This window comes from Leptonotus elevatus, chromosome 6 (assembly GCF_054856555.1).
Source record: "Leptonotus elevatus isolate MCC_2025b chromosome 6, RoL_Lele_1.0, whole genome shotgun sequence".
Taxonomy (NCBI): domain Eukaryota; kingdom Metazoa; phylum Chordata; class Actinopteri; order Syngnathiformes; family Syngnathidae; genus Leptonotus; species Leptonotus elevatus.
Window position 1 is genome coordinate 15,244,469 of NC_141244.1, and position 65,839 is coordinate 15,310,307.

Sequence of the window (65,839 nt, forward strand, 5' to 3'; positions counted from 1 at the left end):
CACTGGGTCCTTTCAACCTCTGCAGAGTTTTACCAGAAGTGAGAGGGGAACCCCTATTTAGCAAGGAGCTCTGGTTTCATTCCCATAAATCTCGCACCCCGCTGCCTGGCTGACGCCGGGTGCATAACTCCCGGGCCGAGCAACACGCGGGAGCCACTCGAGTCAGCAGGATGTTTCCAGATAAATTCCCTCAGAAGCCGTATCTGTTAAGATCATCCCAGCACAGGTTGACGAAACGATTTTAAGAGCAGAAGCACATTTTTCCAACCTCGCGGTTTAAACAGCGTCCAAGTGAGCAGGCAATAAAAAAAAATATGTCACAGCACAATTCTTAGCTCATTATCCACTTTTTGTGTATCCCCTCCTGGAGGGCCCCCTGGAATTGTGTTAGCGACATCATGGGGAGCCATCTGGAGGCCATTACGTGCATCATGGAAGGTTTCCCGAACTTTCAGCTCAATACACAAATAATATATTGCCAGCGTCAACATCAACTGTACATACTAATAATAAAAAATACAACAGATATGAATTAAGTAGCCGTTTGCCAATAAATAGCTGTTTATTCACGACTGACTCAGAAATAATTCCCCCATTGCCCAAATTTGGGAAACTCTGGCTGAAAGGGCAAAGAGGAACCTGCAAAGTCCAACACAATCCGTCACCAAGACAAATGGAGCCATCATAAAGACTCACACATAATTAATCACATGACTTCAATAGTTAACTCACGATTAATCACACATTTTATATCTGTTCTTAAGTGAACAATAAAATGTACAATAACATAAAAGCAGGGGAAAAAATGTCAAACTCATAGAAATATGGCTGCATCCTTTACTCATCATTGATACAGTAATTTTATAATAATTCATAAGATTGAGTTAAAATTAAAAAAGATGTACTGTACTTTACTGTAAAAAAAGAGTGCGATATTGATTTGTGTTGAGGTCATTTTCTGCCACTAGATGGCATAATTGCATTTGTAAGGCAGCTCAGTGCATTTTTATTTTCATATTAAGAGCTATTTAATCCTTAATATGAAGTAACTTGTGAAATTCTGCACATTTTTTAAATGGTAAAATACAACTTGACCCCAGTCTTCACAAATATATGCATTATTATTCCATTTATTACTGCTAAATTTTGACGTGGATGTGCCTGCTGCGTTACGACTGGAATTCACCCAGTTACAGGCTTTCCAAATAAGGGGCGGTCATTAATCACACGTTAAAAACATTTGGTGTCCTTAAAGGAACTTTAAATTAACTCAAAATTAACACACTCATTTTGACAGCCCTTGTTAAAAGCAAAAGTCATGTCAACTTTAAGCTAATTTTTACTGAGCAGCCAGAACAGCGGTGTTTACCACCGGGCAATGTTAAAATAAGTTTCATTTCTGGCGCAAGATTACGATCACTTTTCCAACCCTCTGTGGTATCATGCCCAAAAAAAAAGTCAAAGAATAAGCTAAATACAGTACACGTGGATGGCTCTATTTTCGTAGATAGCTCACGCGTGCTTGTAAAAACGAGCGAATCTTGATTTTTGTGCTGGGTAAGTCGAGTTTACCGTGTGCTGGAATTTGACAGACCACACGGCGCCAGGCTGCGTATTCCAGCGATCCAAGGGGATTTTCGCTTACATCCTCCTGGCGCCCAGATAAAAGCAGGTCTAAGTTGTGGCGCAGGTGGTGTAACACGATTTTGGTGGATTTGACCGAGGTGCAGGCAGAAAGACTCAGAAATGGTGACCCCCAATCAATAGCATTTCCCATTATGTGTTAGCATTAAGCTAGAACACTTTAAGGCCAAGTCATGTGGTTGTTTTTAATACACAACATTAAATTTTATTTTATGCTTAGGTTGAGATTAAATTAAGAGTGACATCTCAAAAAGCTGTGTGTGAGATGGTTTGTTATTTGTTAAGAAGATTCATGGGTTGTGGTGCAGGTTTGACTTTCACAAAGCAGCAGAAAAAAAAGGCACACAGCGCACACATGGCCAAAAGCTGCTGTGAGTTACAAGCAACGAGGCTTTGAATAGCAGCTGGAGCTCAGACGCCCGACGTCATGTTTCAGAATGAGAGAAAAAAAAAATACACCCACACATACATATATACTGTATGGTCTTTCTTTTGGGGATGTTTTTTTTCGGTCAGATGCAGTGACTTTCTGCCATGAACTTCCTTTTCTGCAGCACGAGCCATTACCGCCTTTCCTGGAAAACAATATCGTGTGCTATATGTCAAACAAGTGTTATGTCTGGTCATGCCCTTACTGTGACTCAGCATCCATCAGCTATCTGTCGGTCACCTCGTCCCATCTTCTTTCCCCCTACTGCTCTCATTTTATTGTCATTGCTACATAAACCTGAGCCGCATCCAAGTGTCTGAAGTCCGACGGCCTTTATTGGCCATTGCATAACCAACAATCCTTAGCAAGCCAGGTGTTTACCATTTGCAGATCCCTGCACTATGGCAACGCCAATACAAGTACTGTAAGTATCATTTGACTCCAGCGCATATGTAAAGGTGGTCACAAAAATATTTAAAAAACATACTACAACAGAATTAGGGGGTAAATGTGATACAACAGATTATAAACGGAGTAAGGCAGAAGTGCAAATTGTGGTAAACTTATGGTACTTTGTACCCTAAGCATTAGGGGTGTGCCAAAACATTGATTCTCATAAGAATTTAGTACGATTCAGAATCGATTTTAAATGTCCCAAAATCGATTTTATTTCAATTATTTTATACTGTCTTCCTTTTGTTTGTGTGTGTGCCTTTATTGGGAGCGCTGTTCATGTTGTACCCGATTTGGCCACGTAGGGGCAGTGTGGTTCCACGCGGTCTGATACACTGTTAAGTTGTAGCCACATTAGAGAGTAGAAGGAAAAAGTCACGATCAAGTTATTCCAATAAAAGTTTGTTTTTTTTGCAGTGTGGAGCCATTCTTTTGAGCCATAAAAGTGCCGCGAGTTACGCGCTAATTAGTATTAGCGAGTCAGACTGGAGTAGACCATTACAATTCCTTGCACATCTATAGATTTAAGCAAAAATCATTGTCAATCAAATCATTTCGAATCAAAAATCGTTCTTAATCGAAAATCGCACACCCAAAAATCTGAATCGAATCGTGAGACATTCAAAGATTCCCACCCCTACTAAGCATCTATTATTGGTAATATATGAATTAGCTGGAGACCTTTAATCGTACAAATGCCTTTCTCACAGGTCGAAGGTGAGTTGGAGTCTATCCCAGCTGACTTTGGACAAGAAGCGAGTCGCACGCGAGAGTGGATGCCAGGCAATCATAGTGCACGTATAGAAAAACATTCACAGTCAATTCTGTAGAGCAAATTTTACTCTAAACAGAGTCAATTTGGTCCCACTCTAAACAGAGTAAAATTTATATATTTTTGCAGTAATCGTGCTTTTATGCATTTTTAAAAAATACAAATAGACTGAGAAGATTTTGTTTTACAATCCAGATGGTTCCACAGACGAACACCTTGAGTTGAAATTCATCTTTCTTTTTGTTTTGTTCTATATTTAGCTTGGGAAAAAATGTCTGTTCCTCTTAATTTGTACTCACTTTCCCTTTTTACAAATTTGGTTTGTATATTGACTGGTAACATTTCATGATGGGCTAGGCGGTTAAACTCCACCAATTCATTCATTTTCTTGTTGTATAAACAATGGATTAGTATGGTCTCTGTATCCACAACCGCAAACAACACCGATAGCACATTTCTATAAAAGAAAGATGGATTCCGGTGTAGGTTTTGGCTGCACTTCCCCAATGCAATAGTCCTTTCTGTTTCTATGCCTTGCACAGTTAGTGTTGCTTCGACATCCATATTTCTACAACTGGAAATCATAAATCTGGTTTTACTAATATTTATAGAATAATATTTATAGATATTTATAGTCTCCTTTTGGATATAAGCAAAACGTATGAGTGGCATAGCTCAGGTGGTAGAGCTAAAGGTCGTGAGTTTGTTCCACAACCTTGAGTTACCTTTTTTTTTAGGACAATTTAGTCAAAATATGTCCTTCCTTGCAAAATGTACTTAGAATTACTGAGTGAAAAAAAAATTTTGAATAGGATATTTCATGGGATAGACAAATTCTCTCTCGTAGACACTAAAAATACTTTGAGCAACATTTACTCTGAATATTTTACTCTCTTCCAAGTGTAAATTTGACTCTTTTTGGAGTAAAATTTACTCTAAAGCATTTACTGAGGCACTTTCAAACCTACAAACTGTTTCGAGTCTTCAGTAAACCTAACATGCATGATTTTGAAATGCGGAAGGAAGCCGGAGTACTAATGACGTAGTACAAATAAAATATATATTTAAAAAAAATTTGGTTTGCATGTTTATGTTTATAGTTTATGGTGGTCAAAAACATGTATTTAAGACACAAACAAACAACATGCATTTTTATCTGGCAGCAAATTTGTCTCTGTGCGTGTGATTGTGGTGGCCAAGCCCTGCCCTCTATGAACCTAAAAAACAAACAGAGAACATTGACATGTTCATTGTGTGTACGCCAATAGTTCGGTCTCTGGAGTTCCTGCCCCCATCAAGTGTGAAGTTACACAACCAAGTCAATCTTTTGTTAACTGCCTATTCCCGAAAATGTCCTTTCGTATGACACAGGTCGGCACCTTTGAAACACCTGAGAACTGTTTTAATAAGCACAATTGTAAATATCGCATTTAAAAATGTATATATCCCATGAAAAATGTGAGTGAGCACAGATATGCTATATACGGGTGTATCGGATTTATATTTGGGGCTGATCACTGGTAACAGTAAAATAAATGAATCCATCATTTTTCTGCAAAAACACTTTTTGAAAGTTAAGAAATGGAATACACTTCAATGGCCAACTCGAGCATGCCAGTGGAGCATGTGTTTCGCTTAATGAAAGACAAAAATGAAAGCAACAAAATGTCACAAACAAGCAGCAGCCAGTGAATGCCTGACAATTGGCAAAGCACCCCCTGGGAACAATAGCACAAATTAGCAATGTCTGTGGACTCATTGAGCACTCATTGAATAGATGTTTGTTTTTTTCAACTTCAAACAGATTTAGGCTGTTTTCACTTGTGGTGTAGGAATGTGAAATCATTAAAAAAACGGTTTATGTCCAGATACTTCTGGACTTATGCATGGGATTGGCGTGTCTTGTCAATAATTGACTTAAATACTTTCAGAACTGATTCAAAGGTGAAAAGGTGATGTGAACCCGAGTGAACCAATCCAGCTTGACTTGGGACCCTGAAAGACTGAGATTCTACGTCTAATGTCAGATCATTATATATCCGCCCACGTGACACCCAATTACATTCCCTTGCTGTCACGACACACGTAACACAAACCCACACGCACACCTTATTGTTGTGCAAGCAAATGAGGAAAGCGTTCTCACACTTTTATGCATGCATCTATTTTGACTGCAGTCAAAACCAAATGGAGGCCAAAAAAGCAAACGTTTGCTCGCAGACATTTTGTTGTTGCAAAAAGGCAGCAGGTTATTTGGTTGCACTGCAATTCAGCATTGAGAAACGTTATCCACCAGGAGAATGTTAGCCATTGGATTCCGCAGCTTCCTATATCAGTGGCAGCGCCGCACGCATGGCTGCCGGCTGCCAATTCCTTCCACTACCTGCTGCCTCACTGCCCAGCACAGAGACACTTGACACTCTTGACGTTAAGCAGCACGAAGTGATGCAGACTAACTTTAGGAGTGAGTCACATCTTTTTTTCTTCTTTTTTTTTTTTTCGCGACTGAATACATGACACCAGGCCAAATGCAGCTCGCTGAAGCAGAGCGAGCACATCGACTTGTTTTTCTCTCTCTCTCTCGAAGATATGGTAAAATGTATTAACATTGTATATAGACAAATCAATAATTGTGCCTTGTTTGACCGTTTTCCTCTCTTCCAATTAAAGTCTGGGACGACAATTCTAAATGTTAAACATGTTCAATATTTAGGATCATTTTGTGTGTGGTCAACATCCAGTTAGGCAACTGTGATGTACCTGTGGTGTAAAAAATAAAATAAAATAAAAAAATAAAAATGAGTAAATAAGGAAGCAGCCTAAAGCTCACCCTGTTGCCGGACACAAATAGAGGAGCAACTAATTGTGTTTATAAGTGTTTGTATAACATGTCTCATAAATTGTCCACCACTAGGAAGTGACAAGGAGAAGTGTTTGCAACCACAAAATGCTGCTAGCACTAGCCCAGCTTCCCCTATAATCTTTCTTTGTGTATTTTCTGCTCATCTGGATGGCCGGTGGCACCATGCTGCCTCTCACAGGTCAGTCTTGGTACTACAACCGACATCTATTGAGTCATTGTTTCCTGAGTGAAGTCAATAAAAAAGATGTTTAGAATCAGTATGTGCGCCCTGCTTAATGCTACACGGCTAATACATTGTTCACAACAAGAAAGTGACAAGTAGAAGTGTTTGCAACCACAAAATGCTGCTAGCACTAGCCTAGCTTCCCCTATAATCTTTCTTTGTGTATTTTCTGCCCATTTGGATGGCCGGTGGCACCATGCTGCCTCTCACAGGTCAGTCTTGGTACTACAACAGAAATCTGATTTGTGTGAGAAGACTCATGATTCGGAGGTGTGCCATGTTTTTTCATCTCAAGAACACCACACACTTAATCTTGACTGTTGTTACAATTATTGAGTTAAGTGAAGTAGAGAAATAAATATGTTTAGAATGCTGGCCTGCTTTTCGCTGTACAATGGTGCTAACATATCTGCATACATCTAATAAATCCTCCATTTTGTTTTGTTGACAGTAATAATGAGAGAAGAAAGAAAAGCAAGAAAGATAAATAAATGAGGATAATGATCTATGTTAAATCTTCAAGGCCCCTTTTTGTGATGACATACTTTGCATGTCCCCTCAGGTGCTGAATTCAGTATAGTCGGTTTGATCCAACATGCAAATTAGCCTTACTATTCACAATGGTGTCTTATTTGGACACTTTTACGATCCATCTATGTGTACCCATGTTATTCTAATATGCCAAGGGACTTCAGAATCAGTAGTGCTGGCTGAAGTCACTTAAACTATATTAGCAATGGGACTATTTCTAAATTAGATTTTTAATTTGACCTCAAAAGGCCAGTGAAAGTTGGTCAGAGCAAAACTTTGTTACAGCCAACAAAACACGTCTGTAGCGATCTGCACACATTAAAACAGCATCTCTGGTGAGTGTGTTATTTCTTCACGCTTTTATCATTTTATTAGATCAATATTGATTCTGAAGTGCTCCAGATGAAGTACCGGGCATGCGCTGTTACTGTATATTAAGTTTTGTTGATTCCTATAATTGTGATGTGATTGTGATGGTGTTAATATGAGTTGTATTAAGTTAGGTAAATCCTCACTGAAAGAGGAAGTCAACTCAAAAATGTTCTTTACAATAATATCTTGCATGGGCCTCCACAATCTAAAGACGGTATTCTGATTAAAATTACGTTTTGTGTGAGTTAAGCATCAAAATCCACCCGTTTTAATCTATTTCAAAGGGCGGCCATTTTGCCACTTGCTGTCGACTGAAAATGACATTACAGTTGCTCAGGGCTCAGGTAATGACCCATCACGGCTCACCTTGTGAATGTCACATGACCAAACTCAGGTAACAGGTGAGCTGTGATGGGTCGTTACCTGAGCTCTGAGCAACTGTAATGTAATTTTCAGTCGACAGCAAGTAGCAAAATGGCCGCCCCCTGAGATGGGTAAAAACAGGTGGATTTTAAAAATACAATATTAATCACAGTACCGTGTTTAGACTTGTGGGGCTGCATAGAACATATTATTGTAAAGAAAAATTGGAGATTGACATTCCCTTGAAGGCCCAGGTATCAAAAAGCGCAGCCTGCCACTGATGAAAACTGAGTATTATATTTTGGCTGAAAAGGCAGATCTTGTATTGGATTTAATTACAGTGCGCAGCTGTAACCAATGTTTTGAGCTCAGTCACGAAAAAGTGTAAGAGACAAAAATTGCGTCTGCACTGACAATCATCGCATGTCCCTTCGCATTTTGGAAATAAAGCAGCCGAGCTCAGCACTTTTCCACCCACCAAGCCAAAACTGCCTGATCTAAGCTCTTCTTTTATAAAAAAACAAAAAACAAAAAGTCATCCGATTTTAACTTTTAGCGCACCCTCTTATTCTGCAAGCTGGCCACTGGTCCGGCTGACTGGGTGGCCTTTTCTGCCTCTAGTTGAGGTTAAAGAGCACCACACAGCATCAGCGAGCAAATAGATCACCTGCGGCCACGGCAGATCTCCGTTGACAAGCGCACCCGTTGCACCTTGAAGGCCACCTTCTACTCGTGCCGCCATGTTAAATCAAGTTGTTGTCAATCCTCTTGCAAACTATTTGTATTTGTCTTGGCAAGCGAGGCCTCTGCTTCAGAATACAACGCAGCTGCTGAGTCTGTGAAGCTTTGGCATTTTCCCTCAGCATGGGACCAAGCCAAAATCTATCCATCTGTTTTATGTTTGACTGCGATATACCGCTTGCGAAACGGGCAAGACTTACAGTGGAGTCTTTTGAAGTGCTACGGTCGTATAACAGCGAAGTTTTACAGAAATCCATCAAAGTTATCAAATTTCAGGTCCGTGTCCTCAAAGTCCGTAAGAGCTTCATATAAAATGTGCTTTGAATGCTGTAACGTGTAAATAGTTTTGACGTTGATCCTATGCAGTGCAAAGCTGTACTGATGGATTAGTTTATAGTTAATTCCACATTTAGTGTGGATTGAGAATTTTTTCTGGATTTTTGGTACCACTTTTTTTTCAGACCGATACCAGTATGTGTACTGGTATATATATATATATAATATATTATATATATATATAATATATTATATATATATATATATATATATATATATATATATATAATATATTATATATATATATATATATTATATATATATATTATATATATATATATATAATATATTATATATATATATATATATATTATATATATATATATATATATATATATAATATATATATATATATAATATATGTCCATGTCGAGTTTTTGCGACCCTTCTGGTGAAAAGCGGAATGGAAGCCAGCAATGTGCACATGTCCAGATTGCCGAGACGTTTGTAGTTTTATTGTGCATTGCTTATCATAAATAGACCCTATCACATTTTCGTGACGAGGTCTTGCCTTTTTAGCAAGAAGAAAGCAAGCTGTGCGTCCCGTTTCATCCTCTTGGGTTTATCCACCTACTCCAATATTAACGCTGCTCCACTGTCACTTCCGGGTACAACTCCCGTTGCATGTCACCAAAGTTTCAGCCCGATGATCGAGCAAAAGGAGCCACCGGGAGACTGGGGGTCACACTGCAGACTTTATTTATTATTTTGACACATTTTTATACACAGTTGTCTTTTCCCTCGTAGAAACACTCCCAAACACTTCCGCCTTCCCAGCGCTTCCGCGTAGCGAGAGAGAGAGCGTGCACGCGCCTGACTTCACTACTCTTGAGTCTCGATAATGTCTTTGTCTCACTTGGTGCGGTCTTAACTACAACACTATAGACTTGTCTATTCCGGCTTGGCTGTGCCTCACGTGCCACAACCTCATTCAACTCAATTGGATTTCACGTATGACCTGACAGTTGGGTGCACTCAAACCTTGACCTCAAGCCCCCGCTGTCCAGCAGCCGCCATGATCCTCCGCCGCCAGACAAAATGTTCTCTGCTTTTCTCAAGCTGGGTAATTACAGAGTGAACAGTCTCTTAAAGGCGTAACTGGGCACAGCATAAACATTGGGACATAAGCAGTGCCAAGCAAAACCAGTTGTGCCATTGAAAGATGATGTTCACTTTTGTATGACAACTCCCAACGAATACAAATATGTTCTTGCGCTGAGGATGGGCGTGAGATGTTGTACGTCGCATACACTGTATCTGAGCAACACACACATTCCTCACCTGTCTTCCAGTGTAGCTTTTCAAGCGCCTGTTGTCCACATTGTGAGATCACACTTCACACGCACTCGCAACACGTGTGCTCAACATGCGTCTCCTCATTGTTTCCATGAGGCTGATTTACTGTCACCGCAATTGGGAAAATGATTCTGGGGAAGGGAGAGGAACAAAGAGGAGCGAGACATGTCAACAAAGTGATTGTTTTATTCACATGTTTTAAACTCCACTGTCACATCTTCAGACTTGATTTAAGATCTATGTGCAGCGTTAATGCCCATTTACATTACAAAACAAAAAGAACATCAAAAGGCCTTTTGGTCTACTTGTACTATTATTACTAAAGAACTGCTGTCTCAGCAGACGGTGCCATCTTTGAGCACATCCTGGCCTCTAGTGGCGAAAACAAAAGTTCACCATTATATGAGAGAGGTCACGTTTTCAGTTTTTTTTTTTTTTTACTGCAAAAACAAATACAGTACACCCCTCTATTCATCCATTTTGGATTGCAGGTGAACTTGGAGCCGCATACACACTACGGTTAATTTAGAGTCTTCAATGAAGCTAATGTAAGGATTGGAATCAGTGAGAAGTCACACAAGCACAGGGAGAGCATGCAAACGCCACACAAAAATGCCGGAACCAGGGTTCAAAGCCTAAACCGCAGAACTGTGATGCATACGTGCTAACCACACGAGTACAAACTACAAAGACATCAAAATGACGAGTGATGCGAACTCAACCACATTCCAAACATAACTTGGGTTTTAACCCGATCGAAACCTTTAACCACAAACACCCACGTCAGTTTTCATGCCGTCAACTAGCCCAGAGGCAAAGGAAACATGGGCTTTTATTTTTAAACAGTTCCCTGTGAGGCCCAGCGGTATGGTTTGTTTTGATTTAGATTTAGATTTAATACATATTCAATGCAAACAATTCGTTTTGGACCTGGAAAAACAAAATATTGAAATACTTAGATGCCATAAACGCACAAAGCATGTAGTACAGATGACACAGGAGCAAATTATTCAGATTGTAAAATAATAATAATTTTGCCCTCTAATTCCCAATTTGTATCTGCCCCCCAAAAAAAAGCAGGGGTTCCCAAACATTACGCTAGCTATGAGCAGATCTTTGGGTATCAAGTAAAATTTAAATCAAGCCTATAAATATTGTTGTATTTGTGTGTCCTTGGTCCAACCCTTAAATTCAGCCATTTTCTGAACCGCTTGCCCTTAGGGTCGAGGTTGACCTGGAGCCAATCCGAGCTGAGTTGAGGAAAAAGGCAGGGTACACGATGGACTGGCTGGCAGTCACAGCGCACATAAAACCATTGACACGAACAGATTCACACCTATGGACAATTTAAAGTCTTCAATTAACTTAACATGCATATCTTGGAAATGTGGGAGGAACCCAGAGTAACTATTATGATTTTTAATAATTTTCATGATGACTACATATAGCCTGCCACAGTCCAATTTATGCCAAATAAGTACAAATGCACGTACTGCATTGCCAAATGTTTTTGTATTTGCTTGTAGTTTTTCTCAGGGCCGATACGGAGACCAATAACCAATACTTGGAGCTGATATTCATTTTCACTAAAAAGGAAAATACTGGTGTCAAAATAAAAAAAAAACATACAAATTCCAACTCTTAACTTTTTTTTTAAAGCATATGCTAAATGAACTGTTAAAGGTACAATGTGTATAATTTAGTGCCACCTCGTGGTGAACTAATAGTTTAATGATTTTGAAGCACGTGCACTACGGTGCCTCAGACAGACCACACTTCGCAAACCTCCCACCAATTATTGTCAATTATTATTTGGAGTGAGCGGCGAGCACGAGCGGCTAGCAAGAAATCGCTAGAGTGGCTAACAAGAGCGACTGAATTATTAGTTCACCACTAGATGGCGCTAAACAATTACAATAAACTACAATTGTTTAAGATTTGTTAAAATGAGTTGTGTGTGTGTTTTTTAATCTTAAGTCAATAGAATTGTTTGTTTTAACAATTCTAACAAAAAGTTTAGGGACCTGCCAGGGTCATCGGCACGTTAAAAAAAAAATTGTAAATAGTTTTCCAAAATTTCAAAATATCTGAAATGTTGCATTTTTATTTATCAGTTTTAATTTCAAACAAAACCAAAACCCGCAGAGTGATAAAGCTAACTGAAAATTTAAATAAATAGTTCTCTGAAGTCTACAGTTTTAAATTGATCGATTATCTGCCATATAATTCTTCAAAAAAGCTGATGCTGAATATCGGCACCGATCATCTGTCTATCGCTTCTCCAAAACGTTTTCGCTTTGCACCTCTCAAATTTGAGCTTCCGCAATTGGTGGTTGCCAGGTTTAATCGATCTGTGACGGGAACCCCTGATCGGAAAAGCCCGTCAAACTCAGACTTACAAGCTTTCCCTTTCCTGAAATGAATGGCTGCCTGGTTCAGTAAGATTGTTTTCCCTTCTTCATTATCCAGAAATTCACATTTGTTCACGGGTCGTCCAAGCACTTTGCATGAGATGCGAGCAGGAAATTGACCACCGCGGCTGACTTGGCTCTATGGCTTGAGGTTCTGTACTGTGAAAGGTTTGGGGAGGCTTCATATTTAATAAGCTTCAAATGTCCACTTGTGCTTCAAGTCAACGCTCAAGTACCAAACAGGACTTGTGAAAAAAGCCTCCGAGTTGAATACCCCTCAAGTTAACGGGATGAACCCAACATCGGGTGCCTCGCCAAGAACCAGCGTGGCTCGAGCGAGCGAGGGCGAAGGAGACGCCAAGCGGAACGCCGGGTTGATGGAGTGCATGGAGTCGCTCGTGCTGCTCCTGGAGAAGGGAGAGCACAGGTTGGGCGCGGGCTCCGACTCCGGGGCGCGCGCTGGGGCACCGGTAACCTCCGGGCCCAGCGGGGTGGTCTTTGGGGTGCCGGGGAGGCAGAGACCGTAAAAGGCGGAGGAGTGGAGCATCCTCTCGAGCACGTCTTTGGTGCTTTGTGTGCACTATGTGAAGAGGAGAAGAAAGCAAACGTCAAGAGCGGACAAAAGGAGTGCTGTTCTCGGTTAGTGTTATGTTAGCTTGGCTGGCATCCAGCATTATGGAGGCGGTCTGTCGAGACGCACGGAGGGAGGTTAAATGCAGACAGTGCACGCAGAAGGCAACCATACGCAACAAGGCGAGGATGGATGTGAAGCCGAAACTCCGACACAAGGACGCGTTTGCTGACATCGCCCATGCACGCGCGCAGTGAGACGTGTACGAACAAGACGACGGTAAATCCAAACCCAGAGAGGACATGACACAAAATGTGGCCACCGTCATCCAGCTCCAACATGAGTGAGTGGAATTGGAAGGAGAACAAATGGCAGTGAAGCATGCACACTCGCATTAGTGAACAAAAAATCCCGACGTCAAGACAAAGCAGTCACAACATGGGACCAAACTCGGTTTGCACAAAACAAAACTGCAGCAGGTCATGGAGGAAAAGAAAGGTGGTGGAGGTGGGATTGACCCTTTGCTAACCTTATACACGCTGAACTGTTTTTTTTCAGGCTGTGCAGGACAAAGACACATCCTGACATGTCTCCTCCTAGCGGATGCAACGGATATAGCACAACAGTGAGCAAAGGCTACATATTGGGTTGGTAGCACAAAACTGTTAGCAGGATTGCAAATATAGATTTGCAGATCAGTTTTTGGGAGCACTTTCAATAATATATTGGAAAACGTGGGGAGGGTGGATCGAGTCAAGTTCTCCCACAGAGAGAAAACAGCCAACCACACTTTCATGTATCTTGCACGCCAACAATTGCATAGAATGTGATGTCTTGCTAACTCATTCGCTGCCATCGACGGCTAAAGACGTCCATTTTTGCAAGTCCACTGTAGCTCAGTGGGTAGCGCTGAGGAGCTTTGACATGCAAATAGGAGGTGAGGGTTCGAAAGACGTCAACTCTTATTGGACTGGCGGTAAATGAGTTGACAAGACAACTTCCCTGCTGATTGGTTAATTCTGAGTGGAATGTCCATGTAGTGTATCAGAGGCTTACGAAGAATTAAGGGATCAAAAATACATTTTAAGCAGAAACCAAATTGCCAAAATAAAAAGATCATCTTTATTAAAGAATTAATAAAACACTTTTTTAAAGTTATGCTGAAATGTTCCCTTTTTAAGTAAATAATGCACAACGGTGAATGACAAATGAGCCCAAAAAAAAAGTGCAGATATATTTTGTACATTGCATGCAAAATAGAGGTAGACTCATCAAAACGTATCATAGTCTAGACTCCCAAGCACGACACTTCAGTCACATTTCCAAAACCGAAACACATGTTTCGGGACATCAAACAGACATTTTGAGTGCGAGGCAGTCGAACAAGCTCAACGAGCACTTCAAACACATTCAGACACGCTTCTGGCTCGTGAATGTGCGTCCGATTTCTTTGGAGACGTTCTGCTGCTCATCGCAAGTTCGAAACGAGAACAACAACAAAACAATGAAAAACATCCGTGAATAAAAAACGAGGATTTTAAGCTGTGTGGAAACCACTTGAGCAGCAAATCTGCTTAGTCACCGACACCAATTTAAACTGTAAACACTTCCTTCAAGAATCAAGCGTTTTCTCTTTTATTCGTCACCTGCTTTAAAGGAGATCTCATTTCTCCTATTACCCTTTCACATTTACATATTTCAAATAAAGTCAATTTGTCTGCAACTACCAATGACCAAACTGAAGAAGTGGATATACTGTATAAACAAACAAGAGAAAGGGAGCATTCCTTTTTCTTTTTTTTCTTCTTTTTTTAACTCTAGGGGGTGGGAGAGGGAGGACGGGGACCACAGTCTGGTTCATCCTACCATGTTGGCATCGTTCTTGGCTGCGAAGGAAGGCAGCTCGATCTCTGAGGCAGAAGCAGCGGCGACGGACTCCTCGGGCGGCAGGAAGCCTCTCCTGTCAATCAGGCTACACGGCACAAAAAGATGACGTCAGGGTTGCGCAATTTGTGGTAACACAAAGTTTTAGCAAGTCTTCAAAGCACACCTGCGTGACCCGAGGTTGTGAGAAGGGCATACATCATGAGTTCGTTGGATGAAACTGAATGTTGATTGATTGCAAAGTGCAATACTAGACAGCACGGTTGCTTTTTTTTTGGATTCAAAGCTCAGAAAGCAGACGTACAGAAAAGCTAAAAATTGTTTTCTCCCTATTTTTGCTTATAGTATAGCTTTAGTTAGGTTTGTAAAATGTAACGTAATTTAAAAAAAAAATGTTTTTGTTATTTTATTTCATTAACAAAAATGTATGTTTCCACTTTAGTATTAGTTTTATTGTTAGTTTTTTCTATGACTAAGATAACCTTGATCAACATACGCCTATGACAGACTTTTCCATGGAAATCGGCCGATTACGTTCAGTGGCCAATCGATCATTTGACACACCTTGGCGGCATGGGCCCACATAATGTCACGCAGCAGTTTGCTAGGATGCTGTTGTAAGTGTACGGGTTCCCGGACTCCTCTGCACCCCTTTTACTTGACCAGGAGCCCTTAATCTATAAAGTCAACATAGAAAAAAGGCAGCAGTTCTTGTACGGAGTTAAAAACCCCAAAAATGGACTTACATGGTGGTTAGTTTACTTACATCTTCATTTGTAGTAAGGTTGGAGGCTACTAGGTAGGTATGGAAGCCTGAGAGGCCCAAAATAGACCAGATGGAGAAGAAACAAATAACCAGCTCCACCACAGTATAAAAGCAAAGTCAAGGAATAACGCCACTCAATATCAATAAACACTCTCCTGTATGAGAATTACTTATTTAACTCATTCACTGCCATTGACGGCTATAAAACGTCAAAAATTCATTTGAATTATTTCTATTAGTTTAACATTTTTTTTCCACTTTTGTTGAAAATCTAGATTTTTTTTAATCGTACATAAAATTTGTGATTAATCGCGAGTTAACTAGTGAAGTCATGCGATTAATTACGATTAAAAACTTTAATTGCTTGACGCCCCTAATTTTTAATCATCTTTTCTTTAAAACAAACAAAGATTATTAAAAAAATAAAAAATAAAAGATTATTAAAAATGTTAATATTTTCTTCTTTTTTCCCCAATTCATTCAATTTTGTTGTTCTATGCAGCCCCACTAGTCTAAATATGGTATTCTGGTTAATATTGCGTTAGTGGAATATGAGATAAGTAGCAAAATCCAGCCGTTTTTATCCATCTCAGGGGGCAGCCATTTTGTCACTTGCGGTCGACTGAAGGTGACATCACAGTTGCTCAGGGCTCGGGCAATGACCAATCACAGCTCGGCTGTTTTCTGAAGCTGTGATGTCCTTTTCACTCAAAAGCAAGTGGCAAAATGGCTGCCTTCTGATATATATATATATTTTTTTAAGGCTGGATTTTGCTGCTTAATAGCGCAATATTAACCAGAATACCGTATTTAGAGTAGTTGGGCTGCATAGAACATATTATTGTCATATTGTAATATGAAAAAGGTCAAGTTTAGGATACAGACTTTGAATTGCATCTTATTGGACTATGCGAGTGTGCCCAGACAATTTTTATATTATGACGAATAAGTATTACAAATATAGCGCCTTGCGAAAGTATTAGTATAGTATTGGGATCTTATCATTCAGAAATCATCAGGGAACTTCTGGGGTCAGCTGCACTGAGAGAAAAGGGGTGAATAATTTTGCATGCTTTACTTTTCTGTTATTTATTTGTTTGTGTCCCACTTGGTGTTAATTCTTTACAACCCCAAAAATTATAATCCAATTTTATGTTTTGAAGCCAGTAATGTGGCCAAAATGGTCAAAATTTTCAAGGGGGCTAATACTTTCGCAAGGCACTGTAGCATTTATTTATTTCTGCCTGTCATTCTCTTCACTATTATTGTTGTGCTGTTAAATTGCATTACGGGGGATTTGTAGCGCTAAAATGTCATGCGAGGAAAGAAACTATTTGACTCCACTGAGAGCACAAACAAGCGCGCAGTGTAAGATGACGTCAAGACGGTGACGCGGGGCAACGATCCTCTTGCTTGAAAGCCATCTGCCTTACTGTGTGCTAACACTGATCCTATTAAGCACCGGCTTAAGACTGGACAACGGCTTGACAGCCCGTGTTATTTCTTGCCACAACTACACATGCACTTCCAAAATAGTTGGATTAAGCCAAAACGAAAAGTTGCCAAACAAAAAAGGATATCTGGCGGGGCTCTCCTGGATGGCTTGGATGAGGCTTTGACCCGATTGAGAACCTGCGCGTACACAAAAAAAGACAGCAGGGGATCAAACTCGGATGTTTTCAGTTATGCCAATAGAGCGTGATGAACTTACGCAAGGTAATGTGTGCTATGACGCAGCCAAATATGAAAGAGGTCAGAAAAGACAGGGAGATGATGAAACTGTAGAAAGAGCGGTAATTGCGCTTGCCCACGCAGTTCCCCACCCACGGGCAGTGATGATCAAACCTCTCTGAAAACAAAACATGCAAAGCGGACATTCAAATATGTACGTTTAGGCATGAGGAGGAATGCAAAAGGGAAAATACACAGTTCTTTATACAGTAGAGTAAATATCCCCTGCAAAGTACGCAAACTAGTACACATTTTTTTTAACTGGTTGATTTCTGATTTTTTTTAATGTATTTATATATTATACAAACTGCTCTGTAACACTCAACACACTCAATTTCTCCTCTCTGGACCAATAAAGGATTATCTTATTTTATCTTACCTGAAACTGTGAGACAGACATGGTAACTACTTGATGGGTATGGAGGACCAAAAACGCCAAAATAAATAAATATGACAATAAAAACAGATATAAGTCAAAAATTAAATAGAAAATATTAACAAAAATGGAAATAAAAACAACAATATATACATAAATAAATAACTGTAAAAATAAAAACAAATATGTAAACAAGCTTTAAAAAATACATATAAATGTGGAAATAAATACAAAAATACATTAGAATTAGATGTCAATCAAAAATAAAAACGCTCTGCTCTCATATTTATTTCATGCCTTATATCCATTTTTATTTTCACTTTTATTTATTTGTTATTTTGGCATTTTTAGTAGTCCATAGACAGAACATCGCAACTTCATCTGTATTAAAGATGGTTGTTCTAGTCAACAAATATGTTGCAATTCTATTTATGTTGCCTTTTACAAACTAACCTGCAATATCACCTGTATTTCCCCAGTATACTGTACCTGTGTCATTTCCCATTTTTCCCAACCCAGTGGACTTGATTTTCTCCAAGTTTTTTTTTAGAAATAGAAATAGTCAATCACCTGCGCTAAAATTGTGTTAACACATTGCAACTTATCATCATATCCTTACCCACACAGTTGTCACAAAGGCTGCAGTGTGAGGTGCGAGGAGGGCGAAACATTTTACACGTAAAGCAGTACTTGAGCTTGACCACCTGCTGGTTGATGAGGATCTCCTTGGTCCGCGGAGGGGGGCGATACGATGAGGATCCTGAGGTATCTTAAAAAAAACAAAAACAAATGTTGTCAGGAACAAATGCGCAGCTGCTGTGCTTTTCCAATAGTTCCGCTAGAGTAAGCTGCTTAAAGTTTGGGAGTGTAGTCCACACACAGATGTCCCCATATGGCAAAGCTCTTTCACCCCATCTGTCTTTACAATGGGTGCACCTTACCTATCTGCTTCTCTATGTCTGCGGCTTCATCTAAGGTGGCTCTGGGTAGGATGCCTGGGTCTGTGAAGCTGGTTCTCAACAAGGAGAGGACCACAAACACAAAAAGCACCCAACCGATCACGGGGATGAAGACTGTCAGATGCTTCACAAGGAATGGGCAACTAGAAACAGAAAAGCGTGTGCATGTTTATGGAATTAAATATTTTGTAGTGACACGTGTACAGCAACAAGTTGTGTCCAGTCAGTGCACGCCAGAAAATAAAACAATGTTTTAGCACTTACTCGAATGCAAAGAAAAGGCCACAGGTGACAACAATAAGCCCCAGTGTCAGAGGGAGGACGCCACTCTGTCTGGCCACGATGACTCGTCCGTCACAGAAAAATCGGTTCTTCCCCGGGAACACTTCCCATTTTCTCCGCAGCCGCTCCGCTTTCTTGTCGGTGTGGTTCTGAACGGAAGCGGGTGTCACCGACAGCGCCAGCGGGTCGATTTGCTGGTACTCGCAGTTTCTCATCCTGTCGGCAGAGCCGCCGCCGCCGCCGTTTGGAGGTACGAGCGACGATATCTTCTCAGTCAGTAGGGCTCTCAAAAGAAAACGAGCTCCGTCATAGCAACAGGGGGGCTGTCGGGGTTAGCATCCCCCGATAATTTGTGTCATCCTCAATGCTAACATTAGCTAGCGGACCTGCAGAGACATCCTCCTTCGTAAATTACTTTCACGACATGAACCCACTTCCCTGTCGACACAAAGTCCGTTAACATCTTCGTAAATTAAACCATTGATTTGCAATAAAATTCATAAAAAATTTCGTGCAAATTTTGCTGAATAGTCCGAGAGGAAGCGCCGACTAGCTTCGCGTCCAGCTTGATGCTGCAGTGCAATATTTCCTTGTCTCTTTCCGTCGACACTGACGTCAAGACGCAGCGACGGATGAAGCCGGGGGGCAGCCATCTTACGTTGCCACCGATACTAAGCACTGACCCGTTTTTTAAATGTTTAGTTGGTGCTCAAGCAGATGGTTGGATGAATTCACATTAAAATGCAATTGTTTCAGATAAAGCATGCAATTTAATACCATATTTTTCATTCACATTCAAAATGAAAGTTGAATATTTCAAGTATGTACATAGTCAAGTGAAAAACAAATATTAAACAATTATTTAATCAGCGGCATCTTTAACAAAAGGCCTTTTCCCCAATTACCAGTGATACTACAAAGACAAGAATAACAAACATTCAAGTTTTATGTGCACACTGCTCAAGTTTAACAACTAGGATAAATAAATAAGGATGGCTCACTGTTTGGGATGGGCATGACACTCAACTGCTCATTGAAAATGTCATAGATTGCGTGGAACTGGAATTGATTAATCGTAATTCATCGTAAGGAAAAACTGAGTGGACTAATGTGCTACAGCCAGTAAACTAGCTTCAGACCTAAAGAAGTGCAACATTTTGTCATGACTCATGACATTATACTCATCAAAACACCACCAGCATGGAAACTGGAACTCAGAACATTCACCGATTCTCCCATTTCTACTAAAAATATATATATATTTTTAAACAATCTATAAATGCTTGATTTTCTCCAAGTTATTTCGTCAAATGTCCACCCCTAATACAAACCCAATTCCCAAAAAGTTGGGACACTATACAAATTGTCAATAAAAAATAAATAATGTACAAGTGCCAAATTTCAATATTTTGTTCAGAATAGAACATAAATGACGGGTCAAAAGTTGAAACTGAGAAAATGTATTATTTTAAGGGGAAAATATGTTGATTGTAAATTTCAGGCATCATCACTTTCAGAGAAGATCTTGCATTTCTCAACACGATAATGCCAGACCACATGCAGCACCAATTACAACATCAAGTCTGCGTAGGAAAAGGATCCGGGTTTTGGAACGACCAGCCTGCAGTCCACTTCTTTCACTTCTAGAGCACATTTGGCGCATCATAAAAGGGGAAGGTGCAACAAAGACAGCCCAAGACAGCTGAACAGTTCGAGAGACGCGGTTTAGACGTTGAGATTTGTTGACACCATGGAATTTAAAATCAACACTTTTCCCTTAAAATGATACATTTTCTCAGTTTAAACTTTTGACCTGTTCTCTATGTTCGATTCTGAATAAAATATTAACATTTGGCACTTCCACATAATTGCATTCAGTTTTTATTCACAATTTGTATAGTGTCCCAACTTTTTGGGAATTGTGTTTGTAACTGTTACATAAACACAAAATAATTTTTAGAACCAAAATGAGGCACATTTGTCATGCTTTGTTCAGCTTTTGTTAATTTCATGACAAAAACCTCTCGGTCATATTACGCAATAGTGGATTATTAAAAATAGTAGCCTCACAGACTAATATTGCATTCTTCTGCCATAAATTTAGTCAAGTCCACGGTAGACCGTTACAGTGCATTGCCAGGCCCAGCACCCAGTACGAAAGGAAGTAGCCCAGGATGCTTTTTGTGACGGGAGAGCACACTCGGATGTACGATATCAACGCAATGACGGGATTTTGAGGCATGTGCTTGCACCCATTTTGGGCAGAAGTCTTCAGCTGAACGCTGGGCGTTGACGTTTTCCTTCGGTGAAGAAGTGGCTCGTTGAGGAGGAGCAGATGAGCACTGATCCAGAAGGGAACGGGAGACGACGAGGCCATGAATCGGGTTAGGACCTGGAAACGGAACAAGACGCATGAGAGGGAATTGTTTCATGTTTTAGTGAGAGAAATATTATCATGGTTCATCTTTCACATACATTGTCGCGGATTTTTTAAGCCATCTTTTTTTTCATGTGATTTTATAGTATACAAACTCTGAATTACATACAACAAAATGCAGTGCAAGAAGAGGCAGAGAAGGTCCCTAACTATAAGTCATACTATTTTTTTTTTACCCACAGAGTAGAAAATACATGCCTGTGAGAATTGTTTAATGTGTTGCTGCTCCATGTGTGTTTAAGTACCACATGTTTGAAGGTTTAGAATTACCGCAATATCGATGCTAATTATTAGTCCAACTATGACCTGTCTTATTATATGTAAGCATTAAGTTAGCTGACTAGCAAAATGTTATGGTTTGATTGAACATTTTGGTGTTTAATTCACTCTTGGTTTGTGTCGGTCTTAAACTAAACTTCGAATGGGAGTAACAAACAGCAAACCAGGCCCCGCCTCTTAAAGCACACAGGCACTACAATATGTGCAGTATTTTCTATAGTCTCCACACGCTGCCTCATTTTCACAAATTATTGACCAATATTAAGTGCTGAAAATGTATTGCTCTTTGACAATCATGGCTCAACAAACATGGATTTTTTTTGTGTCCTGAAAAAAACAAAACATTTTGGAAATGTAAGGATTCCACCTGACGCCAATGTTATGCTAGCAATTGTTTTTTATGTGTTCACAATGTAGTTTACAAAGTATTGATTTTTTTTTTTGACAATATGTTCTTTGCAGCCCCACTGGTCTAAATTTGGTACTCTGGTTAATATTGCGTTAGTGGAATATGAATTAAGCATCAAAATCCAGCCGTTTTGACCCATTTCAGGGGGCATCCATTTTGCCACTTGCTCGCGACTGAACATGACACCAATGTTGCTCAGGTAACAGCCAATCACAGCTCAGCTTCAGAGAACAGGTGCACCCAGCTTCAGAAAACAGGTGAGCTGTGATTGCTCGTTGCCTGAGACCTGAGCAACATTGATGTCATCTTCAGTCGACAGCAAGTGGCAAAATGGCCGCCCCCGGAGAAAGATAAAAACGGCTGGATTTTGCCGCGTAACTGCCGCTCATGTTTAGACAAGTGAGGGCACATAAAAAATATTATTGTCAAGAAATGTTTATGGTTGACTTCCACTTAAAAACTTACATTCTTACCTGCACGTGCATGCACAAGGTTCCAAACACCAGCAGAGCAGTAGAATGCACAACATATACAAATACTCTGGGGTTTAAAAATCCCGGTATTGGTTTGTCGAGGCCTTTCTTCGAATGTGCCTCCCAAAGTCCAAGTCTGAAACACAGCTCTGGGTTTGCTTGGAAATAAGCATAAGCTGCCATTACACCCAAAGATGCCATAGGTAAAGCAAGAAGGAAGTTGGGTATTTGTCTCAGTTCAAAGTACCGTAGGAAGCCCACATTCCAGTACACGTCCTGGATGTGGGAATACATGATGGGGAGGGGTCTCATGCACCAGAGAGGTGGAGGACTATTTTCATCGGCAATACGGTAGCCCTTCTGCTCAGCCAAGGAGACAAGAGCGAGGGGGATGCGGTCTAAGGAGGCTGTTGGCGTGCAAAAAGTTCTATAGCCGTAGTACTGAAAAGCACAGAAGGGAAGGGCAATGAACGCTGTTCCGAGCAAAGAGGTAAGCAGGAGGCGGATGATGACCTTAATGTAGTAGAAGATCTTCCTGTGGCCTTTTGCAATTGAACGGTATAAACGGATCTGGGAGATGGCATATACCGATGGAAGATACAAAAGAAAACCTATATTGATCAGCCCGTTGGATCGCACCGCTGATGCTATACTGAACGCCAGGCAGGCTCTAAGGGTGAATCCTTTTTCCAGGAGGAACATACCGCCAAACGTCAGCGCGGCAAACAGACTCTCCGTGTAGCCAGCGGTCATGAAAACATTAGCAGGTGTGATGCAGTAGAGGAAGGTGGAAAGCAGGGCGAGACGCTTGTCCTGCATAACCACCCGACTGAGCGCGTGCAAGGCCACCACACTCAGCAGGAAGAGGATACAATTCCCAAGGGCGACCGCCACCAGTAAACGGCCTCGCAGGCTCAACCAGCTGCCCAGCGGCCACAGCAGTGTGTCGGCCAGGCCCCGCAAGATGATGGGGAACAGGGGGAAAAAAGCAAAGTTGTGCTCGTAGATGTATCCTCTCTCAGCGATGAGGAGGTAATGCTCGGCGTCCCAGTGGCTGAGACCGCCGAATAACCACTCCACCGCAGAGTCCAAGTATAGAGGATCTTCTGTCCGTGGGGGCTTGAACACATCAGCATCGTGGTCAGGGATGGCAGCGTTCAAGAGAGCCTGTTGGAAGAAATTCAAGTGTTAACTACACAGTGAAACAAAGCATTGACATTTATAATAAACTCGACAGGGCTCAGTCCCAATCCCTTGCGAAAAGCTGAAAAAAACCCAGTTAAATATAATTTAAAATGAAAATAAATTATTTTTAAAATAAACTATTTTACTCTTCTTTTTACGCATCTATGAATGGTCTGGCCCATCAGCGCGTTATTTATTTATTTATTTTTCAAGTTGGCCAACCCCCCTGATGTACTCTTTTATGACTTAACTTGTGTTTACCCCAGTGTCTAAGGGTGTACAATATCTTTATTTAGCTAACTAAAATAGCAAAATAGATTAGTATTTGGCTGATTGCTCAACAGCCATACATTAAATAGCTTGACTGCAAAAGACTAACAGTACCTGCAAAAACAACGAGGCAGCCCTGGTGAATGTAGCAAACTCCAGCACAGCTCTGTAATCCATCATAGTCAGTGAAAGACACGACAAAAGCTTGCTTTCATGGAACGGAGCATTGTCGGTGGATCGTCAGCATTTCATAACAAATAAAGAAACATAGACGAACGAGTCAGCCATTATTTCAAATGTCACCTTTGACCCTTATTCAATACACTTCCGGTGCTATCGCAAATATGGCGTTCAAAATAAAGCGTTCGAAATCAAACCAATATCTACGTAAACATAGGCGCGCATAAGTAAACGCCGCCTCGATTGAGTTGGCACGTTGATACAACACATCAGCTCGTCCGCCATATTGGACGTGGCAGATCTACCTTGTTAAATCATGCAACAGAATAATGCAAGTAAACGGACTGAACTTCATAAAAATGCTACAAAGTGCACAAAGTTAATGCCTCCCCTTAACCCACACGAATATATTTAGAAACAGATAGACACACAAAAAAACCGTATGGTCATTAACAAGTAGAACACCTGAACAAATATGATTATGAAAACGTGTTTATGAATGTTTGTTCGGAATGCGCAAACCTCCGACTGTTTTGGCTTAACGCTTGTTGCGTTGTCAGATGTGTTGTAATTCTGTATACACCCCAGCAGTTGACACTGTGTAGACCACTCTACTAATACAATACTTACCATATAATATAACATCCCTGCAACACACTCCACAGACATGGCAGAAATTTCATATTTAGTCACAAAACCCTGAAGTTGTGTCAGAAATTTTAAAAGCTATAGTATGCTTTGAATCATTTCCATAACTAGAATGATAATTTATTTTTTCTTTTAAGTGTCTTTCTTTGTAAATGCTTTTGAATGTATTTTTAATTATGTGAAGCACGGCCCTTGTGAGGAATAAGCAGAAAATGGATAAACATTGAATAATATTGTGTATTGTGTATGCCTTGCCTTTATGTGCCTTTCAACCATAACATTTTGCTTCTCTTTATGCAATTACATCATGAAATAGATCTGATCGGTAGACAGATACTTTAATTAATCATGTTAGGGAAACCAAGACATGTTTAATTTGTTAGTATTTAGCTTTTATTGGTTTGGAGCTAATAACATAATTCGAACCTAATATATAACCCAAACACTGTGACAAGGAATATTTAACTTGCTGATTACACAATTTGAATAATTTATTACATAATTTTTCGATTTATTTTTGGAGGACGAAAACCTGTTATCTTTTCGTAAACACTATCGCAAAAACTGCTGGTGGCATTTTAAACACAATGCTTTCAGATTTGTACAAAGCTTTAGGATTAATAACTTCTGTATTAACACAATGTGGATATCAATAATTGTTATTCAAAAAGAAGGAATAAAGGGGAAGACAAGACATGAAACAGCTTAGGAAGATTTAATGTACATTTATTCTTACCACGTGGAACATATAGTATAAAGATTTCATACTGAATAAATGATATTCATTGAGCCAAAAAAGGGAAAAGGGGGAATTTACATGTCTTAGCTACATTGTCTGAAATACAAATATGAAGAATCCATGACTGAAGAAAAATTGTCAAATGTGTACTTCATCTAGTTTGTGTTGTACCAGGAAACAACAGGTTGACGCTGTGTCTGTTGCACTACAGAGCTGTGGGGAGACCACAGGAGTGGGTCTAATCAGCATGAAGTGGAGGTTGCAGTCAGCCCTCCATCCCTCACCAATAATATGTGTGAGAATAGTGACACAGACAGACACAGAAAGAAGTGTAATGTACAACATTAGATATATACACACCACAGCAAAGCTGTATTTGAAGTTGAAAACCAGTCCTAAGAGGTGATTTCTTTTCATAAGGGTATTCATACAATCAAGGGATAAGAGGAGGTAAGGGTGTTTTTCTTGATACTTTGGGGAAGAAAGCCATTTTCTGTTTAACACCAAACTATAATGACCTCCAACTCTCTAGTTGCGCTGCGTCGTCCGCTTCCGTGTGAGAAACAGAACGCTGTCACTCAAGAGCAGTACGGTACAGAAAATGTCCTACAATCTACTGCACACTGCACAGGCCTCCCCGGTGAAGGTGTCTATCGACAGCGTTTGGCTGCCTGTCGGGCTTGACTGGTGATAATCCAACTACAGCAACTAGAACCAGTAGGCCACTTTGTCAGTCTGCTTCACCTCTGACCCTCAACCAGTTACAAACTCATTGTGCCCTCCAGGAGAGAGCTTAGGGCACACTGCGTCTCCCAAACTCACTGTAAACGAGACAGCAACTTTGGTTACAGTTTTTGTTTTTCAGCTATTTATTTATTTATTTATCTTTATTAAAAAGTATTTTTTTCCCCCCCAAGTGCAGAACAGTTTCCCAACTGTGGCGGCGCTCTGCTCTCCAGTTGGCATTTATTTCGCAAGTAGTGTCACTTGGTGTGACTTCTCTCTGGTGTGTAATCCAGCACAGCTCTGTGATGACAGTCTCAGAGCAAGGATGCTCTGGGGAGGGCTCAGAGAATGGAATCTGAAGGTTTTCATAAATAAGAGTCACTTTTAAGCCAGGATACCAAGGAAGAAGGGGGAGGGGGGGGACACCACCCCCCGCCCCCCTCCCAGAAAAGAGGAGCCACGGCTCCCTACAGCTGTCAGGACTGGCCAATCAAAAAGAGTACATCACAGATAACATAAGAGACAAGAGAGTTCATGAGGGGAGACACCGAAAGGTCAAGGAGCCGGGACTCGTGTAGCGTGAACTCTGAGTGGTTCTCATCCACCTTGGCTAACGCGTGCAGTGCCCGGGCAGCCCGCCTCATCATGTCCGGGCTGGTGGGCTCGAAGTGCATCCCCTGTAGGTGTACAAAAGAACTCTGGCTCTGCTGGAACTGGGTGGCCGCCAGACTATCCTCCAGGAAGCCCAGCAAGTTGCCCACGCTGCCTTTCTGAACGGCGATGGCCCGGGCTGCCATGGCATCGCCCTGGGCCAGGTTGGCCAGCAGAACCACCGCCATCTCCCTGCAGACAGCCACCTTCCTCTCTCCGACCAGCCGCACCAGATTCCCGTAGAGCTTCTCCAATCGACTGAACGGCGGCGTGGCCAGGATGAGGTCCACGTTGTTGTCTTGGATGCTAAGCTTGCTCAGCGTCTCCAGGACCAGTCTCTGAGGGGACAAAGCGCTGTGTGGACCCAAGGTGGGGAAGGGGTCCTGGGCTTCCGCTGAAGGGCAGACCGCCCAGTGAAGAAGGCCATCCAACAGAGGAAGGCAGATGCTCTCAGGGTAGACGGATAAGTCGAGTTGGCCTGAGATGTTTGCCAAAGTGACCAGCGTGTTTTCCCTCAGGAGCTCCAAGCAGTCCCACCACCATTCGTCCCTCTGGCCCGTACCCTCTTCTGTATCCTCGTCTTTCTCGTAGGTGAGCGGGGCCTGTTTGCGTTCAGGGTGCCGGTGGTGAAGCAGTATGAGGCGCCCCAGTAGCAGCAGCAGCCCCGGATGTTTGGACATCTCATGGTCATTTCCTGGAACAAAAGAGAGGCTGCGGATGATGTTGGAGATGCAAACGCAGCGGCGAGCTAAGGAATCCTGCCAGTTTGCTAGTGAGACGAGTGGCCTCTCATCTTTACTGTGAGGCTCATCCTCCAGGATGGCGTTGACCTGATGCGTTAAAATACTAGCAATAGCAGGAACGGGTCTGTTATTCTCTTGGTGACTTTGCTCAGCCGTTTTGGCCTCAGATTTGTTCTCCTCCTCGTGAGTGAGGGCGGGGCTGTCCTCCGAGACGGTGCCTTTCCCCGAGGAGAACTCCTTTGACCTATCTTCATCCTCATTCTTTTTCTCCTTTTCTGTCGGCAAACTATAATCAAGGAATTCTTCGCGGATTCGCCTTTTCAGCACACTTTGGGGCACGGGTATTCGCTGTCGGCGTTCCAAAAAGTCTTTACGGGGTTCGAAGTGGGTCTGAATGTGCTCCGTTGAGTCTCCTCCCCCGGCACTCCAGTGACGCAATCCACTGTCAAACTCCTGCAGTTTGCCGTGATTGTTGGTCTGTGCAGAAACAAATGGATCTCTCTTCCGTACCACCTTTATAGGAAACTTATCAAACTTGCTGCCCTGCTTGGGTCTGTCCTGGGCCGAAGACGGCAATGAGTCAGTTTGGTCAGATGAAGATCCCTTGCATGGTCTGTCCTCATCCCGTCCTTCTCGTGACTCAGAACATTCCCTGTGCTCGTCCTCCTGTTTTATATGAGGTGGCCTTTCTGCATCTTGTTCCTCCTCATCCTCATCTTCATCCTCCAGATCGGCGTCTTCTGTATGTGGCTCCTTCTCTTCTATGCCATCCACGAGTTCTTTCAAGGCATCAGGATCAAGCAGCGTCCTCTGGCCGGGGTCCCCCACCTCGTATTCCCGCAGAATGCCAAAGATCTCAATGAGGCAACGTCTGAAATACTCGACCACCAACTCTAGCAGGCCAGGCAGCTAATGGGAAATAAGCATGACAAAATATTAGACATAATTACTTGTGGCATAAGTATGACAAATCATAAAAAGTCTTACCAGATTGAGATCAAATGTAGAAATACTGCCATCATCATAGAGAAGAATGTTGATTGTATCTAAAGCCCAGGTACTTTCAGCTAATAGACCGGATTTTAATGACATCATGACTCTCCAGGCTTCTGGGGTTCCTAAGTATTAAAAAAAAATATATACATAAATGCTATAAGGACATAACACTCCGAGATTCATTCGTCAGGATGCTGGACTTTGGGTAGAGGGCTAGCAATCATTCACACCTACCAACTTGTAGATCTCATTAAATTAAGGGAAGTCAACCCAAAACATTTATATGATGTTGTATACGCCACAACTAGTAGAAGTGCACCACTGATTAATATTGCGTTTGTGTAATAAGAAGTAAAGGTAAAGTCACCCCCCCCCCCAAAAAAATTCTTGACAACAATATGTTCTATGCAGCTGCACTAGTCTAAATTATTATGATTATGAGTTAAGCAGCAAAATCCAGCAGTATTTTTCAATATCAGAAGGCAGCCATTTTGCCACTTGCTTTCGAGTGAAAATGACATCACAGTTGCTCACGGCTCAGTTAACAAGCAATCACAGCTCAGCTTCAGAAAACGGGTAACATTACTATAGTAATCAGAATGTCATGATCGGACTAGTGAGGTCACATATTATTGTCAAGAAATGTTTAAGGTCGACTTCCCCCTTTAAGTAGCAAAATCCAACTGTTTTTATGCCTCTCGGGGCGGCCATTTTACCCATGTGCTGTCAACTGAAAATGACATCACAGTTTCTCACGGCTCAGGTAACAACCAGTCACGGCTCAGCTTACGAACATCAAATGACCAAACTCAGAAACTAGCTGAGCCGTGATTGGTCGCTACCTGAGCAACTGTGATGCCATTTTCAGTCGACAGCTCGTGGCACAATGGCCCGCCCCCTGAGATGGGTAAAAACGAGTGGATCTTGCTGCTTTATTCACATTCCACAAACACAATTAATCAGAATAGTGTGTTTTGACTCGTGGGGCTGGATAGAACATATTATTGTAGAGATTTTTTTGTGGTTGACTACACACACACACACACACACACACACACACACACACACACACACACACACACACACACACACACACACACACACACACACACACACACACACACACACACACACACACACACACACACACACACACAGAGAACGCATGCAAACTACACACCAAAAAACAGAAGAGAAATAACCTTCCGGGGAGTCTTACCGATATCTTTCATGGTGAGTCTGCGACGTGGTTTCAGAACAGGATGGGAAGCTTCGACAGAGCCCATGGGGAAAGGCATGTCTCGTCTTATTAAAGGTGACTGCGCTGTAGAGGGCACTATATGTGACGCAGGCACAGGAGGGCCGGCCTTTTGCATTTTCATCACTCCGTGCATGTAGGGGGATTTACTTGGCGATGTCCTACTCTCCATAGGGCGGGGCATGGAGGCTGGGCTGGATACTTGTGGAATGTGGTTCTGCACGCCCTGGGGGGGCTGGTAGTTGGACTGCACAGAACGAGGCATTGGTTGACCTGGCCCTGCAGGGCCATAGGGAGGTTGCCGTGGGCCCATCTGACCACCCCACTGGCCGTCATGATTCATGCGCTGTTCTGATGACATCAACTCTTCTGAGCGGTTCATGCCAGGGTACCCCGGACCCTGCGGCGGGCCCCCGGGGCCACCCTGCCTGCCATGGTAGTTCTGATAGTTCATATCTCGTGGTCCCTGCCACATACTCCCTTGAGGGCCTTCTGGGCCTGGCTGCATCATCTGAGGGGGCATGGCGGGCTGAGAATTGGGCCCGGTCGCTCCCTGCATTCGTTCACGGCCGAAGGGAAATGGAAACTGATTGCCTGGGCCAGGAGGACGGCGGTCAGAGCCCGGGTAAGGTCCGCTGCCGCTGTATTGATTGTACGGCTCTTGCGGTCCCGAAGAGGGTGCCGGGACACCGCCTTGCTGTTGTTGCTGTGGGGGTGGTTGCCCCCCTGGGAAAGGCCCACTGTACTCGGACTCGTGACGTTTTGAAGGAGGGTAGCCTCCTTCCACAGGACGCTTGTAGCCCTACACATGGAAGGAGACGAGTACGATTTGACACCATTCTTGTACAAATTGAGCATTTAGAAACAAGAGCATGGAGACACACGTACAACCTCTCTCTGAATTTTTTTTAAGGTTTGATTTCAGTGTAGTGAGAGATGTTTGTTGGCATAGCATAGTTAGATTGTTACCTGCTGTTGATGTGGGTACATTCCAGGCTGCTGATTAGGGTATGAGCCAGTAGGGGGCGTTCCCTGTCCAGGATACTGATTACCATAGGAATCATGTCTGCAAAATGTTATATTGCAACATCAGCTTGGCCAAATATCAGACATTGCTAGTTAAAAAAAATAATTAGTACAAACTATACACAGTCTTATGTTTTTCTTTTTTAAGACAAAGGTATTCGTTTCGACGCCAAAACTAGTCAAGGTAAACGAAACCTTTTGTCTTAAAAAAGAAAAACCAAAGACTGTATAGATTTGAAGACAAGATGAACCTTTTTAACCACAAAGTATACCATTATGTCAATATGCAATTTCACTGACAATGCATATTAATTTAATGATGCTGGTACAAAACGTTTTCAATAAAGAACTGTCATTTAACATTTTTTAAATGTCTAACTCGGACAATGCATTCATTTTACATAAAAGACTAGATGCATAATGATATTAATAATGGATCGGATTTATATGGCGCTTTTTTGGACACTCAAAGACGCTTCACAATGGATACATTATTCGTGCGCTCACACATTCACACTAACTATTGTTATGTCACAAAGATTAAAAATATAATGTTATTATATTTACAACCACGTATGAAAAGTTATTTTAGATTTGTTGTAAATTGCTTAAAAAAACTCTTTCACTTTCCAAGCTGTTATAGGGCCAGTTGTAGTGCATTTTGGAATCCTCTCAGACTCGTCTTGAGGTTCGTATGTCATATTACATTTTTGTCATATGTCGATATATAGTTCTTTAGTTGGTATTTTACAATGGAAACCTAAGACATCTTTATTTCTTTTAACTTGATTTTACCCAACATTTGTGTTTGAGTATTAAAGCAAGCAAAATCTTATTACCTTTCAAAGGTAATAAAATTATGGCCCACCGCTCAGAGTGATGCGGCCAAACAACTGAAATGGACAAATGCGGAGAAGAAGAAAAAAAAAAAACTCAGACGCACCCACTAGGCAACTGGCCCTCGCACATAAACCAATTTGCTGCAATGGAAAACCTACACTCCTGGTTTTCTTATTAGGAATGTTTTGGGAGACAGATGTACAGTATGCACTGTATATCTTTTAATTGGACCACAAACAACAATGGCGCATTTGTCAAGACTCAATCGGATTGCCCTGGCTGCTGTAGCTATAACATGACAATACAAATACATGAAAAATAAAAGAGATGGTGGATATTTGAGAGGCCGTTAACAATGACTGCCTCATTTACTGACTGTAGTCATTCCGTGACAGACTCTCCACGCTTCGCTTTTTTTCCGGCTACAGGTACTACATACGAAATAAAAAATGTTAACAGGCCATTCCATCAGCAACAAACATTGCAGGTGCATTGCATCGCAGCAAAACTAGTGGCAAACGTTGGGCCACTCATGAAAACTAGTTGCAGAAATCTGCACACTGTATGACCGTTTATTCCCGTTGAGAGGTGTTGCTCTGTGTCCGGTGAGCTTAAGCGACACCATATGCACAGCTATCATCATGTCACACGCTTGGTGACTCTGGCATGCAAGTGAGTAAAACATAACTACGGATCGTTTACGTTCCCAACAAGCATCAAGCATGTAAAAACATGTTTGCTTACATTGACAATTGCTAGCTATGCGGATTTTCTTAGAAACCATAGCTATGGCATTTAAAGATTTTTCTCAAAATGTTCACTTATTTCTACAGCCTTTACATATACATATATATATATATATATATATATATATATATATTTTTTTTTATTTTTTTTTAAATCAGCCCTCATGATGATTATTTTGTCATTTTATGCTACATTGAATAAAAGTGGGAAACAAAAGACGGTTACTTCAATTTGCACATAGTCTTGTTTTAATTGGTGGTGTTATTTTCAACCTATCCAGACGGTTATATCCGGTAAAGCACAGCCCATTTTATATCCTAAGACTGCAGTCCAAATTAAATGGTGTCAAAGCCACACAGGCAATGTTTACCCATCGCTTGAAAGTCCTCAATCTGATTAAATCAAGTTGATGAGTTTTCCATTATTTTTTAAACATGAACTAAAGAATATTTTGAGAACATCTAGCTTATTTAACTTTATGCCGCAAACTGACTGCTTCTCTAACATCTTCTCTATCACCTACCAATATTTTCTTATTTTTTAAAAGAGCCTAACTGGAATGCATGCATTACTGTTTTCTTAATCTTCTAGTTCATTTGATTAATTAATTGCATACCATGCAAGTGGTGGCTGTCTTTTTATAAATTATTTATTAAACATTACATTTTTATGCCAGCAAACGGCAGTAGTCAGTTAAAGTCCACAGAGAATTGCAAAAAGCAAGTCAAAAGACGAGACCTGTGTAAAAAATTTAGGCTAATAAATAAACAAAGATTTGTCAAGTGGATGAATAATGTGTGCCATACAAAGCAACAATAGTTTCTTTAACTTAATATTGATATGCCCCTTTCCTCAAAATATAGAACTCCACTGTTAAATAAAGATGACTACTTTTCTTGAAAGTATACACTTGATTCTCCTAAAATTTTTACTTTACTCAAGGGGTCGTATGATTTTTTTTTCAGTGTGGCTGTAGCCTAATATTCCTTTGCCCTGGATGAGACCAAACTGGACCCATTGATAAGAATAAATTTGGGATAAATATGTCATACAAAATTCAAAAGTACTGATTGAGAGATAAAGAGATTGCGTTAACCAACCGGGATTGCTGTAGTGGGAAGCGATTTGGCGAATACATCCCAGTGTCGGCATTGGCAGGCATCATAGAGTTTGGCTGAGGAGTACCAGATCCCATGTTGCCTTCTGGGCCCATTCCTGGCTCAGATCTGGGAAAGAACATAATCACCATTAAACACTGGAATTTTTGAGGACGGATGGATGGATATTCAGGTCCTCTTTTTTGTATAGTGGATAACATAAAATGACCACACCTTAATAGGTTCCATTGCCCCCCCAAAAAATCTACACAAGTTCTAATAAAACACTATTCTATTTTGTTAATTAAAATCTATAGTTGAAAAAAACGGTCTCCACATTTTATCAAAGCAGTATAATGACTCAAGGGGTAATTAAAACAAATGAGTGGGACGAAAGCAAATCCCTTTGTCAATTTAAGATTGCGTATTAATTACATATCTTTTCCCTGACCCACAAAGGAAATTAGCCTCTAGTTATTATTAAGTGGGTTTAATGACCTTTAAAATTCTTAATACCATTCAGTTTTTCTTACCTCCTATCATAGCCTGGTCCATAAGGATACTGTTGTCTAGGCCCTATTGGCATAGTGCCCATGGCCCCGGGTGGTCCTCGGTTGAATGGTGGCTGCTGCTGTTGCTGTTGTGGCGGTTGCTGCTGATGGTCGCCCACCCCGCTGCTCGGGCCCTGGTTAGCAGGCAGAAACTGCTCCCCCACTGAAGATGTATTCACAAATAAAGACCATTTAGTGGAAATTAACCGAGCAGTTGTAATTAGGAAAGCATTTTATGACCTATTGAATGTGCCCACCTTTTCTCATGTTGCTAAAGGCGTCCTTATTGGGTTCGTAGGGGCCCATGCGCCCTTGCATGTCTGGGGTGCTCATGCCAGACTGATAGGCAGAGTTGGGTGTCATGTTTTTACGTGGGTAAGCAGGGTCGCTTCCATCAGAAAAGGGGTCCTGGACGTTAACACTGCTTCTAAAGGGAGGGGTTCAAAGATGATCGAAACATTTATAACCAATTTAAATATCATCTTTGTAATAATGTTGTGAAAAGTCACCTGGAACCAGGTGGCAAGGGGGGCATCTGGCTATGAGGAGTGGAGGCTGGGGTTGGAGGTTTTAAATCTCCACCCTCAGCCATGGAGCTGCTGGTCGACTGGGGAGTCTGAGGGCCCTGCAGAGAGCCTGACCCAGCTGTGGAGCAGAGGGACGCTTCAGTTTGAAAGTAGAGAAGCAGACAGATACGGCACATCAATTTAATGGCATGGAAATAAAAGGCAATTGGTTTGTTTTTAGGAAGGAAATGCATGAGTGTTGCTCTAACCTGGCGAAGGGGGCTGGACCTTTGCGGTTTGGTTCTTCTTGTTATCTGTTAAAATCTCAGGAGGAGGGTCTTCGCCACGCTCGATTTTACACTCAAAGGCGTACAAACACTGGACGTACTGTTTTTTCAGAGAGCTGGCAGCACTGCTAGATGTACCCACATTCAAGGATGTGGCCAAATCTCGCCATTTCTTGTTTTTACTCACCTGAGACACACATAACCATGTGTTATCATTCGATAGAAAATCCACAGGGAATTTCATTCAAATGGGAAAGATGCATACTCAGCATTACCTGTGCCATGCTTCCGATTTCTTTTACTGATATATACAGCCGGAAGAGGTCAAGGGGTTTGCGTCCCACGGCAGGCAAGTTGGTCATGGTCATAGCTTTCTCCTCAATGAAAGCCAAATAACGATCCACCCACATCTTTCTTTCAGGTTCTGGTCCCAACTCGTATAGACGCGTTATAGGTTCATTGGTCGTCGTAGAGGAATTTGATTTCTGTTTTGGTGGAGAGAAGCGGAAATCCTGCTTATCGCATTTGTTTTCAAAAACGCAATTAAACCAACGCAACTCTGAGTTTACCTTTGATTTGGGCTCTGGCTTGGGTGTTCCGCTTCCATCTACTTTGTTATTCATTTTATTGTTCATTTCTGGACTGGGAGCCATACCTGGGCACATTTAAGTTAAACAATCATCAATTGATTGGGTTTTAAATAAACAAAAGGCTCAAGTAATCAAAGTACAGCTAATCTGTAAAATGTACCGCTTGAGTTGTTGGCCATGTTTGGCCCCATGGGGTAGGGCGATCCACCTTGGGTGTTCATCATTCCAGGCATGTTGTTCATAGGAGGACCATAAGGTGGGCCAGAGCCCATCATGCCTGGAGGCATGTTAGGATAACCAGACATCCTGGATGTGGAAGAACAATCTGAGTGTCTAGTAATGGAATAACTGTTGAAAGTAAAATAAGTCGGCTAGAGAAAGTATCAACCAACCTGTTGTGTAATGAGTTCGAGGCGGGGTGTTGCATGGCTGCAGGATCCTGGGGTTTTCTGTTCATGCCAGGAGGGGGACACATCGCTGAGCTAACCTGGGATGGCATGTTGCCCATGTTAGGGCCCATGTTGGGACCCATGCCGGGGCCATAAGGACGCGCTCCCATTTGATTTGGTGGCATCCTTCCTGGGGGCATGCCAGCATACGGTTGTCCCCCACCTTGACCTGACATTGGACCCATGCCTGGCCCAGGGTAGTTGGCATTGGGCACGTTAACATAGCCAGGTTGGCGAGGATAACCTAAAGCAAATTTGACAAAACAGATCAGAAATCATTTGAATTAGACCTTGAACAAAATCCGTTAACGCTACAAATAATTATTTTTGCTTTGTGAGGCACACTTTTCTCTCTATAGTGCGCTAACAGTGAGAGCTACGTTCCCCGAGCAACAAGCCTTCGTCACAGTCTGAGCTCTACTGACAGGAGGCTCTGCTACGTCAGCTGACTTTCTGCTTCACAGCTATTAATAGCAGCAACAGAGTTAGAGGGAGGGGGCAGCAATAGCTTGCTATGCTGTGCCTGTGTGCTGGAGGGATGGAGCGCCTATGGGCTTTTCTAAAGAGAAATGGCTACATAAACTTCAAAATGCTACTTAATTGTGTCAGGGCAAACATGTAATGTTTATAAACAACCAACGTGATAAAAAAAAAAAGGAGGGGTGGGGGTCTGTTTAAAAAAAAAAAGGGAATCAAATACATACCTTGGGGCCCATATTGTCCCCCCTGTTGTCCATATCCACCCATGGAGTTATTTTGTTGATATGGACTCATCCCGGGATGCAGTTGTCCCCCTGAGGACTGGCGTGGTGACAATGCAGAGGCTGACTGTGGGGAACCATAAGGGGGCATCTGAGGGTTTCTCTGCATAAACCCTAAAGTGGTGTGAAAGAAGAGACGGGGCTGGTTCAGAAAAAGCTAAGGTAAACACAATGATACTCCATGATGCACAGTGTACCTCGGTCCGGAGCCAGAGGAGACTGGCTCATGCCAGGGTGAAGGCTACCATCTGACTGCACGCTTGATGGTCTTGGAGGCATCTGGTTGCCTGGAAAATAATAGTGACGTTAGGTCAGCATGCGTTTAAACAAAATTAATATCATGACTTGGTTAACTATTAATGTGACTGAAAGTTGAGCTTTAACTAACATGACGCCCACAACCTGGCAAAATGTGAAGAAGAAAAAAAGCCACCTCCATGTACTTAACACCATGTCTACATTTACTACAAGGTCTTTCTAATTTACAAGAAAACATGCCAGGCACAAACACAGATACAAAACAAGAGCGAGAAAAAAATGCATAATCCAAACATGATCAATAAGTCAAGGAATGGTGTTTCTATCATTACATCTTTCCCTACAGCTATCAAAACAATTTATCACAGGTTTGGTTTTTAGATCTGAAGAAAACAGCCCACCTGGCATGTTGGCAGGTGACAGCGGTCCAGTGCGAGGTGTACTTGCCCCGGCCGGAGATCCGGCCGGGGAAGGCGATGGCCCTCGGATGCCCGGCACGTGGGGAGACGTGTGAGGTGAGAAGGGCGATTGAGCCGGGTTGCTCTGCTCGCCCTGACTGCTCGAAACACCCGGCGTGCTTACTCCGGGACTCAGGGCACCGTCTGTACCAGTAGGCAGGTCGTCAATGGACCCCGACAGGTCCTGAAAGTGTGCGAGGGAGAACAGAGTCATTAGAGTACACTCTGATTATAAACCCTTTAAGTCTGCCTCTCTTCTTAGAAACACAAGTACTACATTCTTACACTCACTAGCCACAACTTTAGGTAAAACTGGACTCATGAACTCTGATACAAGAGCTCTATTGAATTACACGCCATTATAATTAGAGCCGTTTCTCATATTTTGGTTACTTATCTTTTTATTGTACTATGGATGTTTTAATTGTTCAGCACCTTGAGTTGCATTTTTTTAACAGTGAACTTAACACGTCTTCGATTGTTTAACAATAAAATATGAATAAAACATTATTAAATAAATGGTACTTAATTTATATAGCACTTCCCCACCTTACAAGGCCCTCAAAGCACTTTACATTCGACTACTCATTCACCAACGCAGCATCAGGAGCAACTGGGGGTTCAGTATCTTGCTCAAGAATACTTCGATGCCGTCTTAATGGCATGGGATTGAACTCACAACCTCTGGGTTGTGAGACAACCACTCTACCGCTGATCCACGCCGCTCAGAAAAATAACAGGCACATTTAACTGTAACACTTAGCACTCTCAGAAGTCTTTGCGGCAGAGCGCTTCCAAACAAGTGGGCGGAGCTTACTGTGATTAACTCTGTAGAGTTGGCGTAACACTAAATTAATACATTCTGAATAACTCAACTCTGTCAAATAACTCCAACACTGATCTCCATTTAAATTTAAACAGTCTTAAAAATATGGATGATGAAAGCAACTCTGAAACATTTACAGGATTTTTTTTTACATTGGTGAAATTATTACATGATTGGGTTTTATTAAAATTTGGATTGGGTTGAGTGCAAATTTAATTTTTTCATTTACAGCCGTTAATATTTTCTATTTTTTATGTATTTTCAAGATATTATTACATTATAGTCCACTAATTTGCCCCTGCATCTTTTGAGTGGCCAAATGTAAAGGATGTAATCAAGGTTTGAAGGGAAAAATCTGTGATGTAAAATTTACTGCATGCCATAAACTGATGAATTGGGAATAATAGTTTAAGAACACACACAGAAGCCAAATATTTTACACATGGGAAAAGCGAAATGAGGGGGAAAAAATTGTAGCATTGATGCATACATGACTGACCGGAAGGCTGGAGGGACGACCCTGACTGTCCTCTGGACCACCTTTTTGCTGCGAAGATGGTGGAGCATTGGACTGAAATGAGTCTTGGGGAAGCTCCTTAAAAAAACAACAACATCACATTCTCTGATGTACATGTTTGTGAACTAAACAAACATTACCACTATGATTCCCATCTGAGGGCCGCACCTGTTGTTGCGCAGGAGGAAAGCGTTGATAAGGTGACTGCTGTGCTTGCTGCTGCTGAGGGTTCTGCGGGTATGCTCCAGACTGGCCCTGCGTGTGCTGGGGTGTCTGCGACGGTTGTTGTTGCTGCTGCTGCGAGGGGGGCTGCTGGGGTGGCTGCGCGGATGCCGGATAGTTGGTCTGTCCCTGTGATCCTGGGGGCGCCTGGGAACTCGGCTGCTGGGGAGACTGACCGGCTTGTCCTTGTTGCTGGTACGGAGACTGGCCGGGCTGTGGGGCCGACGCTTGGGAATACGGTGGCTGAGACTGTGAGGGACCTTGAGGTGGAACCTGGGATTGTGGGGGGATATGAGGCTGCTGATAAGGGGATCCTCCTTGGGTGTGTGGTGCCGACGGTGGCGGCTGATGGGGTTGCCCCGGGTAAGGTGCTTGACCTCCTGGTTGTCCAGGTTGGGGCTGAGAGTAGGGTGTTTGATGCTGGCTTGGGTGAGGACCCTGACCAGGCTGACCATAAAATGGGCCCTGGCCCTGTGAGGCATAACCTCCTGGTCCCTGCTGTCCATAGGACCCCATCTAGCACACAAGAAACATTGTGAGTGCAACTTAAAAAAATTAAATGAATTAACATGAAGAGCTTGAATGCAAGAGTATACCTGCGGAGCATAGGGCATGCCGCCCATGCCTCCAGGAGTTCGGCCTTGCATGCCAACTGGGTATCGTTGAGGACCTGGGGGGCCATATCCCTGGCCAGGGTATCCAGGGCCCTGCTGCCCTGTGGGAGGTCCTTGCTGTGACTGCTGACTGTAGGGGCTACTGGCGCCGAATGGTTGCCCTCTCATTTTCGCCATTGGGTCCATGGAACCAGGCGGCTACAAGACGGAAGAATGGAAATAAGTCAGCAAAAATATGAAATTCGGCACATTTGAGTAAGAGGCATTGTTGTTGCCTATATGGAACCAAGTGGGAAATCTCGCAGCATACCGCCAAAAAAAAACATATGAATGCTGAAATGATGATCTGATTTCATTTTACCCAGGAATTGTGTGAAATCTGGGCTTGTGTAACTGAACACAAAGCTATTACACTAGCAGAAAACTGACTTAATCTGTTGTATGGATGGCAACAGGTTTATTGAACTTTCTGCCATTGAATAGAAGACCATTTAAGTCTTCTGCAAAAACTAAGTAGATCTCAATAGTGTGCCACGGACTGCACAGAAAAGAAATTGAATTAATAAAATATGTAGAACTCATATTTTTTTAATAATTTTTAAGTACCCCCCCCCCAACACCACCATAATTTCACAAGTAAACAATGCTAATAGAGGGAGGTTTGCCCAATTACAAACGTTTCCCAGCTGTGCTCCTGTTTTGAGCCTTGTCCAAGTTTTTTTTTTAACCCTCCTAAAGCAGTTTGGCTTGTGTATGGCTTAAAATTAAGGAAGTGCTTTGAAAACATGGCGGGAGTGAAAAGGGAACACGCACAGACTTACTCCAGATTTGATAACAATAATATTTCGATACATGTTCATCTTATTTGGTTGTTTAGAATGCAACAACTTCCCTCCAACACGGCCATCGTATTACATTACCGCAAGAGAATTCCCAAATGTACTGGAGTAAAAGCCTCATCAGCTTAACAAATGGTATGCCTTGCGTGACATTTTGCAGATGCAGCATGATGAATTGAAATAAATAAAGGCAGCACATGGCTAATCTGCATAAGACGAACTCCCTTGGTGGGCTGCTTTCTGATTGGCTTAAGGGGGGGCACTGGGGGGGAATTCTTTGGAGTCAAACTTGTGTGGCATGCCAACCAGACACAGCAGCTACATGCACACATCTTTGTAGGCGGAGCTAGCCTAAAATGCATCTTGTTTTTTGTCAAGCATAAACTAAGTATTTAAAAACATGTATGCAAATATATAATATACCCTTATTGTATTACATATAATATGTGAAACGGGAAGAACCCTTATAACGCACATACAATTTCTAACACAAAGTAAAGAAGATTGAATCAACTGCATTGTTAGAACTAGCAATTTTTGCTTAGATGCAAACAAAACAGTAGTCAAGATCAAACATACATAATACTGTACAGTGTACACAATAGTGTTCAAATGTTTGGGGTCACTTAGAAATGTCCTTTTTTTTTAAGAAAGAAAAAGAGTTGTTTTTTTCTCTCCAATGAAGATCCCATTCAATTAACCATAAGCATTGTCTAGTTACCACGTTGTGCCCACGGGCATCAGGTAGCCCCAAGGGCCAAATGAGTAGCCGCAGGTCTGTTCTAAAAATAGCTTACTACTAGTGACGTCGTGATTTTCAAGGAATTATGTAGATTGTGATCATTTGTGGGCGAGATATACAGAAATAAAAATGCTGTGTATTGTGCATGCTTCCTAATTATTGCAGGAATAATTAACATGACTGCCTTCACATAAATGAATATCACAATAACATTAATGTGATCATATTTGTTATTTCAGAAGCTCTAAATTTTAAAAACATTGGTGACCCCTGGTGTAGACATTGTTAGTGTGTGTATTTGCTTTTTATTTTAGGACATTTCTAAGTGACACCTAAACTTTTGGAAAAGTAGTATACTGTAAATATACAAGACAGTGTTTCATGGAAAAGTGAAAATGTCTGGCTGACACCAGCTGAACATATTGTAAAGCAGAAATGTCAAAAATCCTTACACTCAAGTCGAAGTACATATACTTGTGTTTAAAAAAAAAAGTCATATAGACTGAGATTTACTGAGGGTATTTTAAATAGCAAAAAGTACAAATTAATATTTCCATAAACTACATATAATAGCTATTTTGGTAGCTTGCTATGCTGGCTCAAGCTTTGGTTATCAAAACAATGTGTTAATATTGAAAAAATACACCTGATTTTAATGTGTTTTTTGTTAGATTAGAAAGACAATGTCAGACGTTGGTGTTTAGTTGTAAACCATACATAGGGAATATCTTGCTTCACATCCCTCCGTAACACTAATGTGCCTGTTTTCTCTCCATTAGGCCCAAGATCTCAATTAACTTTGGTTAACTTTACCTCTCTCTTTACATTGTGTCACCATGTGCGCAGGTTGAAAAAGTAACAAGCATGTCTTGACAAAGTCAAGGTTATAAAAATACATATATTTGTTTTATGTGGGGATAATCTACTTAAGTACAGTAACAAAGTATATACAATTCATAATGGTCCATCACCCATTGTGGTACAAAATATAAGCAATTCGAGATTCCGGGGGTCTCACATATAATTAACACTTGAGTATGTAGTTAATAATTTAAAAACACATAGCATCAATGATGAGAGACAGCATTTTGGAGTGTTTGGTGAGAAAAGCGGTAGCCAAAAGGGACAGGCAAGTAATACCTCTGGTGACCCCCAGATGATTCAACGCTGCTCTTATCAGCAACTGTTGCCTCGCATCATCACATGCAATTATAAATGGCCATGAGCTGCCGCTGAGGAGCCAATCAGATCGGAGCTAGCATGTCAACCCGAGACCAACTATCTCCTGGCTTTGACAGCACGATTTTACCTCCACAATTCAAATCCCTGTTGCACGCTGCAATCTTGCAGCAGCCTTGCAGCGACTTGCTTCATGTGGCCCGAGCCTTGTGACCGTTTACGGGCAACAACAAGCATGTGGAAGTCCGCATCTCTGCCGCACTCAGATAGGCGGTCACGTTGCAAACATTTACGTCATTTTAGTGACATGTTATAACTACGTTTAAGTTGGTTTTCTTTGAAGCTGGAAAAGCAAGAGGACAATTATCTAACAGCGAGGTTGATTCGGAGTGTACAGCATTCCTTCCGTCATAGCAACCAAAATAATACGGGAAATTAGCAAGTCTAGATTCTACAAACGGCTTGAAGCAACTTTAACAATGAGTTACAAGTATGTATATCGAAATCTTGTGATCAAATCGCACAAACTGTGTGTTTTGTTAACACTTAGCTCGGTGTGCGTGGCAATGCTTAAGGGCTTGAAACGAACCGTTGCCCCTTCGATGTGGATTCGAGCTGTTCTCAAAGTCGGGCCTTCGTGGCTCCACAAAAGTCCTCAACGTTGTATACTTTCGACGACTTCCCTCGTCATCACGCCACGCTGTCGTGCCGATTTAGATCGCCCGAACCGACGGGAAAACGAGTGTTTTACGGGCTGCTATGAGGGGAAAACACACACGAGAGGCAGCCATTTTAGAGTCTTAACGAACTAGTGTAGCAGACAATGGCTGGCCTACTACGTTGTGAACTAGTTAGGAGGAGGGAAGGAGACGCGGAAAAAAACGCCATGGCGTTCGTGTTGTAGTGTGATTTTACCTGGCTTCTAGCTAGCGGCTGCCCGGCGCTTCCCGGGCTCATAGGCGACGGGTGATGGCTTCTTTGTTGCCAAGCCGGATTGCTGCCTCCATACTGACCGCTAGCGCCCATGTCTGCTGCTCCCTTGCTAGCTCCCTCCTGGCTAGTGTAGTCACTAGACGGGTAGCTGGGATAAGCCCGTGTGGAGCTCGGGGACGTCAGGAGCTTATTGAGCGTCGGCGTGGATGTAGGCTGCGGGTTTCCGATGTTATATCTCTGGTTATTGTACGATCCAGCCATGGCTGTGGGTCCTCCCGCTGGTGCTTGCTGCTTAGCTGGCTGCCCCCCAGCTGTCGGCGCTTGGCTACTGCGAGGCGAGTTCATAGCGTACGCCTGGCCCGGGTACGGAGTCCTGTTCGGGAACGGGCTGTAATTGTTAAACTGGTGGTTCGAAAAGTCATGCGAATTGGGTTGGTAAGGGTCCATGATGTTGCCGGGCTGTACGGCCGGACCCGCAGCAGCTGCCATGCCAGGGCTTTGTTGTCCGCCATGTTGATGAAAAGGGGCCCGACCGTAGTGCTGACTGTATCCGTACGACGGTGGAGGCAAAGCGGGGTTGTGGTGGTGCACCATACCCGGGTGATTGTTTCCCTCCGGTCCAGCGGTGTCATTCTGGTTATTATTGTTAGCTCTGGGCGGGTTCCCATTCCCGTTCTTCATCTCAGGCTCCCCTCCTCCTCCTGCATTTCCAGCGTCGGCGCCGTCCTGCAGATCACCCCGGCCCGGCGATTCGCCTTCCAACCCGGGCTGCTTTTTCTCGGACTGCTTCTCCCCCGGTACCGTGTCCTCCTTGGGCTCTCGATCCGGTTTTTTGAGCTCGGAAGGCGGGCTTGTGTTCAGAGTGGCGGCGCTGGCGACCTGAGCGGCCATGATATACCCCCCACCTCTCTCCCTCTTTCGGCGAGTCAGTCACAATCAAAAGCTAGCATGGAACATGAATAATTGTTTAGAACCATTTATCCCGGTGCCGATTCATCCCCACCCGCGAACCGGACCGAATCCGGCTGCCACCACTTGGTTCCGGTTCCGTCAGTGGTTAGAGAGATGACTGGCGCTCCATACAATGCGTAAAAAACCGAGAGAAATTGTTGTGGGAGTTGTGTTACTGAGCCCGGGTAGAGGCAGGGAGCGAGCCCAACCAACACGAGGCTTCGTTAGATACAGCCATTTTACTGAGCCTTGTGGGGGGACGCAAAACCTGGACCGGATCGCTCCCTGCAAACAAGGATGGACCGGATCTCTGGCGTCCTCATTGTCTTTTCTCTAATACTATATAACTCGAATATATTACATTACACTTTACACGAGTAGACTATTTATAGTCCATACAAGTTGCGTTCAATTATAAATAGATCACACATTCTCAGCATTAGTGAAATAGTGTAAATAGTCCGTGAAGTCTTTTCACAACGTGTTTCAATACATGCTGTCTTTCCCCTCAATTACCACATGAATATAAATGTTTTTATGTTTTTTGTTGTTTATTTTACCGCGCAGGGTTTTTTGTTTTTGCTGTATTAATGCAACCCACACAGCAGGAGGAAGCCTTGCAGCATTAGAGACTAGCAATGCACATTCCCTCTTTTCCCTCCCTCCTCCCCTCAGTCTCTCAGTGCTGTGCAGTGTGGGGGATGGGAGCAGGCAAGGCTGCAGCTCTCTGCCTCTCTCTCACCCCAATAACATTGAACCAACAGTCAGCCAGACCTTATCTAGCAGCCTGGGTGAAAGGGTTTGAGGGGAGGTGTTAGTGCAAGCGTGGACAGTTTCAAAAAAGTACAGAAAAACAGACAACACTCGGTGGGTTTTTGCCTGCTTATCCTCAGTGAAAGCAAAGACTGTGGCATCCATGAAACGCAGAGAGAGCAGCAGGGGAGGGGTGTGATGAGAAGTGTGTGCGTGTGCAGAAGACTGCTTGCTGCTGATTAAACGGATGAAATGCACGAACGTATCGAACTCCATTCTTTTATTTTATTTTGTATTAATAAACAAGTGATAACAATTTCATTTGTTACTTCGCAACTCTCCCTCTTTTTCATAGACACACATCTTCCTGTAGGGGGCTTAAGGGAAAGGGGGCATAAGGCAGGAGGTGCCAATGAGTTGATCACATGTGCAAACATCGGAACACAATTTAACATTGTGCCTGACACACCCCCTCAATGCATGGATGACTGCAGGAGAACGTTGCGGTGTCATTTCAGGAATTATTTAGCTCCACTTTGATGACACATCAAATGTGTATGGCTGATGCTTATTTATTTATTTATTTATTTAGTAAAGTGTGAGATGTGAAATGTAAAGTATTCGAAGGAGTGGGTGTTAAAATACGATTACAACAGTAGTGGTGGAAATAGTAAAAGGAGAGTTTGAGGGTCTTCCATCCCAAAGAGCAGACACAGGGCCAGTTGTGCAGAAACACAGATTTAATGTGGCTTCCTCTCCCCGCCTGACTTAATTTTTCTGCTCTGGCTGAAAGGAAAAGCTGGAGCAGCACTTGGAAGAGCAGACTACCGTTTGGGAGCACGTAGGCTGCCACCCGCTGGAGGAAAGCGCACACAGTTTCTCATGAAGCATCCCAGTGCATTGCATTACCATTTTATTAAAACATAATATTTGAATAAAACACATGTCCTTCAAATGTCATTCCTGTGTGTGTCTATTGCTTCCACGAAGGGGTTCAGAATTGGATGCCAGGCATCATTCCGCATTCTTTGATTCAAAGGTCCATCAATTCCTCCTCCACGGTCTTTCCGCTGGTTCCAAGGTACTGCTCTTGAACTCCAAGAGTGCTGGAGAGTCCACTGTTAAGGCAAACGTTAACACTTAGCAGCGTTTATTAAAACATTTTCCCTTACGGGCCGTCATGATGCTCAAGTCAGTAAGCTTTTCAACCAGTCCCTTAAATGGTGAAGGTTCATTAAAGCAACATGAGTCAGCACTGAGTCACCAGAGCTGCTCGGAAAGGATACGAGCCAAACTGAAAGTCTGCGCCTACGGCGGCTGACATCATGGCCTGAAGATTTCTCTCCTCCAGGTCTCCAAAGCAGCAGCCGTTGGCCTTGTCCACCGCCCGCAACACCTGCATCATACTGTCTTTGTCCTGCGGTCAAGAGTGCACAATCGTCTTAACTTGTTGCAGCTGACGGGTGAGGAGAATACAACTGACACACGAGTACAACGGGACCAGCATGAGGGTGTTACCGTAGTAACCATATCTACATCAGACCCAAAGTTAAAATCAGGTTTTGTTTGTCTTAAAAGTTACAAAACTCAGTAACAGTGGTGTTACCATGGTAACAAGCACTGGCAGAAAAGCAACGTGTCGTACACAGAATTTGAGAACTGTTAACTAAATATTCAACAGCACTTTTTTGACATTTTCATACTGAAATGTTGGACATTTTTATTAATACAATTTACATATCTCATATAACAGTTAAAAAAAATTTTTTTAGCAGTTCATGTTTTTATTTATTGAATTGGTATCTTCTGGCTTCTAATGACAAGAAAATGGCAAAATACTAAATTTTCTACTTCTAATATTTTTTTATGTAAATAAATACCTGTTGTATAAAACATGATGAATACGAGGAAAAACATTTTCAGCAGTATATCACTCGAAATGTCTGAGGGGGGGAATACCTGAACATTGAGAGAGACAAACGAGACGAGGCTGTAATCTTGAATGACCTCTGCCAGCTTTTCATTTAGAAGGTGAAATTTTTTGAAGAAGGGATCTGCAGCCAGGTGGTCGAGAAGATACGTCAGGTCCATAACTTCGGTGTAGAAGTCCAAGTTGAATGCTAGTGAAGAATAAAGACATTACATTGCTCTACAAATTAGACAAATGCCCGTGAACTAACATTTTGTGGAACAATAGGTCTAAAAAAAATTACTGAAAATGTCAGTGTTAAGTGCGAGACTTCTGTGTACCTAGGCTACTTCCTCATGAGATTAACTGGTTTGCTTTGCCTTTGCAACACTTAAAGTAGGATCAACCTCAACAATGGGTGTTAACAGAAGAATAGAGGAGACTACACACCCAACGTTAAGAGAAGTAGACTCACATTCAAAACAGTAACACTCAAATGTGACCATATGAGCCGTCATTAGGGGGGAAAAAGTTGGGTATTCTTTAAAAAAAAAAAAAAAGTTTTTACCTCATCTCTCACTCAAAAGTCAGCTGAGATACTTAATGGATATTATCATACCTCAGTGGTTTAACCACACTGTACTTTTTATATACTGCACTATGATATTTTGCTTTCTTAGCAGTAACTCCATAACAAACTTACCTAGTTTGCCATACTGCTCAATCAGATCCATCTTGGACAGGATGTTGACATGAGGGAGTTCCACATGCAGCATGGTGGACAGCGAGGTACACAGCACCGAGATGAACTTGGCTGCGTCCGCACAGTAGTGAGAGTCCACAAGGTGCACACATGTTAGCTGAACACAAAGAAAAGAACAAAAGTGACATATCTGATAACTTTGAATAGATGAACAAGGGATCACTGGCTGAATGCACTCACCCTGAAATTCCACTTTCCCAATTGCGAGAATATGTTTTTCACTGAATTCTGGTGCGTGTAGAGCTCCACCTGCCCAGGGCAGTCAAACAAAAAGTAACAGTCCGGGTGCTCCTTCAGCTTGTTTTCCAACCAGTCCAGGTTGGCTTCCACATACTCCATGCAGTAGAGGAGCCCGCCATTGGGCCCCAACTTCAGGCCATCCATGACATCATCCAAAGTGACCAGCTCGGAGATATCCACCGCACAAGTGTACGGTAGTCCATCATTGGCCGGGTCCATGTTTACCACAACTACTTTGCGTCCGAGATGAGTGAGGAACTCCTGCATGGCCTGACAGTAAGTGGTTTTACCCGAACCCGGCGGTCCGATCACCACCTGGCCGAAACGTAGGGATTGCGTTTCTTCTTTGTGCGCAGACATGTCGTAGCAGAATACATGTGCCGTCCCGAATAGTTACTTTTTAATGCACCCAATTGGGTCAGAACCAGTGATCAGGTTAAAAGTGGCATCCCTATATTATACTATTGAAGTATGTACTGCATACTAAAAAGCGAACGCAAAACATCGTACGCGTGGTGGTACAAAGCGAGTCAACACACACTGTAACTACCGGCCAAAGTCAAGAATAATCTAGAATCGTAGGAAAAAAATGATAAACAACAAAACGGGCCGATATCGAAGTTAAGAAATTCAAAGGATGAAAGAGCCTAGAGTTTATACCCGAGTGGCCACCTGCTGCTTTCGACTGACATTAATTGCGTAGAGCAATTTAGCCGCCGTGCTAACATCCAATACATCCGGGTCACCTAACCGTAGGAGTTTCAAAATAAAAGCTTGTTGAAAGCGCCATCAATTATGTGACAGTTCATTTAGATTTAAGAGAGTTCTTAAATAGGGATAAATTATATATATATATATATATATAGTGGTACAATAAATAAATAAATTTGTGTTTATAAATTATACATTTAATAGGTTAGATCTATTATATATAACAGATGGTTCAAAAATACTGTAATACCAATTATATTAAATACTAGAAAGTGCAAACCAAAGTGTAGGATTACTGCTAGAACACTCAATAGCACCTACAAGGTTTTACTCTTAAACGTCTAAGTAAATAATCATCCAGATCACATAAAATGTGTTACACAATAAATCTTGTACAATTAAGTTATCGTAAATATTAATTTTATTAGAAAATAATAGTTGCAGAGCCACGTTTTTTATTTTACTGTTCGACTTTCCATTAAATTTAATTGAAAAAATAATAATTGGGAAGCTCAACGTACAAGTGGTTTGCACATCTGCTTCATAGTTCTGCAGTTCGAGTTCAATCCTTTGTATCTGGAGTTTGCATGTTGTCCTCATACTTGAGTGGACGTTGTTCCGCATTCAAACAACATGCATGTTACGTTTACTTAGACTAAATTGTCTATAGATACTTTTTTTGTATACATGCCCTGTGATTGACCTGTGCCAAGGCTAGGGTGTGTTTTAATGTGTTTATTGTTATTATTATTAATAATGATAATATATTACTAGTTGCCTAGCAATATAATATTGCCAATATTTGTTGTTTTTTTCCTGAGGCGCCAGCAGGCAAAACTCTACTCCATCAGCTCGCTGAAAACTGCTCAGAGGCCTGCCATCTTGTGTTGGTGTGATTGTATAATTCTTGTTAAAAATAATTTAAACACGCAACATACCATTAAAAATAATGACATACAACAACATAAGACTGAGGGAACGAGTACTCAATTTTAATTAGGCAAGGTTAGAAAAATAAAACTTTTTAACATCACAATCAAACACAAATAAAGAGTACAGTATTAGTCATCTTCGTGGTCCAACACTGCCCCCTGGCTGCCAGCCTCTGTACTTCATGCTGTTGTTTGGTTGGCGCCTGAGCAAGGAGTCCCCCAGATCAATGTCTTTATGTTGATCATAGATTGTAGTTATATGAAAGTCTTTTCTGGCCTTTTTACCAGGATGTAAGAGAAGCTTTTCACCATGATACCTGTAGAATATACAGTACATCATAATGAGTACAATGACTTCTTGTTCACGACAAAAAAACATCTCATTTTAATTTGGAAACTTACCCAAACCCCCGTTTACAGTACGGATGTTTGCCTTCATTCTCCAGGGCGTCAGGAATTCCAATTTGACTACTTCCCAACCCTTCGCCGTCCTTCCAGCCTTGCCTCTCCATTACGCGGCGGCCAAAGCCCTAAACAGTAGACCAGTAGAAATGAGTAAAACATTTAAAATTCCACTACAAACAGATGGTACATACTGGATTGTAAATGAGTTTCATACCTTAGTGAACCTCTCAAAACTACCAATGGCCTGATTGTGTGCAAATCCATCTTCAAGACCATCCCTAAGCCTTTTCTCCAGTCGCATCCGGACGTAGTCCCGGGCGTCCATGTCACCGCCGTCTAAAAAAAGAAAAGAAAAAAAAAGATGAGATCAGTTTAAGAAATGATGTCAAGCGGTTAAAGAAATGTTACGATTCCTTGCGTGACCAACATAAGAAAAATTGAAGTAAAGCAATCTAAAAATACCTTTATCATAGTAGACGCTCATGTCAACATCCCAGTCATCTGCAGTTTGCTCGTCAAAATCTGAAAAAAGGTGCACAAAATGAGACAAATGTAGTTAAGTCTTATATAATCTGCTTTTATTAAGAATAACTTTACATTATAGCACTTAAAAAAAACTGCAGGTGTAATATAATTCAGAATTGTTCCTAATTCAATGAGGTTTGTGTCACCAGAGGGCAGTATAATAAATAAGACAACAAAGGATTGATGACAATTTCACTGCCACAATCTAAGAGTGCTTGCATCTCAGATTTTTGCTCACAAGCGAAGCAAAAATTATCAAATCAAAAGTAAAAAAAATAAAATAAAATACTCATAATTAGGCCACTCTCAAGTCAACAGACCACTGCATAATCACTGTTGTGCTTACCTCCTTCTTCTTCCTGCCAATACTGGGCATCAGTATAGAACACTAAGCCCGAACCACCTTTTTCCCACTTCAACTCAATTTCTTCTTCAAATAGCCTTTCTTTGCTTCGCTCTTGGCTCGTCACATCCTCGTGCAGTGCTTCATGACGCTCCCACTCCTCGCACCAGTCATCGTCCTGCAACCAAAAGAGAGATTAGTGGTGAACAGCAATCAGTACAGCATAAAACATTTCCTAACCCAGATGACTTTTAGTCTTGAATTAACCTAACATGCATGCATGTGTATGGAAAAACAGATTTTGGAGTTTTCAATGTACTTGAAAAGAAGGATGCATTTAAAATTCAGTGCAATTGATACATAACTTAAGTAACTTGATAATAAGTCTTGATCTTACATCATCTGCATTTGACTGCACATCTTCCTCCTCCTCCTCCTCCTCTTCTATTTGTGGCTCATCATTCTCAGTTGTCTCGCACCGGTCATCCAGCTGCCTCGGCGCCGGCGTTCGAGCGGCCAAAGTGCCCGGCCCTGATATCTCATGGCCAGCGGCTGTTAAAACAGTGTCTTCTGTGGCAGGTAGCGTCCAACTGTCCTGGTACTGGAAAGGCACGTTGCCGTAGCGACGGTTGGAGCCAGTTTTGGGGAAGGTGAGGCCCAATTTGCGGATGAGGCGGGGAGGCAGCCGGCACGACTGGATGAGCTGCAGGAAGACTTTCACTGACGTGCCCACATTTCCATTCCGCATCAGAGCGGGTGGATTGAGTTCAGATAAGGTCTTGAGGTCAGACAGGGTAAAGTGTTCGGTTTGGGACATTCGGTGTCGCTGCTCAAACCTCGTCTTGTACGGGAACTGATTGTCATCTGGGGGGAAAAATATGTTTTTTTAGTTGATCCGACTTAAGTGTGGTACCAAAACAGTTTTCACGTTGTCAGAAATGTATTATTGTAGGGGTTTTAGAAAAAAATCTATTCTGCAATATATCGCGATATTACAGCACGCAATTCTCGAATGGATTCAATATGCGGCCGAATCGATTTTTAAACATCAATTTTTTTTATGGGAATATTCAACAAAACGTCTTATTTAGGGTTAGGATTCACACATTAAGCATGGAAGAATGTTATATTAATGGAACATTTTCAGATAAATTACATTACATACAAATCTTACAGTGTACATGTACAAATTTACTGATTAGTATTTTCTAAATTTGAGTTTTAAAAAAATCGTATTAATCAATTTATAGATTCGCATCGGGATTAATCGGTATTGAATCGAATCGGGACCTATGAATCGTCATACAAATCGGATCGCCGGGTACTAGGCAATTTACACCACTATATTATTATTTAAAAATATATATATGTTCAACGTTGTTGTAGTTTGTAGCTTGTCGTTTACAAGGCTAACTTACCATTGTGTTGTGAAACCTTCACTTTTTTAATAACACATCTTCTGGACAGCCAGCTGCCCTTGGAGTCGATCCAGTGATTCCCTGCGTACATCCTGATGAATCTGTCGGCGTGTTCCTTGTGAACAGAGATTACACAACAGCAAGTTTTGTCTGCCGGCTTCGTCTTTTTACCGCAGTTGTCATTAGCCGCTGCGGGTGCTACGTCGCTACCGGACGACTTATCGCCGTCCTCCTCGCTGTCCCCGCACGTTTGAGGTTCCCGGTGCAACTCTGGTCGGTGTCGGTAATGAAAACAAACGAATCCGCCGCTCTCTATGAACTGACTGAAATAATTCCGCAGGTCCGCAGAGTGGAAAGAGGCGGGGATGTTGCTTATAACTAAGAAGACGCCTTGAGAGTCCGCCATGTTTTCCTTCGTCAACATTTTTTTGAAATGACGACACTTCCGCGTAAGCGACTGCAACCGGATATGACGCACTGAGCGTGCCAAGTGACCGATACAGTCCGGTAAGATAATTGTAGAATTTTCGAAAAAAATTTCAACGTAAGCACTCAAAGTCATATACAAAAAAAAAAAGGTAAAAGTCTATCATGTATAAAATCGAGTGTAAAAAGTTGCGTAGTCTTACTGCTAATGTAAACGAATTTGTTTTTAATTAACTACTTTGAAAAAGCGAAGCTTCCCCACAATTTGGCAACGACTTCCTCAAAGAAATGTACTTTGATACAAATACACTAATTTCTCGAAATTTGCCGGGGGGTGTTCCCACACTGACCCCAATCACCAGAATCATTGATAGTATTTTTTCAGAAAAGGGATGCTACAGTCATTCATTGACACACTTTTAAACATTCTTTAGAAATGTAACATCCATTTAGCGTTGCAACTTGCAGGTGTGTTACAAGCCTACAACCTATCCCAGATTGTGACAGCCAATCACAGAGCACACACTGTATATACAAACAACCATCGTGGTCACATCAAACCTATGGACAACTATGAGTTTTCATTTGACTGAAACATGGTAGGAAACACAGGCCAATTGCCTAGCGATGGTTGACAGCACAGATCAATGACAAAACAATGGCATTGCTTTAGCAGGAAACTCCCACATAGGAATAATCCTCTTTATTTTTTTGTCAGATGGGGAGCTCCATCATCCTTCTTGCTGGGGTCCCTCGAGGTCTTTAGACCCCTGCCTAACATGCATGTTTTGCTGGTGGAGTACATGCAAAGTGCACACAGGATGGGCGGGGCAAAAATTCTAACCCTGAACCTCAGAACTGTGAGGCAGATGTGGTAATCACTCGTGCACCATGCTCCCCACAAATGTAAAATATATAACAGAATATATAACAGAAAACAATTAAGAGCCTATATCACAATATTACCTGCATAATTGGAATTGCACACAAGAGCTACATTAAAAAAATGTTGCCTTTTTAAATAAGTACTCTCTTTTTAGTGATACAAAAAAGTAAAAGTAAAAAAGTAGAGTTGAAACAGTAGTTAATTCCTTCTTTAATTCTCTTTTAAACACTCTTTAGAAATGTTAACAAATACACAACAGATAGAGAAAAAAACCCACATTGCAACCTTGCCTTTTATAAAGCTAATAATCTGTTTTGAGTGGCAGTGTCAGCAAGAGGCTAATTTAACAATATACTCATTATTGCTGATGCCTATTTATATTTGTACATTATACCGGTACTTTAAATAGTATTTTTTGGGTTGAGAGCAACAAGGTCTAGTGAAAATGCTCAACATTTTGGAAAAGTAATAACACTCCATTTACAACAATACAGCAATATATGCTAACATGTTATGGATTTTTTAAATTTAATTATTTATTTTTTTACAGTATTTACTTTTCTTTCTACCTTTCAAAAAGATGACCAAGAAATGTATTCTACCAGAGTTCATTAACCCAGAGGCTAACTGTGCTTGGCCTTCACCTTAGCGTTTATCGGCGTGTTTTGATAGTAATAGGCAGTAAAACTGTACTCCTGTGTCTGGACCCTGACATCACTACAGAGCAGTTACACCGCATTACGCACCTCTTGTGCATTAGTCACAACCAGCATAACTACTACAAGTCCAAGTTTAGTCATTAAGCATGTCTAATATTTTTAATATTCACAACTTGTAATATAACCAATTTGAATGGTGAGACTGGAATGATTCAGTCGGTGGAGGTACACATGAAAGTGGTCTTATCATCATTGTTATCATTTCAAGACCACAAAAAGTAATATTAATGTATTATTAGGAATATATAAACATAAAACCCTGCTTGTAGAAATAATTATGTGAACCTGCATACAGAAATAGTGAAAATTCAAACTAACACAATAACAACAACTGTTTTTGATGATATATAATTACATAATTCTAATTATTTTTTATTTAGGCTGACTAAAAATAACATTTGCCTTCTAAGAATGTCATTACCAAGAGAATGTTAAAAAAAATTCCCCCACCCCAGTCCAGAAGAGTTATTTGTTGTTGTTGTTTTTGTTTTGTTTTGTTTATTAAGAGCCCCATTAGCTCCTGACACACCTCATCTCTGGGGTCTTTTCAAATTCATTACTATCATTTCAAATAAACATATACACACCTACACTCATACACGTACACTAAACAACAACAAAAATAAATAAAAGTAAATGAAAGGTCAATGCAGTCAAATAACATTAAATAAGACGTACATAATTGTAATACAATCAAAATAAATAAATATGCTCCAATTATTTTACAATTATCCCCAATATAAATGAATTTACAAATCCAACATTGTTACAATGCTCTCATAATATATATATATATATATATATATATATATATATATATATATATATATATATATATATATATATATATATATATATATAGTCTCATGTCATATTAATTATTGTGTAAACAAAATAAGTTTCAACTTATTTTTAAAACTTGTCTCATTATTTTCTTTTAACAAAAATCCAGGTAATGAATTGCATGCAACTATGGCTCGATAAAATACAGTTCGCTGCTTTTGATTTGTTCTACATGAAGGCAATACACACCTTGCTTCATTAACCTGACGTGTGCCATAACCATGATAATCTGGAAGAAAGAAAAGAAAGAAACTTTGCCATAAATAATTTCTGGCATTTTTGTTAAAATAATATTTCTAATAAATGTTATTAAAAAATACCTCAATCTGCATTTAACTGTTAACCATGCCAAGTTTTTTTTTTTCCGGTATGGGCAACCCAAGACAATTATTGCTGCTCTATTTTGAGCAACCTGTAATTTATTTAAATTACTTTCACTCGTTTCACACCACTGATGCATAATCCAAACATGAAAGTACCAAAGATTGAACTACATATACATCTTTTTTTACAATATTTAATAATGCCCATACTTCTTCCCATTTTCCGAAGTACAGAGTAATGACCCCAGTGGGGGAGAACGACTCCCCTTTGCCTGACTGACCTGGAGGGGACGGAGCCAAGCAAATGACCCTTTGTTGCAATAGTCGGCCAAGGTCAAGTGTCAACTACTAGACATGCATGGCGTTCACATCATCGTGCACTCGCAAGAGTTCATTGACCTGAGAAAATGGGGAAACCATATGAGACCTATGAAAAACAATATGCTGTACTGTACATTATTAACTACATGTATTTGATTGTAGTATTTGTGCCTCACTTCTTGTTTGGAGTAACTTAATTAATATATGACTTTGAAATTCAGTGTCAGCCATTGCGTAATGCCTCTTCTCATATGAACATATTCACTTCCTTAATCACACTGATTTCAGCAGTTGCTCCACTTATAGAATGAAGGACATTTGTATTTAAACTTTACAGTCACGGAGCAGATAAGCGTCTGTCCTCCGTGTCCGTCTCTGCCTGCTCCTAACCTCTATAAAGAAGAGTCTTATCACAAGCATTTACAATTGTCAGCATGCTTCATCAAGACCGATGGCTGCACAGTGTACTGTCGGGCATTTCAAGAAACACATTGAGGAAAACGTTGTATGTTTTTTTGGTGTGGTTTTTTTTTACTTTTCAAGTGACTAGCTTTTATTATGTACTGTAGCACTAGTATTTGTGGACACACGCAATTATAAATTAATTGTCTAAGGCTGATATGATCAAGATTCAGACACTTTCTTTGGAGGAATGATGCTAATGAAGGCTAATGAAGGCTAATGAGGCTAATGAAGTAAAACAAACATGAGGTGGATGGTATTTGGTCTTTGAATCACATTTATTACTTGCATGAACTGACCTTGACTCCAAAAGTGTTACTCCTCCAATTTCACATTAGTTGCTGGGTTATTATTATTACATTGAAAAAAAAAAAGATTTTTTTTTTGGGGGGGGGGAAGGGGGGTTGAGGCATTAGTGGGAAATATAACTTTCACCTGTCCGTCCATCAATCTGTCCATCCGTCCATCCATTTTCTTCCACTTTTCATGGGTTGGGTCACAGGGGCACCATCTTAAAGGGAATCCCAGAATTCCCTTTCCCCAACCACTTCGCCCAGCTCTTCCAGGGGGAGCCAAGGTGTTCCCAGGCTAGCCAGAAGATATACTGTAGTCTCTCCAGCGTATCTTAGGTCACCCCCAGGTCCTTCCATAAGTGAGACGTACCCGCAACACCTCACCAGGAGTTATCCTAACCAGATGCCCAAGCCACCTCGTCTGGCTCCTCTCGATGCGGCAGAGCAGCAGGTCTACTTTGACCGGAGCTTCTCACCTATCACTCTATCTGTAACAGAGAGCAGACACCCTGCCAAGGAAACCCATTTTGGCCACTTATATCCCAGATCTCGTTCCTTCGGTCACAACCTACAGGTCTGAGTAAAGGGTGGAGAGCATATATTGATCAAGAGCTTTGCCTTTCAGTTAATCTCCCTCTTCTCCACTACAGACTAAATGCAAAGTCCGCATCACTGCAGACGCTGAACCAATTTACCTGTTGGTCTCAAGACCCCACTTGGGGCAAGATCTCATCCCTGACCTGGAGAGGGTACTCTATTATTTTCCAACTGAGGACCATGACCTAATATTTGATGGTTCAGAATCTCATTGCAGATGTTTTACACCGGAAACCGTTCACATGAGAGGTGATGATTGTGGCTTGATGAAGCCAGCAGAACCACATCATCTACCTACGAGTTCAAAAAAGGTGATCCTAATGTACAGGCACAGAGCTGGGGGCCATTAGGTACTCCACTAATGTCAACCACCCAACCGCCTTGGCCCCTCCCACATGTGTTTGCCCACGGAAAGGGGGACCAAGTTATCGGACTGTGCTTGGTTGCACCCAATAGCTGCAGGTCCAGCCATCGAGCTTCACCTCCAAGCCTGGCTCCACACTTTAAAAAAAACCAACAACAAAAAAACTAATATAACTGAATTTTCTATATTTTAAAAATATATTTTAATTTACACAAATAAACTCTGATTTCATATGTCAAATGTAAAATAACATGAAATCCCTGTAACTGTAAAAACACAAAATATTTATGTTCCTTTACAACAAAAAAACTCCATTAGAAAATAGAAATACATATGTTGATTGTTAAAAAAAAAAAAATGTTCACAAATGTATTGTAATTTCACAAATATTTGGGTGTTATTTACTGGAATAAAATGTAAAATTCAACTTTCACCCCCACCCCCCCCCCACAAAATGGGGAAAAAATGCCAGAAAATTATCGTTTTTTTTTTATTTTTTGTTTTTTTTAATGATAAATATTTTTTATAGTGCAGTGCAGTGCCCTGGTGACCTGGGTTCAGGCATTCCAATAATTGTATCCATCATACATAGTAGGTTTGTGAGCCGTTCTTTGTCTGGTCTCTCTCCTCGGACCTGTTTGCTGCAACATGACGTAGCTCCTAGGATCATTGGGACATACAAACCTCTTCTCCATGATAAGGTGACAGCTAAGGAAGAAGGAAACATAAAAATGAGTCATTGAAATTGAGCTATTTGTTAATTTGTGACAATAATAAAGTAATTTTCTTATCAGCGTCAAGCCTCTGTACCAGGCACAGCAGAGATAACAATATGGGCTTACCTTAAATAAATGACATCCTGGAACAAAATCAAACAACATAAAGTAAAATTCCATAGATTGATTGTGTTCCAATCAATAAGGATACTACTGTCAAGAGGTATTTATGACATTTCAATAAATGTTCATTAAAATGATTACATGTACTTCTTTACAATGCACTAATACAGTAAGACACCATCATTATGCTCTTAAAAAAAACAGGTAATTTATTCCAGTTAATTCCATGTGGGGCTAGTAAAATCAAGAAAACACTCAATGCAACTTAATTCATAACAACTAATCCATTCATAAAGATTTTGTTTTTAAACGTTAGTGTGGAAACATGATGTCATCAAGAAGTGTCTTTGAAAAAGCTACTGGAATACAAACGCATACAGAAAAGCATTGTATCGCCAACATTGTTGTAGATCAGTGATCTCAAGCTAAACATGTGGGGGCCACTGGGCGTGGAGTCTGAGTGCATTTTGGGCAGCATCAAGTATTCCACGAAAAAAAGAAAAAAAAGTATTCAAAAGAAAGTACAACTCCTCCAATCTTCTCATTAACGGTTCTTCAGAATGATGTCAAAATTGGCGACCCGGTCCTCTCTCTACTCTCCTCGGTACTTTGCAAACTCCTCAGAATGTACAGTTGAGTAATGGCGTCAGATTTCTTGAGCATTGGAACTTTCTTTGTGCATTCATGACATGTCAGGGTGCCACAAAAGGGCCCACAGGCCACAATTTTGAGACCCCAGTCTATAACTAATGAGAAGCAATAGTGAGTGGTCAAATTTAGTAGACCACATTTTACATTAAAAAAATCTCCCCATATAAAAATGTCATGAAATGTATGCATACTGAAATAAATAAGAATGATTTTGTCTGCTCACAAATTGACACACGATTTCAAATAAAACCATTTTGGCAATGGACGTAGGTTTGTAGTTGCTTCAACTATTACAAAAATGTACCAATGACATCATCCCGGGTACTTCACCCCCGGGGTCAGTGCCCCACTGCGCTGCGTTGGCCTCTTCAGCCATACGGCCAAGTATGAGCTGGCAGAGTGTCGGGACCCATCAGAGCTGGGACTGATTACTTTCGGAGTCCTTGGTAGCTTGGTACGGCCTGGGTTAATGACACGGACCCCAAGATAAGGCCTAGCCCTCTTGATATCCAGACGTTACTCCACCAGCTCCTTTTCATTGAGAAAAGCTTATCAGTTTCTCAGGGTTATACCACCAGTCACCTGGCAAGAGCGCATGGTTGTTTTTCACGGAGTGTGTATTGACAAGCCAAGGTCCACCTGGGTGGCCTTATAAATACAATCGCGGCGGAGGCGGCGGCGAGAGCGCCTCACTCCAGAGGAGCCTCTCCATGATGGATGACCGATGCCGGTGCAGCAACGACAGACTGTTGAATCCGATCCTCTTCAATATTCTCAGTCAACTAGATAAGAGCAGGCCGAGTCCGCACAACTATAACTCAATGCCTCATCGATGCAACTGTGAGCTACGGCGAACGGTGTGCTTAAAAAGGCCGTGGGAAATTTGCGAGGAAGCGTCATCAGTCCTGGTCAAAACCGTCCATTTTATGAAGAACTTACCTGCCTTCAAGCAGCTGCCGCCCAACGACCAGTTCTTACTCCTCAAAAACTGTTGGGTGCCGCTCTTCATCCTGGGCCTGGCGCAGGATCACGTGGACTTTGAGGTGGCCGACGTACCGGCCGACAGCATGCTGAAGAAGATTCTTCTACGGCGCGACGGGGGGACTGAGATGGAGATGGAGAGGGAGCAGCCCACCATGGCTGGCGTCAGCAAACTCAAATCCTGTCTCAGAAAGTTCTGGAGCTTAGATTTGAGTCCAAAGGAGTATGCGTATCTTAAAGGGACGACGATATTTAACCCAGGTATGTGCAAACCAGAGATTACACCTTTAAAGGGGAAGTCCACTTTTTTTTTGACAATAATATGTTATATGTGACCTCACTGGTCCAAACATGACATTTTGATTAACTCATTCACTCCCAGCCATTTTCACTGAAGCAACCCCCTTCGCTCCCGGCTGTTTTTACTGGATTTTGACTGATTTTGCAAGGCCAACAGAATATTTTGTTCAATCGCTATAAGAACATGGAACCTACTGAAAGAAAGATTAGAGTCTCTTGTTTCATCAGGGGAAAAAAGTATATTCCTATCTGTTTCCAGATTGCAGCAATTAGCATTAGAATATAGCTAAGTTTCATCATTACTTACAAATCTGTTTAAAACTGTAGGGGGAAAGAGCTTTTTGCAACATGGCCCATGTGGATCTCTTATACTCTGCTGCCACTCTGCTTCAAGCATTCTCTTGAGTTCTGAGGCTGCATCAAAGCCTTCTATGCTCTAAAAAAACATAAAAAAAGGTATAAATATGTCTTTGGGAGCATTGTAATATTTGAAATAGAACACATTTATATGTTTTGGGGAGCAAATGAGTTAATAATATAAGTTATACAGCAAAACCCAGATGTTTTTATCCATCTCCTGGGAGCGTCCATTTTGCCAATTGCTGTCGACTGAAGATGACATCACAGTTGCACAGGGCTCAGGCAACAACCAATCACGGCTCACCTGTTTTCTGAAGCTGAGCTGTGATTGGTTGTCACCTGAGACTTGATCAACTATGATGTAATTTTCAGTCGACAGTGAGAGGCAAAATGGCCGCCTTCTGATATTGATTTTTTTTTTAAACTGCTGGATTTCGCTGCTTAACTCATATTCCACTAACGTAACATTAATCAGAATTTAGACTAGTGAGGATGCATAGAATATATTATTGTCAAGAACTTTTGGGGGGTTGATTTAAAAACCAGACACTTACTATCTTTGCCTCCAACAGACATTCCAGATCTAAAGGCTCCTCTGTTCATCGAGGGCTTGCAACAAGAAGCGCAGCACGCCCTGAGCGAGGTGGTCCAACTCCTCCACTCCAGGCGGCAGGAGCGTTTCGCCCGCATCCTGCTCACGGCGTCCATGCTGCAAAGCATCACACCCAGCCTAATCATCGAACTCTTATTCCGGCCTATAATTGGCCAAGCTGACCTGTTGGAGCTTCTGGTGGAAATGCTCTTCTGCAGGTAGATGACAGCTTCATCAAACAGACTGAAACAAATGTAAGCAATTCCTAGCCTGCATGTGTGGAGCCGCTGCATTCAACTGGTGATGAGGAACACTGCTCATTTTTTTTAAAGACTTTTTCTTAAATGGAAGCAGACATCAGGAACGGTTTCACCTCCAAAGAGAGTGAGATGTCTTCAAGTAACTGCATGTTTTTTTTTAACTTAGCTATTTTTTGCATTTACAGAACAATTCAAATAAATCTATTTTTGTACATGAACGGTTTGTCTTTTGAAGTTTGTTTTCAAGAGCTGTATAACCACCCAGTAAATACTCATTAACTTATGTTGAGGTTTTTTTTGCTATGTAGAAGGAGCCTGCCTGTACTGCTGAAAAAAAAAAACACAATTTGTTTTGGGATACACCTCTCAATACAAAGACGTATGCAAACAATATTTCATAAATATCAGGAACCAAAAAAGTTAGAAACTAGGGGTGTCAGGCGATTACATTTTTTAATCGTAATTAATCGCATGACTTCAATAGTTAAGTCATGATTAATTGCAAAATTTTCATACCCTTATTAACATAAAAGTGGAAAAAATGCTAAACCAATAGAAATATGGTTGCATATTTTAGTCATTGATACAGTAATTGCATAATAATTCATAAAATTTAGTTAAAATTAAAAAGATGTATTGTACTGTAAAAAACGAGTGTGACATTTGTGTTGGTCATTTTTCTGCCACTAGATGGCATAATTGCATTTGTAAGACATTAGTGACAGCTCAGTGCATTTTTCTTTTCTAATTAGGAGCTATGTAATCTTTAACATGAAGTATCATTTTTAAAATTGTAAAATACAACTTGAACCCAGTCTCAATAAAAATATGCATTATTATGACATTTATTACTGCTAAATTTTGACATGGACGTGTCTGCTGCGTTGCAACTGGAATCCCCCCACTTTCCACGTAAGGGCCAGTCATTAATCATGCGTTTAAAAAAATTGTGGCCTTAAAGGAACTTAACTCATAATTAATGCACTAATTTTGAAACCCCTATTAGAAACTATTGATTCAACAATGATTAAGTGTGACAAAATGGTGAATGTTAAAACTTTTAAGCAGTATTACATACACATAAATGAAATCCAAGCAATTACAGGTGAATCTGGAGAGAAAAAAACTCATATCAAAGTAAATTTATTTCAGTAGTTAAATCTAAATTGAAAATGATATTTTATAGCAGGAGTCAGCAACCTTTTTGAAAGTGAAAGCTACTGTACTTCTTGGTTACTGATTAGTGTGAAGGGCTACCAATTTGATACACACTTCTGAAATAAATTTACTCAAATAACATTTAATCATGTGTTATTATTATAATAGGTTATTAGGGCTTGGGGGGGGGGGTGATCAGCTAAGTCAATCAAAAAAAAATTATCTTGAAATGGGGGTGGTGCGACAACCAGAGTAATTGATCGGATAGGATAGGATAAATCATTCTAAAAAGATTCCATTTTTATTTCCGATTCAGTCTTAAATGAATTAAGGCCACTTTTACACTTCTGCTCACACTTTATCGTCACATTCACAAAGCTATAGCACACGTGTTCCATTTAAGCTGCGTCTGTGTTTGTCTCTCTCTAGTGGATACAAGTGGACATGACTTTATCGATAAGATCAACATCGAGGCCTTCGTCACTTGATACTGTACTTAAAAGGAGCCATGTTTTCTTATTACTGATGTGCAAGTGACAAGTACATAAATGCGTTCCACTTCATATTTTGTATAGAGCCCAGCTTTGCGGTTGGAGCAAGTCTGTGGCATGGTAGTTGTGAAAGAGAGCCCTTCTTATCTGACACCTCATACAGGTAAAACAGGAATGTGCTGGCGGGGGCAGAGAGGAAAAAGGGTTACACAGGGCGCCTGCAACAAATACACGAAAGCAAGTCATGACAACATTCGGCAGAGGGGGGGGGGGGGGGGGGGATGCACTTCTGTACTCCAATGTAGTCTTTTTTGTTGTTATTGCAAGAAACTGATATATGTTTTTATTACTTCTGTTTTGATTCAGGCAGGCAGGAGTCATTCATCTTTATTCCCAAATTGAGGCCTTAACCTTTTATGATGGCAACGGCAGCACAAAAAAAAGCATTGTGTAGCATAAGTCTCCCCAACCCCCCCCCCCCCCACTAAATAAATACAAATAAAATCAGGCCTCAATTCTGCACTGCAACGCCACAGTAAAAAAACAAAAACAAAGACAACCCCCAGGATTTGATTTCCTATTTTTTAGAACCAGCTAAACGGGTTCCTGCATTTGCTAAGAGCAGAAAAACCCTCCCTTGCGCATCACGGTCACCTCAAAGAGATGACATGAAACAACGCAAATGGTAAAAAGAAGTGGTGCAGACTGAAGTGCGGAAAACCCCGGAAACAACTCTCACCTTGTTTAAATACGACTTCTATGGACAAATGGGCCACGGGTCATCCGTAGATGTTGTTAATTTAATTAATTTGTTTAGTAAAAAATTAATAAATACTTTCAATTAATCAAGTTTAGGGGAAAACAGTACTAAATAACACAGGACTCTTGATAATGTAAATGCTCGGCGGACCAGATTAAAGAACTCGTATGTGGGGGAAGCCATTTTGACACTTGCTGTCGACTGAAAATGACATCACAGTTGCTCAGGGCTCTGGTAACAACCAATAACGGCTCACCCGTTTTTGAGTTTGGTCATGTGACATTGGTCATTACCTGAGCCACTGTGATGTAATTTTAAGTCGACAACAAGTGAACAAAATGGCCACCCCCTGAGTTTGAGAAAAACAGGTGGATTTTGGCACTTATTTCATACTCCATAATACAATATTGATCAGAATGCCTTTAAATAAAAATAAAAAATAAAAACAACAACATACAAATATACATCTTTATTGAACATGAAACAACAATAAAAGGAATGGAGATTTTTTTACTCGGTCCAAAACAGCATTCGCCGCTGAATACAAAAAAAAAAAAAAAACTTCAAATGGCACAAGTGGGTTAACAACTCCGAAAGTAACAAAATCAACTTACAAGGAAATATGGCTAAATCCTTTAGTCAAAACATGATCGTGTCTTTTTTTAAAAGGCCTGTGTCAGTGAGCCCTGACAAAAGTGGAACAATCACCCGTAAAAGCCTTTCAGGTCATTCATGTTCTACCATCCCTCGGCTGTAACCGTCAAACATGCCTGGAGTGTAGACAGTCATCGTTTTCAAACATGACACTGCGAATTGACAAATGTAACACATACATAGTAAAAACAAAAACAAATAATAATACAAGTCATAAAAAAAATCCTCTCACATGATACACGAAAACAACGGTTTTAAATTCATCATGGCATATAACATTAGCAGCATTTAAAAAAAATAAAAAATGACTTACAACTAGGGATGCAAAATTCCATCGATTTTTAAAGTTTGAAACCTCTCAAGGAAATATGGGAATCTTACTGGATCGACTGGAAATGTTGCATTGCTACTTGGGTGTATGTATACAGTATATACACATCGGTATTTTTTAACAAGTTAAAAACAAAAGAAAAAAAGAAAAAAGAAAAAAGAAAAAAGAAAAAAAAAGAGGCAAAGCATACAAAAATATTCTGTTCAAATGTCCAGTTAATTCCCATTTATTCTCCATAATTCCCATGGGAAGATGTCAACCTTCCAAAGTAAACTTCCAATGGACATTCAAACCCCTTTACTTACAGCCAGCCAGCCAGCCAGCAGTGTGTAACAGCATTCAGTTAATGAGAGCAGGAGCATGAAGTCGGGCATGCATTTTGACCACGCAACTAGAGCGCAAGGAGGGGAGCGCCTGACGAGTCGGTTTCAGTGTCGTGCAGGTACGGCGGCGAAAAGGCCATGGCGCTGCTGGACGAGTACGCTGAAACAGACATGCAGCTATTACCTCATCTCAGAAACACTCGTGAAAATGGACACACCTCTGTCGAAAAGTATGTGGAGGGAAAATAAAACACCACTAAGATAATTAGTTCAACTAGCAACTTTAAATGAACAGCAGGTTTTGTATGCCACTTAAAAACACTTGAACATAGAATTGAAGACAGAAAAAAAAAAATGCGGCGCTGCCTACATCCCACGTTGGAAAATGTGTTATGATTTTGTTAATTGTCTTTTTTTTTTCACCTGAATAATTTTTTTGGTCACATTTAATACATTACAATTATTTTACGCTAACAAAAGCATACATGTGACACACAAATGCTAACGATTGAGAT

The 65,839-nt window shown here is 41.3% G+C and overlaps 7 protein-coding genes and 1 long non-coding RNA gene across 18 annotated transcripts in view; 2 read left to right on the top strand and 6 right to left on the bottom strand.

Moving 5' to 3' along the window:
* Positions 1-10,194: 10,194 nt before the first annotated feature.
* On the bottom strand, positions 10,195-19,588 carry zdhhc18a (zDHHC palmitoyltransferase 18a). 2 transcript variants are annotated; one of them, XM_086079049.1, is made up of 10 exons: positions 18,987-19,588; positions 18,705-18,865; positions 18,383-18,532; positions 17,368-17,505; positions 17,237-17,288; positions 15,657-15,759; positions 15,455-15,567; positions 14,873-14,978; positions 13,536-13,602; positions 12,868-13,015 (listed from the first exon to the last, which is right to left on the bottom strand). In XM_086079049.1, the coding sequence occupies exons 1-9, from the start codon at positions 19,217-19,219 to the stop codon at positions 13,561-13,563; spliced, it is 1,098 nt and encodes a 365-aa protein (XP_085935175.1). In that variant the 5' UTR covers positions 19,220-19,588; the 3' UTR covers positions 12,868-13,015; positions 13,536-13,560. The 2 variants fall into 2 exon arrangements, with proteins under 2 accessions (XP_085935174.1, XP_085935175.1); XM_086079048.1 differs by lacking the exon at positions 13,536-13,602 and having other exon boundaries at positions 10,195-13,015.
* A 169-nt stretch (positions 19,589-19,757) lies between these two features.
* On the bottom strand, positions 19,758-24,392 carry pigv (phosphatidylinositol glycan anchor biosynthesis, class V). Its single transcript, XM_086077397.1, has 3 exons — positions 24,172-24,392; positions 22,603-23,769; positions 19,758-21,396 (listed from the first exon to the last, which is right to left on the bottom strand). Exons 1-3 carry the CDS (start codon positions 24,235-24,237, stop codon positions 21,109-21,111), a joined length of 1,521 nt encoding a protein of 506 aa, XP_085933523.1. The 5' UTR covers positions 24,238-24,392; the 3' UTR covers positions 19,758-21,108.
* A 1,192-nt stretch (positions 24,393-25,584) lies between these two features.
* arid1aa (AT-rich interaction domain 1Aa) lies at positions 25,585-44,626 on the bottom strand. 6 transcript variants are annotated; one of them, XM_086077846.1, is made up of 20 exons: positions 43,423-44,626; positions 39,730-39,945; positions 39,080-39,649; positions 38,894-38,989; positions 37,512-37,752; positions 37,050-37,139; positions 36,796-36,966; positions 36,035-36,335; positions 35,803-35,948; positions 35,622-35,707; positions 35,328-35,537; positions 35,035-35,239; positions 34,769-34,904; positions 34,517-34,686; positions 34,242-34,422; positions 33,712-33,837; positions 30,968-31,064; positions 29,960-30,800; positions 28,732-28,862; positions 25,585-28,653 (listed from the first exon to the last, which is right to left on the bottom strand). In XM_086077846.1, exons 1-20 carry the CDS (start codon positions 44,329-44,331, stop codon positions 26,827-26,829), a joined length of 6,750 nt encoding a protein of 2,249 aa, XP_085933972.1. In that variant the 5' UTR covers positions 44,332-44,626; the 3' UTR covers positions 25,585-26,826. The 6 variants fall into 6 exon arrangements, with proteins under 6 accessions (XP_085933972.1, XP_085933969.1, XP_085933971.1 ...); XM_086077843.1 differs by having other exon boundaries at positions 34,769-34,922; XM_086077845.1 differs by having other exon boundaries at positions 34,517-34,683; positions 38,885-38,989.
* A 1,235-nt stretch (positions 44,627-45,861) lies between these two features.
* On the bottom strand, positions 45,862-48,786 carry gpn2 (GPN-loop GTPase 2). Its single transcript, XM_086077847.1, has 5 exons — positions 47,997-48,786; positions 47,757-47,913; positions 47,104-47,264; positions 46,431-46,561; positions 45,862-46,250 (listed from the first exon to the last, which is right to left on the bottom strand). The coding sequence occupies exons 1-5, from the start codon at positions 48,414-48,416 to the stop codon at positions 46,178-46,180; spliced, it is 942 nt and encodes a 313-aa protein (XP_085933973.1). The 5' UTR covers positions 48,417-48,786; the 3' UTR covers positions 45,862-46,177.
* A 952-nt stretch (positions 48,787-49,738) lies between these two features.
* gpatch3 (G patch domain containing 3) lies at positions 49,739-52,842 on the bottom strand. Its single transcript, XM_086078545.1, has 7 exons — positions 52,391-52,842; positions 51,370-51,836; positions 50,976-51,150; positions 50,567-50,626; positions 50,319-50,440; positions 50,102-50,229; positions 49,739-50,016 (listed from the first exon to the last, which is right to left on the bottom strand). The coding sequence occupies exons 1-7, from the start codon at positions 52,812-52,814 to the stop codon at positions 49,833-49,835; spliced, it is 1,560 nt and encodes a 519-aa protein (XP_085934671.1). The 5' UTR covers positions 52,815-52,842; the 3' UTR covers positions 49,739-49,832.
* On the top strand, positions 52,460-56,128 carry LOC147172221 (uncharacterized). Of its 2 annotated transcripts, none has more exons than XR_015095376.1 (3): positions 52,460-52,897; positions 53,535-53,690; positions 55,817-56,128. It is a non-coding gene; the product is annotated as an uncharacterized LOC147172221 (long non-coding RNA). The 2 variants fall into 2 exon arrangements; XR_015095375.1 differs by having other exon boundaries at positions 52,461-52,897; positions 55,822-56,128.
* Positions 56,129-59,769: 3,641 nt separating this feature from the next.
* On the top strand, positions 59,770-61,825 carry nr0b2a (nuclear receptor subfamily 0, group B, member 2a). Its single transcript, XM_086079424.1, has 2 exons — positions 59,770-60,356; positions 61,328-61,825. The coding sequence occupies exons 1-2, from the start codon at positions 59,825-59,827 to the stop codon at positions 61,567-61,569; spliced, it is 774 nt and encodes a 257-aa protein (XP_085935550.1). The 5' UTR covers positions 59,770-59,824; the 3' UTR covers positions 61,570-61,825.
* Positions 61,826-64,470: 2,645 nt separating this feature from the next.
* The window catches only part of kdf1a (keratinocyte differentiation factor 1a), a 7,187-nt gene continuing 5,818 nt past the window's right edge, over positions 64,471-65,839 (bottom strand). For all 4 annotated transcript variants that reach the window (XM_086079422.1, XM_086079421.1, XM_086079419.1 and 1 more), the window contains exon 4: positions 64,471-65,484. In XM_086079422.1, the coding sequence (XP_085935548.1) occupies positions 65,393-65,484 (92 nt within the window). In that variant the 3' untranslated portion in view covers positions 64,471-65,392. The remainder of the gene's footprint in view (positions 65,485-65,839) is intronic.

Coding starts and splice junctions, on each gene's coding strand:
- zdhhc18a (XM_086079048.1), bottom strand. CDS start 19,219: ATGAGAAACTGCGAGTACCAGCAAATCGACCCGCTGGCGCTGTCGGTG. Junction 17,289..17,367: donor CATAGCACACATTACCTTGC/GTAAGTTCATCA, acceptor GTGTACGCGCAG/GTTCTCAATCGGGTCAAAGC. Junction 15,568..15,656: donor ACCTTACTACAAATGAAGAT/GTAAGTAAACTA, acceptor TTGACTTTATAG/ATTAAGGGCTCCTGGTCAAG.
- pigv (XM_086077397.1), bottom strand. CDS start 24,237: ATGATGGATTACAGAGCTGTGCTGGAGTTTGCTACATTCACCAGGGCT. Junction 23,770..24,171: donor CTGCCTCGTTGTTTTTGCAG/GTACTGTTAGTC, acceptor TTCTTCCAACAG/GCTCTCTTGAACGCTGCCAT. Junction 21,397..22,602: donor CCTTGTGCATGCACGTGCAG/GTAAGAATGTAA, acceptor TTCCGTTTCCAG/GTCCTAACCCGATTCATGGC.
- arid1aa (XM_086077841.1), bottom strand. CDS start 44,331: ATGGCCGCTCAGGTCGCCAGCGCCGCCACTCTGAACACAAGCCCGCCT. Junction 35,240..35,327: donor AAATCGGAAGCATGGCACAG/GTAATGCTGAGT, acceptor TGTGTGTCTCAG/GTGAGTAAAAACAAGAAATG. Junction 34,423..34,516: donor CTTTAGCAACATGAGAAAAG/GTGGGCACATTC, acceptor ATACATCTTCAG/TGGGGGAGCAGTTTCTGCCT.
- gpn2 (XM_086077847.1), bottom strand. CDS start 48,416: ATGTCTGCGCACAAAGAAGAAACGCAATCCCTACGTTTCGGCCAGGTG. Junction 47,914..47,996: donor TGGGAAAGTGGAATTTCAGG/GTGAGTGCATTC, acceptor CTTTGTGTTCAG/CTAACATGTGTGCACCTTGT. Junction 46,251..46,430: donor GCAGACTTTCAGTTTGGCTC/GTATCCTTTCCG, acceptor TGGACTCTCCAG/CACTCTTGGAGTTCAAGAGC.
- gpatch3 (XM_086078545.1), bottom strand. CDS start 52,814: ATGTTGACGAAGGAAAACATGGCGGACTCTCAAGGCGTCTTCTTAGTT. Junction 51,837..52,390: donor GAAGGTTTCACAACACAATG/GTAAGTTAGCCT, acceptor TTTTCCCCCCAG/ATGACAATCAGTTCCCGTAC. Junction 51,151..51,369: donor TGCAGTCAAATGCAGATGAT/GTAAGATCAAGA, acceptor TTTTGGTTGCAG/GACGATGACTGGTGCGAGGA.
- nr0b2a (XM_086079424.1), top strand. CDS start 59,825: ATGATGGATGACCGATGCCGGTGCAGCAACGACAGACTGTTGAATCCG. Junction 60,357..61,327: donor GACGACGATATTTAACCCAG/GTATGTGCAAAC, acceptor TGCCTCCAACAG/ACATTCCAGATCTAAAGGCT.